Below are 70,012 nucleotides of genomic sequence, written 5' to 3'. Positions count from 1 at the left end.
TATGTATAATCATTATATAATCTACGGCAAAGGGTCAAATATACCTCTGTACTTTCGAAAATGGTTTAAGAATACTCCTCGTTATACTATTGGGTTATATATACACATGCAATCATACTTTGGTTCAAATATACCCCTCATTTAAATGGAGGGACACGTGTCATCGTCCTGTTGTTCAATTCTAAATATCTCCTAATTAATTAAAAAGACTCATTACCCCTACCCGAAATTTTTTTATAAAAAAAAAATGCTTTAAAAAAACTGAAAAATATTTTCAAAAACAATATTTTTGTAAAAACACGAAGAAGAAAAAAACCTAAAAATCAATTTTCTAAAGCAACTAAAAACTGGAAAAAACTGAAATATTTTTAACTAAATATTGAAAAAAATATATATTTATTTATTCAGTTTTTACAAAAATATTGCTTTAGAAAATTTCTTTTTAGTTTTTTTCAGTTTTTACAAAAATATTGTTGTAGAAAATATTTTTCAGTTTTTTTAAAAGCAGTTTTTTTGTAAAAACTGGAAAAAAATATTTTTTCATTTTTTTAGTTTTTAGTAAAAACAAATTCAATTTTTTCAGTTTTTACAAAACAAAATTGCTTTAGAAAATTGATTTTCAGCTTTTTCAATTTTGACAAAAATATTGTTTTAGAAAATATTTTCAGTTTTTTTAAAGTAGTTTTTTTTTGTAAAAACTGGAAAAAAAAATATGTATTTTTTTTTAGTTTTTAGTAAAAAAAAAATAGTTTTTCCAGTTTTTACAAATAAAAAAAAATTCGGGTATAGGTAATGGGTCTTTTTAATTAATTAAGGGATATTTAGAATTGACCAACAGGACGATGACACGTGTCCCTCCGTTTAAATGAGGAGTATATTTGAACCCAAAGTATGACTGCAGGGTATAGATAACCCAATAGTGTGACAAGGGGTATTCTTAGACCATTTTTGAAAGTAGAAGAGTATATTTGGCCCTTTACCGTATAATCTATGTATTCTGGCTAGAAAAAGTAAACAGTGAATTCTATCGGCTATTTGTATAAACTAATAAAAGAGCATAATGTCAAGAGCCTCTGCCCTTTCTACCCTAAGCTTTCGCGAACAACTAGCCCCAGACTTTGGGTAGAAATTCAAAAATAGCCAGATTTACAAATGGTCATTCAAAAATAGTCACAGTTTCAAAAGTCATCGAAATTTAGCCACTTTTCATGTAAAGATAAATATGAACGAAAATACTGTTCAAAATCCGAAAAGTACTCCAGTATACTTTGCTAGAACTCTAGTATAATATATTGGAGTTCATACACAGGTGCACCGAACTCTAGTATATTATGCTGGACCGGTCTTTGTTGCAGCAAAATAGTAGTTATTTTTTAATGATTTGGCAAACGCCGGCTATTTTTGAATGACCGGTCCGAAAACTGGCTAACCCATGCTATTTTAACTAGACTTTGGCAGTCTTCTCTTTATAAATTTGGCCCATTTGACAAGTGGAAATGACTTTTTTTTCTTATAAATTTTACATGCTATAGCTAAATAATGCACCTTATTTATTATAAAGGCAAAATGACCTCCGGGCCACTTAAACTTGTACCCATTTGTCATCCCGATAAATTGTAACGACCCGACTAGTCGTTCCGAGAGTTATAGCCTTGTTTCCCCATTCCTGCATCTTTATGTGTTGTTCGGTGGTGTTGAGTTGTATCGAGTTGGTAGGTTTGGGTTCGGAGTAGTTTTGGAGTGAAATGAACACTCAGTCTCTTAGTTAGAAAGTTAAGTTAGAAAAATTAACTGGAAGTTGACTTATGAGTAAACGAATTTGGATGTGGATTTTTATGATTCGATTAGTTTCGTTGGGTGATTTTAGACTTAGGAGTGTGTCCGGAATGTAATTTGAGATCATTTGGACGTGGTTTGATAGGTTTCGGCGTCGTTGGCGAATTTTGAAAGTTTAGAAGTTCTTAGACTTGAATTCGATGTTGATTTGGTGTTTTGGTGTTGTTTAGGGTGTTCCGAAGGTTCGACTAAGTTCAGGTAGTGATATATGACTTGTTGGAATTATTGGTTGAGGTCCCGAGGGCCTCGGGTGAGTTTTGGATAGGTTTGGGTTGTGTTGCACTCGTTTTTCTTATGTTTCGACGTCGTTTCTTCAAGTATAAATGATATCATATTGAACAATTGAGCTCTGATTATGGTTAGATTTGGCATATTTTATAATTTTTATTGTGGAATTCGATTCGTTAGCCTATGTTGATGGTATTAATCTGATTATGGTTAGATTTGGAGCTTTTGGAGACCGAGTCCAGAGACGAGGGCATCCCGGAGTAGGATTTTATGTTGTTAAGGTAAGTAACAGTTTTAACTTTGGCTTTGAGGGTATAAACTCGGAGAATTTGATATCGTGTGACTGTTTGGAGGTGATACCCACGCTAGGTGACGGGCGTGTGGGTGTATACCTCGAGGGATTGAGACTTGATCCGTCCCGTGAGGCCTCATGGCCATCATCTGTTTTTACGTAGTTACTTGTTGTTGAACTTGTCTGCCTTCATGTTAGAGATCATGCTTAGTCTTTATTCATGCTCACATTATTTGTACTCAGTCATATAAATTATTGTACATGTTTACCTCAGTCTCTATTATTTGCTAATATGCTGTGATACTTGATGTGAGTTGTGTTTCCTTATTTGTTGATGATGGTGAGGCTAGTGAGGTACATGATTAAGTGACGCCGAGGGCCTGGTTCGGAGAATATTAATACCATAGCGTGTGAGTTGTCCGCGTAGCACATGAGTTTACCGTGCAGGTCCAGGTATTGATACCATAGCGCGTGAGTTGTCCGCGTAGCACGTGAGTTGACCGTGCGGATCCAGGTATTGATATGATGGCACGTGAATTGTCCGTGCTTAGCGCTTGGGCTTTGGGTGCCCCTCCGGAGTCTGTACACATCCCCAGTGAGCGTAGAGTGTTGAGTGTTGAGTGCGAGTGATGAGTGATGAAGTGACACTGCTGTGAGGCTGTATTTATTTGTGTTGTTGCTGCATTTATATGTTAAACTTCTTTGTGGCATTTAATGAGTTATGGAATTTACCTGTTTATTTCTGTTTATTTTTAAATTGTGAAAATAAATAATTGGACTGTTTTACTTAACTCGTCACTACTGCTCAGTTCCTTAGTTATTTCTGTTACTTGCTGAGGTGGTTGTACTCATACTACACCCTGTACTTTATGTGTAGATCCAGGTGAGTTAGAGCGCGGCGATCGTTGAGTTCAGGCCGGCTATCTGTGGAGATTGCAAGGTAGCTGCTAGCGTCCGCAAGCCCTTGTTACTCCTTTTATCATTTCTTCTTTTGGATAGTTAGACAGTTTATATATCTTAGTTTGTAGTTTTAGACGCTCATGACTTAGTGACACCCCGATGTTTGGGGCTCATTCCCGTATTTTTCTATATTATATTTAGAGTTGATTTAGTTTATAAAAATTTTAAATGTTGAAATATTTTATTAAATTCTTATATTCGGTTTAGTAGTAATATTTTGGGAAGTAGGCTTGCTTTGTAACACGATAGGCACCATCACGCCCATAGTTAGATTTTGGGTCGTGACATAGATAAACTTAGAACTTTCCCATTTAAGCACCTCAACTTAACTAAATGACTATAAATAAACACTCACGATCATGAGTGTTGTTCAGTCGCTGCTGACATGAATAAAATTTAATATTTTCTATTGCCGTGTCTTCCACATTATATTTTCTTGACACTTGTAAATTATGGATCCCGCTTTTTTCTTTTCTTAATAATTATTTTTTGTCAGATTCTTTGTAATTGTGTGCACTCCTTCTTCTTCTTTTTAGAACTCGGTGGAAACCTTCAAATATCACTAAAAAAAATTCTGGCATATGTCATTTTTTTTTCACTCCACTACCTTACTCTTCTATATTTCGTCCCCTTCTCACTAACAAAGCAAGAACTATTAAAAAGGAAAATCTACAGATCTGACCTTCACCAAGCGTTGCTTCGAATGGGCAAATCAATAGTAGTTTGATCTTATCTACTAACGATTTGATTTATTTGAACTTTGACTTGAAGATCTGGTTGCAAGATTGATCGCCAAATAATTTTTTTCTTCATAAAAAAACTTGTCTCTGCAATTCTACATGATTTGCACAGGTAAGAGATGAGATTGGGGTAAAGAGGTGAAAAATGGCTAATATTGATCTTATTTACTTGTCCATCAACCTTCTATTTTTTTCAGTAATTTTATTATCATCTCCATCTCCATCGATGTTCCACCCATTACAGTTATTCCTTCGCCTCCCATGGTAATTTTTTTATTATGGTAAAGGAATGATCTTTGGTTTCATTGGGTACTGCATGGTTATAGGCACTTGTGGTGAAATGGAGATGACAAAAATGGTGGAGCAATGGCAAGAAGTGAAATTGGGAAAGAAAGAAAAGAAAGGAGAGAGGAGGCCGGCGGTGGGAAGCGGGAGGGAGAAAGTGGGTTGAGTTTTCTTTTCTCTTTGCTTTTTCTTTTCATTTGATTTATGATTTATTTATTTTAGTATTTTTTAATTAAAAAGTATTTCCACGCTCCTTTCTAGCGTGAGCATCACACACTACTACGACATCGGTTACCTTGTTGCCACATAAGTATGGTAACGGCCGGAGGTGTGTATTTATATGCATTTTATAGAGTTGAAGTGTTTAAATGGGAAAGTTCTAAGTTCATCTACCGGGTTGACAAACAGGTACAAGTTTAAGTAGCCCGGAAGTCTTTTTTCAGTATTATAAATTAAAACACTTTCAAAATATTATTATTTATAGCCATTTTTTATATTTTATCGCAAAATACAAATATATACAACTTTTTCCTCAAACCTCTCTCTTCTCCTTCGACTCTCTCTGTTTCTTGGTATCTCGAAGTAAGAAAGAAGATCTTGGTTGCCGAGTTTGATCTGCTGGAATGAAATAATTTTTCATTACAACCCTGGTAATAAAGCTAACTTGATAAATGTTGGTATGTCATTAAAAATCTCAATACAGCGAATACGGTGACATATATCCATGACAAATAATTATTAGCTACGGAATATAATTAGCTAAATTATAACTACGCTCAATAATAAGTCTCCAAATAATAGTTATTTATGAAAGTTCCTTTTTTTTCTTCGGTAATTGTCGCAGATATTCGGCTGATAGTGGTGATGCACTCTCTTTTTTCTTTTCTTTTTATACATTTTATTTTAATTTTAGTAGCACGTGTGGAGTAATATTAAAATAATACCTTATCCTGACCCCACGCTCAGAAGAAAAAGATTATTCTAAGTAGCCGTTTGGACATTAAAAAAAATGTGAGATTTGAAAAAGGGAAAAAAAAATTGAAGTTAAGTTGAAAAAAACATTTGAAAATCGAAATTGTGTTTGGACATGCATTTTACTTGAAAAAATATTGTAGTTTTGTGAGAGCTAAATATTGTTTACTTGAAAAAGAGGTGAAAATTACTTTTTCAAAATTGAAACTAAGTGGGCGTTTGGACATAAGAATTGTAAAATTCCAAAAAAAAGTGAAAAAAAATTTCAAGCGAAAATGATATTTGAAAATTAGAGTTGTCTTTGGACATGAATATAATTTTGGGTTGTTTTTGAAGTTTTGTGAGTAATCTGAGTAAAAATTTTGAAAAACAGTTTTTTGGAGTTTTTCAAAATTTCGAAAAAATCCAAAATGCATATTCAAGTAAAAATTGGAAATTTTATGAACAAACGCTGATTTCGAAAAAAAGTAAAAAAAAATTAAAAAAAAGAAAAAAATTCTTCTGTCCAAACGGACTAACTTTTTAAAACTCATCTTCAAAAGTTCAGTTAAATGTATAACCAAACAATGATTTGAAAATATTCTTTGGAAAAACAAATACTGTCCAAACGGCTCCTAAGTAAGTTTGGATTTATGTGAATACAATATGAGTCATAGGAGAATCCAATGTCTCAACAAAACAAAAATTGTTCATAAACCACACAATGAGACGACTATTGAGTAAAAGTTTGTTCTTTTTTTGCTGCTAATTTATTTCATATTGTTAATCTCCAGAACATCTAATATTTTATACTTGTAATTTATTAAACAAATTTTAAATTGTTTTATGGAAAAAACCTGTTGGAAGTATGCTTTCTATTTACGCTTATTTCCACCCTTTCCTTCAATTTAAGGTGGAATTCTCCAATTGCTTTGTTTTCTTATTGTTTAAAGATTCTTGGTAGCTAGTTCCTCTATAGGATCGAGGACGAACCATTGATGCAAATAATTACTAAATAATTGTGCTTATTTCAAGTAAATTGAGATTGACTATATAAATTCTCAAACTACGCTAATGTTATGCAAAATGAGAAGAAAAATAAAAAGTACTACGAGAAAATAAGAAGTAATTAATACTACTGGGATAGTGAAGAACCATTTGATGTTTTTCTAAAATATTGTCTTATCTTATAAAGTTTGGATTAATTATATCTAAGAACGCATAATGCAACTTATTTAATTACTGAGATTTTTGTGATTCTCTTTTCTTTTTTTTCGTATAGAAATCGTTTAGCCCCACTTGCATCTATTTATAAATAATTATTAGTTATTGCTGCTTGATATATTTAACTGAATTAATTAGAGTTTATGCGCTTCCATTATTATATTCAAATTCAGCTATTATACCCTTTCAAGAACATCCCTTCTACTTTTAATTAATTTATCTTTAATCCAAATTATTACATTCTACAACTGGCCATTATTAATCTAAAAGTTGCCTTCTTATTTGATTTTCTTGCAACTGATAACTCTTGGCTGGGAAATTTAATGGATAGGTCAACATTGACATTTTATCTCCTTTTTAATGCATTATATTTTTATTCGTTTTAGCAGACTAAGCAGAAGGCAGAAAAAAGGCCATTATTTAAATGTAGTTTGTCTAAGTAAAAAAAAAAATATTTTTATATTATCGGGTTACTTCAAAGCCATTTACATGTAAGTTTTACAATATTAAATTTAAAACTTAATAAAATAATTTAGTAGCCATAGAAATATTATGATTTGTTACCAAAAAATTTCAAAGATTGATTTATTTTTATATTCGTTTCCAATTAAACATCGTCACTTAAAATGAAAAAAAAATTCTTATCATATAAAAAATATTTATATAAGCTACCCTTGATCAAACCGTGAAAACAATCTCTCGCAGAAATAAAGGGTAAAACTGCATACACTAAACCCTTGTGGTCCGACTCTTTCTCAAACCCGCACATAACCAGACATTAATACACCGGAGCAACCATCAAATCAAGTCAATGCAGTGGACCTCCTTATAGGACCCTCGTTTTCAATTTGGTAAAAATTGTGACCGACACATTTATTTCCTTACATTTTTAGTACAAGCTTCTTGAATACTGTGTTAGGTGAACAATATCCTAATTAGACCCTAACATTCAAGAAATTAATGGAACTTTTTCTTTCTTAATCTCTCTATTTATTTCATTAATTGTTTAATTGTGATTATGAGGGTCAAAAGTGTCAAAGCCTACTAGACTAAACCAAAATCATTGGCAACCGTGTTTTTAGCTCTTTCACAAGTTAAAATGACCGTTTTTCTGCCATCTAACCAATAATAATAAAAGTTAAAAGAATATATTCTCTCCAGGATATTCGTTTTGCTCAAGGGACGAAGCTGCAATATTACGAATAGTTCGAATAAATTCAGTAACTTTTATTTAGATTTTGTATTTATATTAAAAAAATATTATATATATATATAAATATTTAAATATGATCAATCTATCACGTAGTTAAAACGAACCAAAATTTAATGATAAGTTCATAATTCATAAATTTTAAATTCTAACTTAACCTCTATTTTACTTAACTTGTGAAGTTGTTTCCCCCCTTTTTCTTAATACAAAAGTACAAATAAGAAAAAAGATAATGTGGATGGGGTTGAATGAATGCACCTTAGATATGAAATAATTTAATTAGTAGTAACGCAAACAATGATATATTAGTTCTTACATGGAAAGTTCCCCTTCAACTATGTTTGCAAAAGGAAAGTGTTCCTTAGCTTGAAGCTTATACTACTTAGTATGATTTTTTATTATATTTACCATAATCAAGATTCTTGTTTGACTTTGTGTTTTAAGTCGTCATTAATTAAAATAAGATCCACCATAGAATGGTTTCATTAACAAAAGCTCAATATCTAAACTTGCATTTGCTGCTTCTTGCCTCCATTATATTATATATATAGGTTAAACTAGAACCCGGTAACTTATAAGGATTAGAATTTCAAACCCATAAAATTCAAATTCTGGCTCCACCTTTGTTCGTAATTCTTCTTAAATACGTTCGATCGACAAAAGCTACATATTTAGCTAACAATGCAATCCTCATGGACCTACTTCATAAACCAATATACATTAGCTCCAAATTTGAGAAACCAGTGATAGTCGATCCACTTTCTGATGCTTGAGCGATGATCTCAAAGTAATGTAGTAGTATTTTCCATGTCTGTTAGATTACACTATGATTTGGGTAAATGAGAGGTAATTGTAGAACTAACAAAAGAATCAATACTAAAATGAATTAATGATTAAAAGTGTTTCCTTTTCTTTTTCTTGTAACTGCAAAATAGATAAAGTATAAAGTTGTTGTCTAAACAAAAAAAGCTTCCTTTTGGACGCAGTCCGCCAGAAACAGCCAAATTTCGTAGTGAAAGCAAAAGAAGAAGGCCTTTAAATGAGGCAAAAAGCTTAAACTATAACGTACAAGCTATTAAAAAGGTAGTTATCTTAATGGCTGCAATAATATTTTTGGAATACTTTGTTTATTTTAAGGAAGCTAGAAAAAGAATTAGTCAGCCTAAATTCATACGCGCAATTGCAACTCTTTCTTTTTTGTTATTAATTATTCTGATGATTCGGATCAACTTATGTGGCTTTTTGTTTTTTAAATGGATTTGCTACTTTTCATTAGTATAAGTATGAAATAATTCTGTCCAAAGCTTATAGCTTGTTTGCATGGTTATTATGCATCATATAGTATTGTACTATTATATTGTATCGTTTTGAATTATACAATTTTAAAATAGGTTATATTATTTGTAATTGTTTCATGTTCTCATGCACAAACAATATGAATAAATTTATAATATTATTAAAAAAAAGTAAGGTACGAGATAGAATTATTATATAAAAAGATAGGATAAATGATAAATTAAAAATATAATAATAAAGAAGAGCAAAATAAAAGAAAAAATAAAGTAATGATACAACCATCCCAAATTGGTCATTTCATAAAGTGACACTTTTCGTCATTACGTAACAACGAATTTAACTATACGATACAATAAAATTTAAGTAATAATTAAAATAAATATTATATTTAATATAATAATACGATATAATAACAACGTGAAATTCTCTATTACTAAGATGTTAAAGCTTATAAGAAAAATTACTTAATTTTATAATATCTATTATGATGAATTCAAAACCTCATAATTCTCTATTCACTTCATTGATTATGCGCAATTGCAACTTGAAAACAGCATTTTTAGAAAAGTCAGTTTACTTTTTTTTTCTTCTTCTTTTATTATTTAGTCCTCTCTCTCTCCCTCCTCTCTTCCACCTTCCATCCCTCCAATCTCCATCTTTCTCCTAAGAATCTAACATTTCTGTATCAGGGTCTCTTTCATATTAAACAGCCATTGCTATATTTTATTTTCTTGAGTTTTTTCATCTAAAAATCCAATCTTTGGTCCATTTCTGTATATGGGGGTATTCCCATATTTTGCCTTTGTAATATTTTCCTTTTAAATTTGATCCCTTTCATTGTATTTTCATATAAAAATCCAATCTTGGTCCTTTTCTCTTGTTTTTATTCTTCTTACTCTGGAAATTTGGAGCTTTTTTGACGAATTATAATACCATTTTGGTGTTTTTTGTAGTATAATATATATCAAAATTTATTACTTCTCAACACCCATTGACCTAGAAAAGTCAATTCTTATTAGTTTGCAGCCTTTTGCAAATGTTTTATAATAACCATTTTTTCTCTTTGGTTAATTGAACTCGTACCATTCTTGATCACACATTTGTATTCAATAAAAATTTGATCTTTCTTGTTTTTCAATCAGTTTCTTGTTAAAAATTTCAACTTTTGTTGGTGGGGTTACGTGATTTTTTTTTTTGGGGAAAAAATATGAAGCTTTTAGTAAGAGTAATTGAAGCAAAGAACATACCAGCAATGGACCCAAATGGATTTAGTGATCCATATGTGAAATTATCATTAGGAAAACAGAAGTTTAGAAGTAAAGTAGTGAAAAAATGTTTAAATCCTTCTTGGTGTGAGGAATTTGCTTTTAGAGTTGATGATTTGAAAGAGGAGCTTATTATTTCTGTTTTAGATGAAGATAAATATTTCAATGATGATTTTGTTGGACAAATTAAATTTCAAGTGTCTCAGGTTTTTGAAGCTAATGATAAATCACTTGGTACTGCTTGGTATACTTTGCAACCTAGGCATAAGAAGGCCAAAAATAGAGATTGTGGTAAGTTTTTTTACTTTTGTCTTTCTTTTTATTCTTGATGATTTTTTGAGTGTTTTTTTTTTTTGAATGTTTAAGCTGATTTTGGATAAGAAATGTTTCTTTATATGTTAGAATATATGATCTTTCTTTCCATTTTGATGATGGCTTATGTGGTTGGATACTGTGAGTTTTAGTCATGTTAGCAATTTTACTCTACATCCTATGCATTTCTAATAGTTGTTTAGCCTTTCAGAGATTTGTACATAAGTAGAAAACGATCAAAATATATAGAACTTCTAGTACGTTTTATTTATAATTTTATTATTATTTTGTATTTTGTATAATATTGGCCTCTGAGATGAGTTTAAAAGGAGTAACGTGGTCAGTGAGAATTCATATAGTCGACCTCAACTTGTTTGGGATTGATGCGTGGTTGTTGTTGTTTCAAGTATTCTTGGCCTTCTGTTGTATGATATTATCAAATGCTTTTTTCAACTAGTCCAGATATTTACAAATTACAGATATATACTCTTATGATTGGGCTGCGTCTGCCTGTACCATGACATCTTAAAGATGGAATATACCAGCTTTATTGAATGATCTTTGATCGAATTCAATGTATCAATGATAAATAGCATCTCTTTTGTGGTTTGCACAGGTCGGTTGAGGATTTAATTGTGTTCTTCCTTTCTAATAGGTCAGATTCTTCTCACAATATGTTTCTCGCAAAGCAGTACATTGGCGGACATGCAGTCCGCTGGTGATCATGGACCACCGTCGAAGAAGTTGCCTGATGTGCCAACTGAACCTCCATTTTTGTCTTCTAATGGCTCCTTGAGATCATCTTCTCCTCTGAGATCCGAAGAAGCAGCCTCTGCTAAGGAGGAAAAGCCTCAGGCGCAAACCTTTGCTGGTCGACTTGCTCAAATTTTCAACAAGAATGGGGATGCAGTATCCGCGACTAACGTGAAAGCTCCAGATATAACAGTGACACCTGAAAGTGCCAGTACAGTAGCTTCTGAGAATGCACAAGAGGAACAGTCCACATCGGGAAACTTTCAAGAACTAATTAAAAGCATGGAGGCAAGAGAACAAGGAAGCGAAATTTCAAACCTTCCTGGAGTAGTAGTCGATCAATTGTATGCTATTGCCCCGCATGAATTGAATTCATTCCTGTTTTCACCGGATTCAAACTTCTTTAAATCCTTAGCAGATATTCAGGGATCCACGGAGTTGCGTATTGGACCTTGGAAACTTGAAAATGGTGGTGAGAGTTTAAAAAGAGTGGTCACTTTTACTAAAGCTGCAAGTAGATTGGTCAAGGCTTTAAAAACTACAGAGGACCAAACGTATCTTAAAGCTGATGGGAAGTCTTTTGCTCTTTCAGCTATTGTGAGTACCCCGGATGCCCCATATGGAAGCACTTTCAGAACAGAATTGCTTTACAACATTACTCCTGGTCCTGAGTTGCCTTCGGGAGAGCAGTCTTCGAGGTTAGTAGTGTCGTGGCGTATGAATTTCTTGCAAAGCACTATGATGAAAGGCATGATAGAAAATGGTGCACGGCAAGGTATTAAGGAGAGCTTTGAGCAGTATGCAAACTTATTATCTCAGAATGTAAAGCCAGTTGACGCAAAGGACATAGGTTCAGAGAAAGAACAGGTTTTGGCATCTCTAGAAGTGGAGCACCAGTCCGATTGGAAGCTGGCTTTCCAGTATTTTGCTAATTTTACTGTAATATCAACCTTTTTCATTGGGATATATGTGTTTTTGCACATCTTGTTGGCAATGCCTAGCACAATACAGGGGCTTGAGTTTGTTGGCCTTGACTTACCAGATTCTATTGGTGAGGTAATTGTGTGTGGAGTGCTAGTACTTCAAGGAAAACGGGTACTGGAGCTGATATCACGCTTCATGCGAGCTAGGGTACAAAAAGGTATACTATTATTAGTTCCCTGTTTGGTTAAAGATGGTATGAAGAATCCATCAAAATTCAACATATATCATCCAGACATCAGAATTAGGTGTTTTCTCTCGGTTCCTCATTCTTAGCTGTCACAGCATGTTTGCTATGGATACCATGTGTGGTATACATTGTTTTTCCAAGGTTTTGATGTGTTGTATCGTTGATACTTTTACCAGGAAGCGACCATGGTGTCAAAGCACAAGGAGATGGCTGGCTGTTGACCGTTGCCTTGATTGAAGGAAACAATTTGGCAGCTGTTGACTCAAGTGGCTTCTCTGACCCATATGTGGTGTTCACATGCAATGGGAAAACTAGAACCAGCTCAATCAAGTTCCAAAAGTCTAATCCCACATGGAATGGTATATCTTTATCTTTTGGGGGTTCTGTTGTCTTTATTTGAAGTTCTATAGTTGCCGTCATTTGAGCATTTATACAAGATCTTTTCCATTGGCTTTGATTAGTGGTTTGAACCTCGTTACATGCAGAAATATTTGAATTTGATGCAATGGATGAGCCGCCATCTGTTCTGGACGTAGAAGTGTTTGATTTTGATGGACCTTTTAGTGAAGCTACATCTCTTGGGCATGCTGAAATCAATTTTGTCAAAACTAATATAACAGATTTGTCTGATGTTTGGGTTCCTCTTCAAGGAAAGTTGGCTCAAGCCTGCCAGTCTAAGCTGCATTTAAGAGTTTTCTTGAATAATACAAAGGGTACCAATGTTGTCAAAGACTATCTGTCTAAGATGGAGAAGGAAGTTGGGAAGAAGGTAGATCATCTATTTCTGCAGTTAATGTTATATGGCCAATGGATCTCGTTAAATGTGGGGATTTAATTTTCTTTATGAGTCCTGCTGAACAGTGTCTGAATTATTTTTGTAGATAAAATTACGATCTCCTCAGACCAATTCAGCATTCCAAAAGCTTTTTGCGCTTCCACCTGAAGAATTTCTCATCAATGATTTTGCATGTCACTTGAAACGCAAGATGCCTCTCCAGGTAGCTAATGTTTATTGATTCTTTGTGTTGATAAATCATTGAATTTGCTGTTGAACAGTATCTTTAGTCTTTACTGTACTCCTGCATCAGTTGGTCGGGATTATTAATATTATCTTGTCAAAGTTGTAAATGAGTCTCCGCCAACTTTGTGAGCTATGATGCTTTCTTTATTAATGCACCTATTTGTAATTTCTTTTGGTTCAGGGCCGACTATTTTTGTCTGCAAGAATAATTGGGTTCCATTCTGATCTATTTGGACATAAGACCAAATTTTTTCTTCTTTGGGAAGATATTGAAGACATTCAAGTTGAGTCTCCTACTTTGGCGTCAATGGGTAGCCCGAATGTTATCATGACTTTAAAGCCCGGTAAAGGTTTTGATGCAAGGCATGGTGCCAAGACTCAAGATGAGCAAGGCAGGCTGAAGTTTCATTTCCACTCTTTTGTCTCTTTCAATGTGGCTCACAGGTGAGTGCGTCACCTCTTTATGAGCGGTTTGTCTATTTTGAACTAGTATTTCGTGTAGGAAACTTCAAGGAGAAAAAAAACTGTTGTCAGATAAAATGCTGGGTTTCTCATATGAGCAGCTTATAGTGATTACGAGGAAATTTAATTCTTTTGATCTATGTATCTAGGACTATCATGGCATTGTGGAAGGCAAGAGCTTTGAGTCCCGAGCAGAAGGTGCAGTTAGTTGAAGAAGAGTCCGAAGCTAAAGGCCTTCAAATGGCAGAAGAGGATGCGCTAAGCAGTGACTTCCAAGCTGCAGATGATGACTCTGAAGGAAAAAGCCTTCAATCGGAAGAGAGTGGATCATTCGTGGGTGTGGAGGATATAAATATGTCTGTAGTTTATTCCTCTGTACTTTCAGTTCCAGTGAGTATCCCCCCTGCCTTTCCTTTTGTTCAAGAGATTTTGGGTTTTAAATATATTTGATGGATTTTGGTTGAGATGGGATTACAGGCCTGCATGTAGCGGTGGTTAAATTGCTCACCTCTGTCAAAACCTGCCCCAATTATAGTTAGACTATCTGTTAATTGCTCAATAGTTATAGTCCGGCATCTGAGCATGTGAAATAGGAATTCTTAATTACGTTTTACATTTCTTGCTCAATATCTTGTTTTGGTTGTTTGCAGACGGACTTTTTCATGGAGTTATTCAGTGGTAATGAACTTGATCGTAAGATCATGGAGAAAGTCGGCTGTCTTAATTATTCTTTTAGTCCCTGGGAATCTGAGAAGCCTGATGTGTATCAGAGGCAACTTTATTATAAATTTGATAAGTGTATATCCCGTTATAGAGGTGAAGTTACAAGCACGCAGCAGAAGTCTCGCCTTTCTGATAAAAATGGTTGGCTCGTAGAGGAAGTCATGACTCTTCACGGAGTTCCACTGGGTGATTTTTTCAATGTAGGGACATTTGTGATATGTCATTTTTCTTTCCATTTAACATCTGCTCACAGTAGGCTAAGAGCTTCTTGTCTGTATATTGCAGCTTCACCTGAGATACCAGGTTGAGGTTGTCCCCTCAAGATCGACGAGATGCAACGTTCAGGTACATCTGGGAATTGCTTGGTTGAAATGCTCGAGACATCAGAAAAGGATCACGAAAAACATAGTTTCCAATCTGCAAGAGCGCCTATTAGTCATGTTCAGCGGAGTTGAGAAGGAATATCTCTCAAAATCTGATCCCGTCGTGATCTAGAGGGGTCCTTTGGCTTTTGCAAACCCTCGGAAGGACTAATTATCGCCAATGTACACAATCCCGGTTGATCCTCATCCACCAAATTTTCGCTGACACTGTTGTTGTATAATAGTTCATGAGTCACTAACACTGATAGGAAGAAGCAAAATGTGTAAAAAATACACTTTGGAGCTCAGTGTATGGTTGAAACATCAGGAATACGCGGCCAAGACATCGATCTCCCAGTCGCAACGTTTGGATACATGCTTAAATTTTTAGTATGATACTGACCTCAACTGGTTTGGAATTGAGGTGTAGTTATTGTATGGCATCTTACGTTCAAGTAGATTCGTGACCATAATTTTTTTGACATTAAACAACTTTCATTACTTCAAACTCCGCGATGAGGAGAAATTTTTTGTTATGTACATAATACTACTTATTGTAGGATTTGATAGTTCTTTGGATGTCAAATGTATTCTGCCATTTTGCCAAGTGAAAAACCATTCATGCCACTTATTTTCTTATGCTGTTTTGGTCTTTGATGGATTCTTTGGCTGTCATAATTTTTTTTCTCTTTTGGTGTCTGTCTGACTCTGTGTGTAGGGGTGTTCATAACCGAAAAATCGAACCAAACCGAAAAAAAAACCCGATACTTTTTAAGTTTGCTTTGGTTTTAACTTTTAAAACCGATCAGATTTGGTTTGGTTTTGGTTTTAATAAAAAAATAACCGAAAACCCCCGAACCAAACCGACTATAGAAGTATCTATTTAAAAAAAATTAAAAAAATAAAATATATATTATGGTACATATTAGTCGTTTGTATTTTTAGTCTAGTTCTTTGCTATTTAATAATCTAATTCTTTGCCTTTACATTTTAGTTTGATTGGTAGTTTTCTTTTGCTAAATACAAGAATTTATTTCACGTTAAAAATAATCGATTTTTAATTGAGTATTTAAATTATTCATCACTATTTAATTTAATTATCATCAATATATCTTGGTAAATAATAGATTTCTCAAAGAGCAATTGGTTTGATAGCGTTACGTTGAAAATGTAGTCGACGGGATATGTGTTTGGTAGTGTATGTCTCGTGTTTAAGAAAAAAATAAAAAAAAAATGACAAAAATCGAATCGATAAAAAACCAACTTAATTGGTTTGATTTGATTTGGTTCTAATATTTGAATAACCGACAAATTTTTATTTTGGTACTATGATGTCCGGTTAAGCACACACTTCAATCAATTGAAATGTGTACTTATAATACTTCTACAGACTTATGAGTCTTTACAAATTTAATAAATCTTGTACTTATTACCAAGCTTTTTATTATATCAATAAACTTTTTGTACCAAGCATGTTTTTATTTTATTTTGACAAAAGAAAATAAAAATAAAATCATACATTTTTTGTTTTTTTTTGTTTACTCTTTTGAATAAAATCTTACTGCCTCTGGTTCATTTTAAATGTTTTAAAATATTCATTAAAAAATCATTTAATAATATTAATCAAAAGGATTCTTTAATTATATTATGCTTTTATCTTTTCTAATTTAGAAAATCCTATAAATCATTTAGTGGAGTATTTGGTAAATTTGAAGGAAAAAAGAAAGTAATGCTTTCTTGGTTTCCTAAAATAATATAATAAATTAGTACTTATATTGGACAAAATTTGTTTAACTAAAACCACATTTATAATGATCTGAATGAAGTATAGTAAACAAGTCTAAATTATTCTTATCATATCTTCATATCTGCTAGTCTGCTACTAATTAAAAAAAAGTATTTGTCAATTTGTTTTGTTTTGTTTTGTTATTACATTGTATAAGTAGTGTAATTCGTATTTTAAGCAAAAATTTAATCCTCCTCAGAAAAAGAAAAAAAAAAAAAAAGAGAAGAAAAGAGAAAGGGAAAGGTGGGTGGGTGGGTGTGGGGGGGGGGGGGTCAGAATTCTTTATCTCACGCCTCCATTGTTTTTTCTTCCAAATTCCTCAGACAGAGAAAAAAAACACAAGCATTGAACTAGTCCCTTCTCAATTCACCATATTTGCTTCGCCCATCGATCTGCAACTATAGCTTCAACTTCAACTATAATAAATTAACCCTAAATCTCATACACTTAACATTCTCTTTTTGTCAAGAGGTTAGTTAATCTTCGTTTTTCTTCTAATCTCATTTGCTAATAGTACTTATCTGCTTTTAATCTCTTGCAAATCTTACCCCCTGTTAGATTTTGTTAATTTCACGGATCCCATGCCCTAATAGTTAGCTCATATTATGATTCTGGTTTTATTAGATGCTTAAAATTGGTGTAGGACAGTAGTGTAGGAATTATTTTTTCTTTTCTGCACATAGTTTGAGCTTTAAACGATTACTGCCAGTGGTTGGTCTATAGGGTTGAGGTGCAATTTTATCTTATAACAACTAAGTTTTTAAATGTGTTTAGCAGAATTATTAGATAACAATTGCTGGAAAGTACAATTTTTTTCCTTTTTATCACACAAAGTTTTATGTTACGTTATTGCGTAGGCCGTAGTGGTCAATGAAGTGGGAGGAAAATCATGAGGTCTTAGGTTTAATTCCTAGTGGAAGCAAAAAGCACTAGGTGATATTTTTCCATTTACTTGAGCCTTAGTGCGCAAAGTTACTCGGTACATGTGCTAGTGAGAGGTAGCAAGTATCTGGTGGAATAGTTCAGGTGCGCGCAAGCTGGCCTAGACACCACCGTCAATTTTTTTTATGTTATTGTACGCAGGGTTGTGGAATAGAGGCAGATGCAGCCTTTGTATACTGGCTTCAACTTAATCCAGTATTGTCGACACATAACATAAATATGTATGTGAAAAACCGCTAAATTTCAACATATTTTAAATTTTGAATTCATAATTCAGAAGTACGTTAATTCAGTCTAGGGACGTTAAAGTTGAAGCCATAACGTTTAAATCCTGAATCCGATTCTTTTGGGGAAATCATAATAACTCCCTTTCTAGTAATATGAGAGGAAACGAATCTTGTGACATCAGTTTTAACATATAATAAACCAAGGTAGGTATAGGGAGCGTTTATCAGAAGAAAGATACAAGTGAGAGAATAAAACCATAATAGAATTTACTCCAAAAGAAAAAAGAATTAGAGGTCGTCCACTTATTGAATAAAAATTATAAGTAAAACAACTGCATTTGTCTTCTTAATTTTCTTGTATATTTTATGAACTTCTACAATGGATTGAATAGAAAAGTTCATACATATATTTGTGGATGGATTCTAAAGAGTGTCGTAGGTACTCTTCTCTTTTCTTTTTGCTTTATGTTGGTTGAACCTTTGCTTTGGATGCAGTGTTACATAATCTGAGATGAAACCGAGTTCATAGAATTCTGAGCTAATGTAGTGCTGAGAAGGGTCCATGCTTGAGATCTTATTCGACTGAGGAAGAGCTTGTAGTTTGAGCTGAAGGTAGAGACAGAATGTATGGTAGATCAGGGCTTGATCGATTTAAGAAAGCTCAGTCATTGGAGCCATTTCAGGTGTCTGCGAATTCAGCTGCTAAACCAGCATTGCAGCCTACTACAAAGGCGGTTACACATCCTTTTCCAGCATATGCACAATCCACAACATCTCATCAACAAACTCAATACGTAAATCCACAACCTGCTTTGCAGAAATCCGTGGCGGCAGATACAACCGCTTCTACAGTGCCAACTCATCATGTCACTCATGGAGGGGGACAATCAACTTGGCAGCCTCCTGATTGGGCTATTGAGCCACGTCCAGGAGTTTATTATCTTGAGGTGATCAAGGATGGTGAGGTACTCGATCGAATTAATTTGGATAAGCGAAGGCATATCTTTGGACGGCAGTTTCATACTTGTGATTTTGTCCTTGATCATCAGTCAGTCTCACGCCAGCATGCTGCTGTGATTCCTCACAAAAATGGAAGGTGTGACACATGATCCTGCTTTTTCTTATCTAGTTTTGAACATGTTCTTTTCTTGTTTTGTGGCTAGCTTGTTAAGAGAAGGAGAAAGTAATGGAGTATTAAACTAGAATACCACATAAGAAGAATATAACTCTATGATGATGTACTCGGAATATGTTGTGCAATTCATGTTTATGCATTTTTTTTTTCTTTTCTTCTCTTTTTCTTTTTGTGTGGAGAAAAGGTAAGTTCATGTTTATGCATTTCTTCCTCGAGTCAAAATGAGTAAGTAAAAGACTTAAGCAAGCTTAGGCATAAGGGCCATGGTTCCCTCACTAATAAATCTCTAATGATGTCTTTATGTTGACTTCAACATTTAAATGTTCTTGCCTAACATTCTTACTGAAGCTATTATAACTTTTTTGCCTTGTAGGCAATGGATGTTTCTTACTTTCCTACTTCTAGCTGATGTTTTACCCATTGGTACTTAAAAACTTTAAGCTCTTCTTCATATAAAGGCTATTAGTTGTATAAAGTTGCATATTTTTGAAGATTTACAAATATTACCCCATACAGACTGAAGAAAAGAGAAACTGTGGTTTTATTAGAGATTGCTCAAGATTATTTCGAAATCTATTGTAAGTTTGTATTTAAGTGTAAAATTTGGGACATCAAGAATGTCATTATCTGTAAATATCATCTATCAAGATTATCCAATTCTCATGAATTAGACCATCTGACCCCATTTAGATTTCAGTAATAAAGGTAATAGTTTGACTGCAAGTGTTTTTTAAGCAAAACTTTCTCGGTTACCAATCGAAAAAGATGATAGTTTGACCGCATACTGTTAAAGTCACTTGTCTGTGGTGAGAATTGTTATCAGTACAATGATTTGCAGTATTCAGTTCATCTCCTGCACATCTTTCGACGTAGAAAAATGCTCTTTCTTGGGCACGAGATTGCCTTCCCTTAGATGTAGAATGGGCTCTTCTTACCTCTTGCAGTTTGACCTGCTTATATACTTTATTACATTGACTGCACGTCTTTAGACATAGAATGTGCCCCTTTTTGGAAACCATACTGCATATCCTTAGATGTAAAGCTGCTCTTCTTAGCTCATGTCGGTTGAACTAGTTATATTTTTTCTCTGCAGCATTTATGTGATTGATTTAGGATCTGCACATGGAACATTTGTAGCAAATGAGAGGCTAACAAAGGATTCCCCTGTCGAACTTGAGGCCGGACAATCTTTGAAGTTTGCTGCATCAACAAGGACTTACATCTTGAGAAAGAACAATGATGCTCTCTTCCCTCCTCCACGACAACCTGCAGAAATAGATTTACCGCCACCTCCAGATCCTTCAGATGAGGAAGCTGTTTTGGCTTATAACACCTTTTTAAACCGCTATGGGCTTATGAGGCCTGATTCATTGTCAAAATCAACAGTATCAACTAGTGGGGAGGATGTCAACTATTCATCTGACAGGCGCGCGAAAAGAATTAGGAGAACAAGTGTGTCATTTAAAGATCAGGTTGGAGGAGAGCTAGTTGAAGTTGTTGGTATTTCGGATGGAGCAGATGTGGAGACAGAACCTGGTCCATTGGGTGTGAAAGAAGGAAGTCTTGTCGGAAAATATGAGTCCCTAATAGAAACTACAGTGATACCGAAAGGGAAAGAACAGTCCTCTGTAAAGGATGCCACCGTTACCCAAACAGGTGTAACGGACAAACTTAAACAGGTATTGAACAAGGTGAAAAATCCGCCAAAGGGTGGAATTTACGACGATCTTTATGGAGAATCAGCTCCTGCTAAAGTGGGATCTTGGGCATATTCTGATTCCAGTCAGACAGCTTCTACTAACGACGCTAAAGGAGACTCCCCTTGTTCTTTAGGCAGAATCTCTGGACATATCTCAAGCAATGTAGACGACGATACCGATGATTTGTTTGGATAGTAAATGCATTGCTGCATGAGGTGTCTCTAGTAGATTGAATGATGTTATAGTCTTTATGTTGTTATTCTTATTCTTCCTTTTCCTGGCATGCACCAACAAGATTCAATTTTGAACTGAGTCTTAACCTGTTAGAGCACTAAATCTGTGACTTGAGATTAATGGAAAAAAGTGTATGTTATCTTTTCCCATTTTCATTTTGTGCAAAACAAAAGGTCATAATGCTAATGTGGTGCTTTTTGTTGTATGATCAGTAAATACAAAATTTATTAGGAACTATTAAAACTTGATCTTGGGCTCTGTTGCTCTAGTGGGAGAGTGATTTGCTGAAAGCATTCTTTCAAGACACAAGCAATTCTTGCAAAATTAATAGCCTGTTTGGCCAAGCTTCTTCCAAGGCCAAATGTGCTTTTTTCTCCCAAAAATATATTTTCCCCCAACTTAAGGTGTTTGATCAAGCTTTTTAGTGGAAAAAAATGCTTTTGGGAAGAAGCAGAAGCATTTTCTGAAAAACAGAAAAAGGTAGCTTCAACATAGAAGTTTTTGAAAAGCAGAAAAAGGTAGTTTTAACGTAGAAGTAGAAGCAATTTTGACTTATCCTTTTACCAACAATATCCTTAACAAAATATAGTATATATAAAAATAACCTTACTTATTTTAGACCTAATACTTAGGATATTAATGTATAAGTGTTTCTTCTTATTTTTAGGATAACTTTCTAATATATAGTGACTTCAGGGGTGAGTGCTTTTATATTTGTTGAATGATTTTTTAATATTTAAATCATTCTAAAAGAATTAAATACTTTTTAATTTTATTTTTATATTCTACTTAAATAAAATAAAAAGATTCAATTATTATTTTTAACGACAAATTTTTGAGATTATTTATTTACTTATAACATTAACTATTAAGTAAATCTATTCATGTCCTTATTCGTAATTTGATACTTAAAAGCATTTTTTTAAAAAGTTTGGCCAAACACAAATTATTGCTCAAAAGTGTTTTTCAGATTGATTAGCCAAACACAAAGTACTTCTCTTGAAAAAACACTTTTTAAAATAAGCTGATTTTTAGGCCAAACAGGCTATAAATCCAACAACAATTTGTTTTCAAAAACCAAACCAAACCAAAAAGAAACCAAAGCTTTTCCTAGTCTGAATGCCACATAACATCAATATTAAATCAAGAAAATGGTCAATTTGTTTTGCAAGTGACTCTATTTTATACACTGAATATACAATAGAATAAGGAATAAAATAGCGAATAAGGTAGCGAACAGTATGTTGGTGATACATTATCTTCGTGTCAGAGCTCTTTTTTTTTTACAGTTTTAGTGTAATCTAACCGCTAGAATTCGTTAAATATTTGACGGAGACCAAAAGTGCTCATTTTTGTCAAACTTACAAGCTCAAAATTACTCAAGAGTATATTTAAGGGATCATTTTATATCTACCACAAAAATAAGGAACCATTTTGTCATTTTCTGGATTTTTCGTTAACTAAACCATGATATAGGGAAAATACAAAAACTTAACCATGATTAATTGATAAAAAGCTTACAAATTTGGGTACAATTATGCTCTATGAGTTTTTGACCCATATTGTCCCTTATCTTTGATGGTAGGTCTATTTTGGTCTCTCAAATATAACCCTGAGCATATTTAGTCCCTCAAGTATGCTAAAGTGGTGCACCTTTAGTCTCACTGACACAATATGTTCAAAAACTAACGGTACTACCTAACTCTGATTCATGAAGGCAATCTTCTGCTTTGAAGCAAAATGTTTCCTCTCATTTTATTAAATAACGCAAATTATCACTTTAATTCCTCATTTTTAGATAATGTCTTCTAAAATTTTGACCTTGAAAATATCCCCTTCTGTGCCAGTTTCAATGAGAAAATGACACTGTATAGCTGCTGTAAAAATAATAACCGAAAAAATATAAAAAAAATTTGCTTTATATATATATACATTTAAAATTTTCGGTTGATTTTTATAAAAAGAAATGTTAAAATTTGAAAAAAAAATAGAGCTGCCAAGATCACTTCTAGGCATATTATTGAAGCAAACGAATAACCAGGTTGTATTATCACTTTTAGCACGTGTCAGAAGCTATTTACATCTGGTAGCGAAAAAAGTATATAAAATTTATATAATTTTTGTATATTAACATACAAAATTTATATATGTATATATATATACAAAAAATATACAAATTATATATATTGTTTTGGCTATTATTTTTACAGCAGCTATATAGTGTCATTTTCTCATTGAAAACTGGCATAGAAGGGAATATTTTCATGGTCAAAATTTTAGAAGACATTATCTAATAATGAGGAATTAAAGTGATAATTTGAGTTATCCAATAAAAGAAGAGGAAATGTTTTGCTTCAGAGCAGAAGATTTGTTTCATGAATCAGAGTTGGGTAACATCGTTAGTTTTGAACACATTGTGTCATTGAGACTAAAGGTGCTCCACTTTAGCATACTTAAGGGACTAAATATGCTCAGGGCTATATTTAAGGTACCAAAATAGACTTGCCCTAAAAATTAAAAAAATAAAAAATAAAAAAATAAGTCACCATATTGGCCAAAAACTCCTCATTGTACTACACGCTGCTCCACTCTTTCGTTCCTTCACACTTTCTATTAAAAGTTTCACTTTCTCCGGCCAAATTCCACTATCTTTTGTTCTTTCCCAGGTAAATTTATTTTTAATTTTTTCCATATAATTTCGCTATAGAGCTGAATAAATTGATCTTTTATTGGGTTTTTTTACACTTTCAGTTTAACGATAAATCCACATTTTTTGTAGTATATACTTTGCATGTCATTTGATAATCAAGGTGTAATTTGTTGTTTGGTTTTAAGTGTTTATTATGGTTTTGTGACAGTGAACATTAAGAATGGCGGAAAAAGGAGGAAAAGGGTTTTCTCTACCAAAAAATGGAAAGTCTGCCCTCAAATCTCCTGGTAAAACAATTCGCATTTTTCTTCTTTCTTCTTTTTGCTGTGACTTGTTCCTGGTTCTAGTAATTATTAGGGCGGAGTTGCTCAGACAGTGTATTTGTGTTTAAAAATTCATTAAATATGTACAAATATTAAATTTAGAACCCAGTTATTAGCGCTTGAAGTTGTCGTTCTGAAATCTAGAACCTATATAGTTGAAATCTTGGCTCCGCCATGTTTAATTTATACATGCCTTCTACTAGGGGCAGATTGAGGTTGAAGAAAGTCCTTGAAAAATTACCCTGTGCAAATAGAGCAAAAAGAAAAAAAGACATTGAAACCCCTTGACATAAGGAAAAATTCTAGTAAATTGGCAAAAGGGGTTCAAAAATTGCTTTAAGTCATAGGTTATTATTATTTTTTAAATCCCTTGTATAAACGACTGTATTCGACGATTCTGGTGATTATACATGCCTTCCAATGTAACAATTACCCAGTAGCTTTTGCTTAAATCTTATTTGTATTAAGTAACTCATTAAATATGGATTGAATTATGTGAACCAATTAACAAAGATGAGCTGTGGGTTCAGCGGCAAGTTAAGAACCCACAAACTTCAAATCCTGGTTGCGCCTCTGTGTAACATAGACCCCTATCGGTGATTTTTGAGTTCTAAGTCTTGGCTTATTTGGACCGTGACTGTTAAACAGGTCTTTAAAACAGTAAAATTAATGTGACTTGTGATAGCCAATGAGATGCTTAATTCTGGAATCAAAGGAATCTCTCACATGATAATGGAGAATTAAGCTCTAGGATCCACATGATAGCAGTAGCACTGGATATATGGAAAATCAATTAGAGAATCATATGCTCTAGGACCCAACAGATAGTTCTCAAATGCTTGTGTTTCACTGGCTGATTAGTGCAATTTTTCTGTTTGATGGATCGAGAACTTAAGTAGAAAGATTTAGTACAAGATATGGATGAGAAGAGGTACTCACTAGAATTTGTTAGCAAAAGAAAGAAGAACACTAGTTACACTTATCATTCTAATTCCTTAGTGAAACAGTCTGAGTGCAGTTGAAAGATCTGTGTGTTTCGTTTATATTTAACTTGGTACATTGACTTTGAAAATCCTTGCATTTTTAATCTCTCAATGCATCTTTGACCTCTTTGGTTTTGAAGCACGCACGTCTTTGACTTCTTTTCTGTAGCTTCCAAAGGGAAGGATGATATCTCAGCGAAATCAAAAAGAGGAAGGAAAGTTCAGTTTGATTCTGAAGGTTAGTTTGGTTCCTGGTGTCTTATGGATTTCACTTCACCTGTTTAAACAGCAAAAAAGAAAAAAAAAAGATTATTGTTTTGAATATGCTTGTTATTCAATCATTTTTCTGGGAAATCTGCTACTTGAATATTACTGATGCTGCTCAATGTCTATCATTGAATAGGATCACTGGATACCAATTTCACAAAATCGAATGGAAAAGCTGATCAACCATCTTCCAAAGGTTAGACTTTCATATGCTTTCCATGGATGCATCAGTAGAAGTGTGAAATATGGTGCTCTTTTCTTGTCTATATTATACTCCTATCTTTGTGATTTTGATCATGTTCTGTTTGTGATTGGCCTTATTGATGGGAACATGCTGGAATTGTTCTCTTCCTGATATGCATATTGTCATTGCCTAGGTGTTTCCGGCAAAGGCGGTAAAGGAGAGAAAGCTGGCAGTGCTGGTAAAAGTCAAACAGCAAAAGCACCTGGTCCTTTGGAGCTTAGAGTTGAACAAGGTTTTCCTTCAGTTCTGATTCTCTTTTCCAGCTTGAACATGAAAATATAATTTTCTTGTCAGATACTTGTTAATGGAAAATTTTGGTGTCAGTTGTTATTTCATTTATGATTTTCTACCTTTTTCCAATTATAGACTTATTCTTTTTGCTCTTGCTCCTTTGCCTTCAGAATTTTTTAATACTGCTCCATCTACCCCAAATCGGACCATCTTTTGTTTGGCCTAGTCCCTTAATATCGATCTCTTTCTTAAGGAAAGTGTTACAGCATATTATGTGATGCAGGAAAGGTTATAGTAGATCTACACTTTCAATTTTATATAACCTCTCTTGGCTATCCCTATTGAATGAAAAAGTAGTGTGCCCCTGCAACATGTTCCTCCAATCAACATTAAAAGTGCATATCGAGTCTCATGTTAATAATTATACAAAATCAAAAGCAGAATTAAATTTGCAAAGGAGACCCCACTTATTTTATTAGGAAAGTATCATGTGAATGTTTGTGGATTTACCAAAGAATTGCTGCTTACTGCCCATGAGTTTCATTAGCATTTTGGATTCAGTGAAGAATGAATATCGATTTGTCATATGCATCCAGAATTTGGAAGGAAAAGAAAATACTATCTCCGTTCAAATTTATGTGAACCTATTTGACAGGGCACGGAGTTTAAGAAAGAAATGAAGAGTTTTAAAACTTGTGGTCCTGAACAAGCCATAACATTTGTGTAGCTATAATTCTTTTGAAACTTGTGTGTTAAACATGAGAGTGTTTCTGTAGCTATAAAAGCTTCTCACTGAGGGTAGAATTGCAAGTTTAAGTTACATTGTTCCAAATTTAGAGAGAGGTCATTCTTTTTGGAACAGACTAAAAAGGAAGTAGGTTCACATAAACTTGAACGGAGGGGGGTATGTACTTGTCGAAGAAAAAATAAAACAAAAAAGGATAGATGTGCTTGATGCAAGCAAGTTGAATTTGATTGCTAAATCTCTTGATTTACGTTAATTAACCAACACTTTGGGCATCTTAAGCTAGTTTTACAGGAACTTCTGCTGATTTGGCTGAATTTTCAAGGATTTAATATCGGAGAAACTTGTGTTTTAATTTTTTGGGAAATTCTGTGATGATACTGTAATGAATAGACCTTGAATCAATACTTAGAACTTGCACTAGTGGGAGGTAGCAGGTACCCGGTGGAATAGTCGACGTGCGCACAGGCTGGCCCGAACATCACTGTTATTAAAAAAATAGACCTTGAATCTACTATCTGATATCTTATCTGAAAATAATGCTCCACACAGTATGTTGAGATTCTTCTTTAGATGAAGTTGAGATTTGGACCTTAGTCTGGGACTCTGGTGTTGCTTTGCTAGTTCTGTGTCTATTGCATTTGCTGAATCAAGTGGTAAATGGCTTAAGATATGAGTGGACTACTTAAGTGTCGATTCTGTTCTAATTTTCCTTCTAAGAATCTCTTGATTTATATTCAGAACTTCCGGACAATACGGCATGCCTGATGGACTGTGAAGCTGCTGATATTTTGCAAGGAATCCAAGAGCAAATGGTGGTATTGTCTGAAGATCCAGCTATAAAACTACCTATGTAAGGGAGTGCATGTTTGTTCTGCTGCCTTTTTTTTTCTTGTCAGGAATAGATCTACTTTTCTTCTCTCTGTTGCTTCTTGTGGAAGGACAAGACGAGAATTTACCTGCCTAACAGTTTGAACTTGTTTGCTACCAGTTCATTTGACAGGGGATTGACCTATGCACAAAGGAACAGGCTTTACGATAATCCCGAGATTGTTAAACAAATACTCAAGTATCCTTGTCCTTTTATTATTAAAAAAGAAAAAAGAACCTTTGTATGGCATGTTATAATTGTCTCTTGAAAATTTTCTAGTGCTGGTTTTCATTTAACTCAGATCAGACCTCTAAAGGAGCATGGTGTTTCCGATGGGGAGGTATCAAATCTAGACCTGTTAATACTTGATTTTCTACATTTGAGGCAATGTTTTCATATTTCAATTGTTGTATGGATGCAGCTCTGCATGATTGCCAACTTTGCCGTGGAATCTGTTGATGAAGTATTTGCTCTTGTTCCCTCATTTAAGGTATGGACTGTACTGTTCTGAGTCATATTCTGGATGTTGATTTTGTTTTAAAGACATGCTACCCAAAGCTTTGTCAGTTCCAATCTGACATTTCAAGACTCGATCCTCCTCCTTTTTCGGATTTGGCTGATAATAATGAATACATATGGGTGTTGAGGTTGCTTTCAACTGCTGCTATTGATTGAATTTTAAGTTTGACTAGACAAGGACCATAATAGCTATAATTAAGATTCTTAAAGAATCTTCTATCTTGGTACTAACAATAGATGAGAATGACACTATAAATACGCACACGCAGTAATATGGTTCATGCTCATTTCTACATAGACAGCTGAGTGATATGAGTGGATAATTACTGCTGCAAGACTGTTAGTTTCACTTACACTAAAAATAAAAAAAATAAAAAAAAAGAGGAAAAGGAATTATTGCTTTTGGTCTCAATATCTGTTTCAGTGTCGAGCTTTTTGTACAATGGTTGCGTCATTGGTTGCACAGCCAATTTGTAGGTGTTCGATAGCATTGACTGCTATATCTTTCAAGGTTCTTGGCAACTATTTGCATATTGTGCTCTGTTTATATCATTTTGTTTAGTTCGTGTACTTAGCATTGCATTAAGATGGTCTTTCTAATGCTGCTGCGAAATATTCTAGACTAAAAAGAGCAAGCTGAGAATTCCCCTCAAGAATGTCTTGGGTGAACTAGCCAAACTTAGAAGGCCAGCGTAAAGGGGGCTCAAAACGAGCATTATATGGTAATGTCATCATTTTACTTCGATTTATATTGTGCAAATAAGAATTTCAACTTCCAGAAGATGATTTTTATTCCAAGGCAGTTCCCTATAGCTGTAATGTTGCTAAATGCAGGCATGTTTGTGGTCAGGTATCTGTACAGGGTTCTGCATTATCGCTAAAGGGCATGTCCGACAGTTTAGGCGACCAGCAACAGAAGTTTTCTTTCTTATTTTACCTGTCATTTGTTCTGGTTATTAGCTAGGATTTTCAGCGGCAGTGTAAATCTGTTGATCGCGTCGTTCTTCTCTTCTGATTCCCAAAAGAAAATGCCCTCTAATTGAATGACTCTTTCCTGCCAAGAAACAACAAACGGATGAAAAAAGTAAAAGTTGTGTTTCCTAGTAGCTATTGAAAACATTGCCAAAACTTGATGCAGAAACCCCCCCCAAAAAAGACTTGATTTTAGCTATATTGTTGTGCTAATGCATAAGATTTTGGTGAGATAACTGAATCTGAGGCCATGAATGATTGAAGAATGAAGAAGTTTACAAAGTCGATTTTTATTTTGTTAGTTAATAATTCTGTCCAATTTTATCGGTTTATATGAGAAATTGAAAATTGAGAATATGATCAAGTGATTATTTATTTTAAAAACATAAATTAGAACGACGAGAAGAGAATTTAAACTAAGAGATATATCACTAGAGGAAAAGTTCAAGTAGAAAGGGTTCAAACCTTCAAAATGATTCATGTTTTGGAAACTCTCATTCAACTAAATATTACTCAGCAAGAATTTAATTAAATTTAATTAATCATGGAGAATAATCTCTAAAAACATAGATTATGCATTCAATGTGACAAACGAAATTCCTTCAATAAATCATCATATAATGAAGCACGAATTTAATAACACCGAATATATGTTTAATCCCTAATATAAGTGTTATAGTATTTCCACATTTATTGTATTTGAGTAGGAAAATAATGTAGAATATTCAATTGTTAAACTTATGTAAAAAAGCTCTCTTCTTATCTAGTCTCTCAGTTTTCTCCCACCTTTTATCTTGTTTCACAATTTTCTCGTTTCTTCTCTTCGTTTCACATCAGTAATTTATCTGTAACTTCTTCAATATGTTTTTTCATGTGGAATCTTCATAATTTTTATGTAGATCGTGAACATAAATGTATTCTTAAGACCTGAATATTAGTATTTAGATCAATACATTTACATTGCAAAACTCGCATCGCTTAATTAAGCTCCTAATTAGAGCATCTAAATGAATTAGATCTAAAACATTCAAGGTGACCCAAAATCAAAATGTCATTTAGGAGATGCTACAGCTTACAAATAGGAGCGGCAAACGGGCGGCTTGGGTCGGATATGGTTCATGTCAAAACGGGTAACGAAAAAATGGATAAATTATCCATTGGTTATCCATTTTCTAAATGGATAATATGGTTTTTATCCATATTTAACCCGTTTTTAAAAAGTTCATTATCCAAAGGTTACTGTGTTCACGGGAACCGTAACTATTGAACTGAATCCGCCCCTGTTCTTAACCATTTTGCCACCACTACTTACAAACAAAAGTCTAAAGACTCCAAAATGTTTTCAAAGAGCTAGCAAATTGTTTATGAAGTCTTTGAAAAACATCCAATTCTCTGTTTTTTTTACTTTCGAGATTGAAGAATCATAGGCATCAATGCATAAGCTCAACACACTTCAGGATCCTAAATCGTGAGCCGAGGAGCCGAGCGACGTGCCAGCGATAGTAATTCATGAGTGCCAACACCTAGTTGTGCTGTCAGTAAGAAGGCAGCCGACGCCTTTCGAAATACTTTTAATTTCTAGTTAGCTATTTTTTATTGCAGCTAGAGCGCTTGACTAATAAAATATAAAGGGCCTTTCTTGCTTGTTTAGTAAAGTCAAGTTTTTGGCCTTATCTTGTAGGTTACGACAACGTCGAGTTGATGGCAGAGAAAGACTCGGCATTCAGGCGAGTTTTCATAGGCACCATTGTAAAGACGTGAAACTATAAATTGGATTCAGTTCTAAAATTGCCGCTATAACAAACAAAAAGGAAAAGAAAAAAAATAAAAAATTCAGTGAGTTGTATGAATCTTATTTTGCTAAAAAGTGTTTAATAATCTATTGTTGTGAATCAAACATCTTTTAATTTTTTTTCCAACTAAATATGAAAAAAAATTGAGAGGTATCTCAAGTGTGCATCTTTTTTTTCTTCCTTTTATGTTGAGATAGAAGGTAAGCCCTGGCGTAACTGCTGACATGTGACACGTGTCCTATTCCAACACACAATCACTTTTTGCAACTAATTAAGGAGAAGAAGAGATAAAAAATTAAAACGAATAATTTGTTTTAGAAAACATGAGGATTGATTTTAAGTGCTTCGCTTCATAATAGTAAAATAATTATTGACAAGTTTTCGATGGTGGTGTATTAACATTTGCAATCGTCTTTTATGTCATTTATTTCCGATACACCAACTACCGAACCCACTAGTAATATTATATATTTTAGGCCTGCATGATTTTAATACGCGTCATTGAAATTTAAGATTTATAACATCTCACCCGTTTTCTATTGATGTGGAATCACTAGCGATATAGTTTTGCACAGAGAAGGTAAATTCTTTTTAGGTTCCAAAGGAAACAATAATCAACAACAAATGGGACGAAATTTTATATGAATGGGCAAGTTTTTCTAAATATAAGTTACATAATTTCTACGTCTTTGTATAAATCATCAAGATTGGTACATAAATTGTACACAGAATACTCAAACTACTTTTTCTTCTGAAATAACTTTTAATACCACTATAGAACCTACCCTATGCAGTATAATTTCATTTTTAATAGCAGCTAGCTATTAGTTTCAAAAGATTGGAACTCTTAACCCCTCCACCCCGACACACACAACACAGTATAATACTACAAGTGGAGTCCGGGGAGGGTAGTGTGTACGCACACCTTAACCCCCCACCACCCAAAAAATAAAACCAAACCTCCAATCACATCAAGAATAACCAAGCATCCCAAAGAATAATCAACACTGAGATCCAATTGTTGTGCAACATAAAACCTGAGGAAGTAGTATGATCACTAACCCCAACAAGAAATCTGCACTCGCCAATCGAAGGATTCAAGAAAGTAACCATCCCGAGCCCATCAAAATCACAGCTCCGCGGATTCTGCTTTTGCAGTTGATAGTAACTGTTGAATGCATATGATATATTACCCTTTGCTCCAATTCCGTAACATGATCCTCCATAATTAAGCGTCGTGCAATCCGCATAACTACAAGCAATTTTGAAGTGGTTGGCCGCTTCAGCAAGATTTTTGTAAGGGTTTGCAACACACCACCTATATGGGAGATACTGAACATCCTTTGCGTTCTTTAATGGACCATTTCCGAGGTTCAATGGATATTTCGACTGGCCATCGAAAGAGAAAATGCCCCAGTGTCTCTCAAAGTTACCCGGAAGAACACTTTTTGCACCTTCATCGAAAAGACTGAAAAGATAAACGTCCATAGGGGGAACCCCTGGCCTAAGAGGAGTTCCTTTGTTGCTAAGAACATGTTTCGCAAGGCCTTGGTTGAAGACCCTTGCAGCTGTAAGATTAGCACTGATGGCGCCATCCGTAGGCCAACCTACCTCTCCTATAACTATAGGCATTTGACTGTATCCGATTTTTGCGAGGGCTGCTATTAACGTGTCCAAATTTCCATCAAACGCGTTAGAGTAGACATTAGGCCCGTCGGTCACAGCATGTGTTGTCCCTTCAAAAAAAGCATAATCTTGAGGGAAGTCTGAGTTTCCATATAGGCTGAGGAATGGATAAATATTTACCACAAATGGTGAACCGTTAGAGTTGAGAAATGAGACGAGCTGGGTAATGATTTGGGTCAATTCGGGTCGGAAGGTTCCTTGTGAAGGAAGGGAAGACTCGTAGGCATCGGCATTGCATGGTACTACCAGCTTTACATTCCTAGCAAGATTTGCTTTGGCCAAAGACTCTTGCAAATTCGTCATAGCAGGGACGACGTATGATTGGTATTGACCAGAATAACTTGTAAGAAAAGGCTCATTACCAACTGCAACATACCTGTGTTGATGTATAGCTGTCATTAGCCAAAGAGAGAAAGAAAATGAGAAGAAAAAATTGAATGACATGATATATGCTGAAGTCACGAGAAAAAAAAAGATGCAGTACTATTATAGCTTTGAACTTGTCTAACAAAGAATGCTGCACTGCTCAAGTGTCCTTCGCTGCATTGGCAATACACAACTTAACATAGGGTCGACTACTAAAAAAGGGCAGCCCGGTACACAAAGCATCTCGCGTTCACGCAGGGTCCGGGGAAGGGCCGCACCCCAAGAGGTGTAATATAGGCAGCCTACCCTGATGAAAGCATCAGTGGCTGATTCCGCGGCTTGAACCCATGACCTATAGGTCATACATAGACAACTTTATAGGGTCGACTATTGTTGAAGGAAATTTGTACCAAAAGTATGAGCCAAATGGAGGAGCAGCGTTTATAACCTCTAAATGCACTTTGTTGGGAAGTAGAGCTAGAATTCTTTCCAGCAAACTTTTACATTATTTCAAGAACATGGTACACACTCATGCTGGCATATACTAAGTTCGGGTAAAGGAACATATAAAACAAACGACAAGAAATAAAACAATGATGTTAAAACAGGGGTAGTTTAAGGAAAGAGTGAAAGAAAAACATAACATGTCTGTAAAGCTGATTTTTGTCCAGCAGAGACCTACCAAACCATTTTATATACTTATAGCATTAGCGCACCTTAGACTTGTAAAACCAAAAAAAAAATACAGCACACCAGAATCTTAAAATTTATCTTGAGATGCTCCGAATCGATACAGTATTTGAAATGACTAAAGATTATCAATAGGGAAACAGAAGAAAGTCCAAGTTGTCATTTACTCATTGGGTAAATCTCAAGTCACATCTAGATTCATCTGAACCTACTTATATTTATATCCAAACTTCTCTAAAATTTGCAGCAACATGAGAAGCTAAATTACATTCATTTATAGCACTATACCATAATGAAGGCTATCGAATCCTCCTATTTACTTTACTTGAGAAGAACTGCTACTATTAATTGGTATCTAGTCTGATTTCGGGTGTAAGTTCCACCACTTGCCATAAACCTAGTGGATCAATTAATGTTGAACTGCACTCAGAGGCGGATACAGAATTTAAACTCTATGGGTTCATCTTTTAAGGTTTTTAGCATTGAACCCATTATAGTTTTAAAGTTACGGGTTCATATTTACTGTTTTTGCAATCTTAATGAATTTTACATACAAATTTTTACTCCGTGGCGCAAGTTATGTGTTCAATTGAACCCGTCATTAATACACTACATACGCTGCTGACTGCACCAAGGAGGACCAAGCGACCAGAGGTTTAGACTATACCACTGTAACTCAATAGATGCATCTTACTCTAGTTAAACAATCTAAATAAGAAGTACCTTGTTGATTCTAGAAATTTTCTTCTCTTTTTGGAGAAAAAAGAAAATTAGTAACTGAAAATTTGATTTCTCAACCATCACAGATGCAAGGAAGGATTACCTACGCGATCAAATGTTAACAATACATGTAGTCAAGAAGGTGCTCAATCAATCATTCTATTGGCGCTGGAACGCAAAAGGGTGTCAGCGATTCCACAAAAGATCATTAAGGTCAATACAAGCTAACTAGCGCTCGTTTGTATTGTTTAAAGCTAAAGGCAAATGAAATACCAGCAGTGCCAAACATGCCTTGTTGTTTATTACGTAAAAAGATGTATTTCTTTCTCTCCATCCCTCCATATTGTTAGTTTAGATCATAGTATGTGAGAAACGTTATGTCTGTTAGCATAAGAAACTACATAGTGAAGGGCTAAAATTCTGATTACTCAAGTCCAAGGTGATTTTTGCTGGTGCATGTTAATACAAACAGAAATTGTGTTGAGGGAAACCGGGTTGTTGACTTAAACAACATTATAAGAGACGACACATACTGAATAAACATCTACCTGGATCTTTAACAGAACATTGCAAGAAGTAACACATAATAAACATCTTCTATAGCTTAATGTAAGAACTTCAAGACAGAATCCAAAAGACAACCAAAGTAGAGTGAACAGCAATGGTTCAAATATTTGAAGAAATCGACACCCTTCATTTTCTCTATCAGCTAACAAACAGAGGTAAAGACAAGATTCGGCATAGCATAGGCAATACACGGAAAAGATTGGCAAACACTACAACAGCAACAACAACAAGAAGGACAACTACACCACCTCCGTCCAAATAAGTTATGGTCGGCTATATGAATCCCCATTGATCATGTTTATCCAATTAAATTCATCAGGCCAACAATATGTAAAATAAAAATAGAACTAAAAAGTACAAGAAGTTCTCTATATTTTTAACTGGCATTAAACATCTATACTTGGGCTAAAAGCGTCCTACGAAGCATACTAGCATAACTAATACATAATCCCAGAAAGACAAAAACACTAGGTGATTTTTTCTCATCTGCCTAAGCCTCGATATAGTTACCAGGTACATGTGCTGGTAGGAGTTACCAGGTACCATGGAGCACGCAAGTTGGACCAATATCCGGTGCATTAAGCTCCCACTATGCGCGGGGTCCATGGAGTCTATTGAAAGTCTTAGACCTGCATTTCTGCAAGAGTCTATTTTCACAGCGCGAACCGATAGTTACCAGGTACCTGTGCTGGTAGGAGTTACCAGGTACCATGGAGCACGCAAGTTGGACCAATATCCGGTGCATTAAGATTGAAAGTATTAGACCTGCATTTCTGCAAGAGTTTGTTTTCACAGCGCGAACCGTGAAATCCTAGTCCCATTGAGGTAACTTTACCAATTGCGTAAAGGCTCGTTGGACCAATACCACAGTCATAAAAAAACATAAGCTCATATAATCCTCCTAAGATTGGCAAAAAGCATATAGCAGCTGAAAAAAAAATCTGAAGCAAGCAAGGGAAAAGGCAATTGAAAGAGCAAAAGTACAAAAGGAAAAGAACTTAGAAGTTACCTGATATTAACACCGCCTTTAACCATATATCTGGAGACATTTTGAGAGACCCACAAATCAGAAGCAGCAACAGATGAGCTAAGAAGGGCTAACATATCATTTGGTATCCCAACCATAACTTCAAGCCCACTTCCCATTAGACCTTTCATTACATCTGGGTCTGCATCAAATAATTTAACTTTCTGTATTTTGTTATCTTTGAGAAGATCTACTACAGTGGAAGGTGACATCCTGTGCAAAGATATTGTGCCCCAATTAACTCCAATATCAGATTCCACTACTTGAATTAATAACAACACTGTCACAGCTACCAAACAGACAAGGGTAGTCTGTTTTTCAGCCATTTTTTTGTGACTCAGTACCAACTTAGTTTTAGGCTACAAATTTTATTGAGCCGCACTTGTTTTTGTTGTTGTGATAGGGAAGTGGGATCTAAGGTGAAATGTTCAAGAGGAATTATTAGAAATACCTTCAAAAAATGGATGCTTACTTGTATACTTGTCAGTTAATTTGTGGGTGTATTAGTTATTGATTGTAGATGTTAACATGGTAATGTCGGTTTAGTGTAGCGTAGTGGCATTGTAGGGGCCAGATAACTTTTTGACTAATTAGAAGACAAATAGCTGATACTGTAATTCAGTAGAGAAAATGCACTACAAGATAAATATAAGTAATACTCCCTCCTATTCAATTTGTTGATACTATTTCTTTATTAGTAATTCCTTATATTAGTAATTCCTTATAAAACACAATGTCATCCTTTTATAATTTAATTTTTATCACTAAGGACATGATATGAAGTTGTAAAAGTCGAGAATTATGGTAGAATGTTAGTAGGTAGTAGAGCTTTCTTTCTGTCCTTTCCAGTAGTTTCAATATTACTCGTATTTTGTCGTATTCTTGGATGTTAATGTTGCTTCAGTAGACCCTTCGAGGTTGCCCAATTGGTTTGGAGGGTGGTCATGGGATCGAATCCTCACTCAATGGCTTCTGGGTTGAGCTTGTGCGGTTTATATCCCCTGTGTGGTTTGCAGGCTATTACACAGGGGGAGGTTTACCTAGTGCGCACAAAGTGCTCACCCGAAGGGCAGAGACTGTGACAGAGGTTGTAGCGGCTGCGAGTTTCCCCTCTTACCAAAAAGAAATGTTGCTTCGATTTTGTTACTATGTTGCTGTTGTTACTGATTTTTTATAACTCTTTTATTACTATATCTCTGTTGCTTTAATGTTGCGACCATGATGGCTTGACCCGAATGTCTACCTAACAGTCTATTTGCCTGCACAAAATAGGGTCAAGACTGCATACATATTATTCTTATATCCCATTTGTGATATTTCACTGAATTTTTTTATCGTTGTTGTAGTACTAAGAATTATGGTGAAATAAATAACATCTTTTTATTCTTAATTAGAATTCTAGAACTTTAGTTATTCTGCTAGGGTATATATTATCTTTAATAAACCTTATACCACGTGAATCTAATTATTATTATTATTGTTAACATTGTAATATCGGTTTATTTAGGCAGTGGCGAAGTGTAGTGGTGGCATTATAGGGGCCAGATATATTTTTTGATTGAAGTTCAGTTTTGCTTCCGTAATTGAGGAAATGAAATTGCCCTAAAAGACAAATGTCAGTAAATACTAAATAGTAGTAGTGTTCATAAAGAAAAAACCAGAAAAAGAAAAGAAAACAGTCCAAAATACACAATGTCAATGCACCCTTGTCATAACCTCCATCTCTACGTTTAAGTCGGTATAGTTATATTATACTTCGTTTTTTAATGTGTCTTAGGATTTGCCATAAAATTTTAAAATATAAAAAAATAAATTGTATTATCTTACGGTTATTTCGTTTGAAGACAAGTTAAGCTGAGATTAATTATGTTGAGATTAATTATGCTGAAATTAATTATACCGAAATTAATTATACTCGGACTAGTTATCCATATTATTTCTTATTGAATGTTTGGTATGTTGTATTAATCCTGGAATTGCCAATGTTACTACTTTATTATGGGATAACTTATCTTGAGATTAATATTTCACCCTCTAGCAGGTATAAATTATGTCGATACTATTTTTAATCATGAGATATAATAACCAAACAAGGGACAAGGCAATACTAAATTTTTATCCCATGATTATATTTGCTTAGCCATCATACCAAAATCCCTTAATCTTTTAGATTTTATGATTTTAAACCTACAATGTCATTCGTATAAGGAAATACAATTATCAATAAAATGTAAATACTAAAATTAATAATCTATTAAATATATCAACTAATATTATTTTTGAAACCGACTAAATAAAAAGGCATTAATTGAAATGGTAGAAGTATATAAATTGGAGCATAGTAAAAAGGGCTAAATATACCCTTCTATTTTCGAATATTGTCTACATTTAACATCCGTTATACTATCCAGCCAAATTCACCCCTACCGTTATATTATATAGCCAAATTTACCCTTATTATCGGTAAACATTTAAAAATATCACGATCCGAAATTCACACCTTCGGGATCGTGATAACGCCTAACATTCACTTGCTAGACAAGTCAACGTTAGAACAATCTTCACCATTTTTAAACAAATTAAATTAAACGGAAGTCAATTACTGAAATAAAGTGTGGAAGACCATAACTACTAAATCATCACAATACATCCCCGAATCTGGTGTCACAAGTGCACGAGCTATTAGAATAAAATTCAAGTTGTTTGAAAGATAATACACAACTAAGATAAGATAGAAGGGTATTTCAGAATTGCGGACGCTGTGTAGTTATACCTCAAGTCTCCTCTGACTAGCTGAATCTGAGCAAGTCTATGGTACGCCGTTGAAACTAACTCCAAATCTGCACAAAAAGTGCAGAGTGTAGTATGAGTATAACCGACCCCATGTACTTCGTAAGTGTCGAGCCTAACCTCGACGAAGTAGTGACGAGGCTATGACAAGACACATACGTAAATAACCTGTATAAGTATATACAAATACGAAGCAACAATAACACAATAAATAATAATTTATAAATTTGGGAGGGAACATGCGAAGGGGATGATATAATAATATCAGCAGGAGAAGTGTCATGTAGGAGCCAATTAATTCATCAACAATAAAACGAGCAATTGATAATATAAAAATGGCACGGCACCACTCTATGTGCTTTTACTCTCATTCTTCCCATAAATTGATAAATAAATAATAAGATTGGCACGATATCACCCTCCGTGCTTTAACTCTCTTTCTTACCATGAATTGATAAATAAATAATAATAATTGGCATGGCATCACCCTTCGTGCTTTTACTCTATTTGAAAATGGCACGGCATCACGATTCGTAATAATTTCACGAATAATGATCAAATAATCAATAATAAACTTAAGATGAAATATTTTAATTAAATAGGCAATTAATCAAAATGAACAAATTCCTCCCGATTACTAGTCACAAATAATTCAATATACTCAACACGATTCGTAGGAATTAATTCCACGTGAAATTGCTAATTTTCTGAATTAAATTCCGAAATTCATCTAAAAAAATTAACAGTGGGGCCCACATCTCGAATCTCGGAAAATCTCACTAAATCCGAACACCCGTTCCGAGACGAGTCCAACTATATAAAAATTATCAAATTCCGATGTCAAATGGACCTTCAAATCCTAGATTTTCATTTTTCAAAAGTTTTACAAAAATTCTAATTTATTCCATCTAAATCCGAAATAAATGATGAACATAGACATAGATTTATGAAATATCATCAATATATGATAAGGAGCACTTACCAATCCGAAATCGTGAAGAACTCCTTCAAATCGCCCAAAAACCGAGGATTTAGAACTCAAACAAATTTGCGAAATGACTGATTTTTCGATCCTTATGTTTATGTCAATTTTTTTCTTTTGCGACGAAATTACCGCATCTCCGGCATCGCTTTTGCGAAGAAGCGCTGGCCAGGTGAAGCCTCGCATTTGCGGAGGCATTTTCGCTTCTGCGATGCCAAATGCGCATCTGCGCTGCCTTCCGCTTTTGCGAAGAAATGTACGCTTCTACGGACTCGCATAAGCACCCAGTTTTTCGCTTATGCGGCTTCTTGCCCAACTCCTCTACTTCCGCTTCTGCGGAGCCGTTTCTGTGGCTAAGGCTTCGCAGAAGTGAACACAACATAAGCAGCAAATTCCAAAATTTGATCCGATTTCGATCCGAATCACACTCGGGGTACTCGGGACCCCGTCCGAATATATCAACAAGTCCCGTAACATAATACGAACTTACTCGTGGTCTCAAATCACGTCAAACAATGTCGAAATTATAATTCACAGCTCGATTTAAAAAATTTTACATAAAAAAATTATAAAAAATTATATGGACTGCACACGCAAGTCGAGAAAAGTTGAATAGTCTTCATTTGAGGTCTTAGAATACATAAATAAATATTAAATTTAAAGATAACCTTTCGGGTCATCAAAAAAAATTACCCCTCGATCTGTTAAGTAATCCAAAATCTCTCAATTATTTTTTTATTTAAATCACTTGTTATTCTTCTTACTCCACTATTTTCAAAAATTACTTTTGATGTGAATGCTATAGTCTAAAGTTACTAGACTATACAAATTATTCTTAAATATTTTTAATTACCAATGCACCCACTTCTCTTCTTTTAGTAATGGGTTTGGAATTGATTTAAAATTTTATTTATTTTTCAATCATATACACACTGTAGAATTCAATGGGTCTATTTATTGTGTATTATATGCAACTGAACATCATGTATGTACATGTATATTTAAATATATTTTGTCATTGTCTGGTTAGTATAAAGTTCGATCGACTAACTTAAGAATGCACAATGTGTAGGCCTTTGATTAAAGCAAAGTTGAATTCGACAATATAAAATCTCCGATGAATTTCAACTTCAATCACTAATACTTGCAAAGTCTCCATACATTTGGTGCAACGAATTCATTATTTGGGATATTGTAAATACTTTTAGAATTTAGACAAGCTACCTAATTTAGATTTTTCAATTTACTATACTTTATTTATTAACAGTTGTATTGTTTAATATTTTTTTCTCTTATTTTTTTTCTCCAATTCAGAAAGCAAGTAAATGCCAATTATTTTAGAAAATAGTAGACCAAGAAAAAGAATCAGTAACTTAATTAAAATGATTTAGGAGACTCTGGGTCACCTGATGGACTGAGGGGTAATTTTTTAAAGTTTGCTGATTGTAGGGATAAATTTGGTCTGATAGTATAACAGTAAGGGTAAATATGACCCGATAGTATATCGGAGGTTAAATATAAATAATATCTAAATGTAGAGGTATATATTTGGCTCTTTTCCCTCTAAGCACTTGCCAATTAATCCTAATATATATTGCCAATTAATCCTAATATATATTGTGGAACTTCATTTTTGTTCATCTTTTTTATCCTATTTAGTACGACAGGTGGAATTATCAACCGCTATTAGTTGCAGTGAATATCCTTTTTGTTTCCATTAGCAAGCTTTTAATAATAATAAAGCTAAGAGTTACTAGTAGGTATGGTGATATTGACAGTGGTTAAAGGCGAATCCAGAATTTAAAAATGACGGGATACTAACTTGGAATAAAAATTTGACAAAATGCTAGAGTTGGAATCAAATCGTCAATACAATTGTCTAAAATTTGAATCTTAGTGTGTAAATCAAATATATATCATTTAAAATACATACACGTATATAGATATATTTTTTCCGAAGTTATCGGGGACCGATGACCCTCTACCCAAGGGTTGATGTTGAGCTTTATTTTCGCTATTTATTATATTTAGAAAAAGCTTTCAGCATGTAATGAGTATAATTTTGTAAAATTTAATTACAGTATTTGGTATTTGAAAGACTAATTCGATTAATTTAAATTTATATGTTATAGAATTATTAAATTAGGATACACCGTTTATCATGAATTTCTTCATTTTCGAAACTGGAATTAATTTGAAATATTTCTGCATATTGTGTACGGAGACGCGGTTACCGACTCTCACATAGTCACATGGTGCCCATTGAAAGAAGCCTCGAGTTGTGCTTCCATTAATATAATAATTTTGTAAAAGGATGTTTGATTTGTTTTCTTATTAGATTAGGATTCCCAACCACTAATTTACTAATCTCAAATTTTCTCACTATTACCTGGGAAAATATTTCTCGTATATTCAAATAAAAGTAAAATATTGTTTATACAGTTTGAAGATAACGTAAAAATAGAGAAGCATTTAACTTTTGAACTTTTTGAAACGTAAAATGAGTCGAGAATAGTTGTACTAAGAATTGCTATAGCAAAAAAAAGTTTGCATTTTATGAAAGGGGAGCACTAAGGAAACAAAAGTGGAATTATTTGCTTTTCTCCTCTAACAAAGGTTGAGTTGAGTTGGCTATGCTAGATCTGATCTTCACCACTGTAAAATCATGAAAATTTGACGGGATATTAATCATCTTTTGTATCTCCCAAATGACTATTTAGTTCTTATTTAGGTATAGATAAAATTGACTAACTTACCCGCAAGACTGGCCGAATTTGTTGAGCAGGAGATTCCCAAATAGAAGGTCTCAAGTTCGAAACGTAAAAATAGTACGGGCTAGTCAGTTTTCGGACTTGATAATTGAAAAATAACCAGCATTTACAAAGTCATTGAAAAATAGCCACTATTTTGCTACAACACGGAAAGTTCCACCATAATATACTGAAGATTGGTGCACCTGTATATGAACTTCCAACATATTATGCTGAAACTCCAACACACGGAAAGTTTCAGCATAATATACTGGAGATTGAAGCACATGTGTATGAACTTCCAGCATATTATGCTAGACCAGTATATTATGCTGAAACTCCAGTATATTATGCTAGAAGTCCAGTATATTATGCTGGAATATTTTTCGGATTTTGAATAATGTTTTCATTCAGATTTATCGGCTAAATTTCGGTTACTTTTGAAACTGTGACCATTTTTCAATTATCACTTGTGAATCTGACCGTTTTTAAATTTCACCAGTTTGAAACCTCTATATTGTCTCGTGGGACGAGTGATTTGCCTAATGAGGTTTACCTTTTCAATGTGATTTGCAAACTATTATATTAGAACGAGATTTACCCCGACCTCATCCAAAGAGTAAGGGCGGCGGATTCCTTAGTTACGAAAAAAATTGACTTAACTATTTTATCAATGGAGGTTTTAGTCACTGATCATTTACTTAGCTCCTACTCTACTAACACAATAATTTCCAATTTTGTCAAAATCTATCCTTCAATCAAATCAGACATTGCACCTATTACAAGCTTCATTTGATATCATCAATCATCATATCAATGTATCCCACATGCCACCAACCGCAATTAAATTTCCAAAGCTTAGCAAAATAAAGAAACTCATAAAAAGGAACAAAGGAGAGGACTTGTGGTATAACTAGTAGCTTGCTTGATTACCCATCAATAGATTATTATTCTTATATTTTATACTTATGCACCTTCTTACTTTTAAATTACATAGACAAAGGAACCCAACCCAAAAAGAAAAAGAAAGAGACAAAGAACTAGGGGTTTGGAAAATAAATTATCCCGAAATTAGTTATCTCACTCTTCTATAGAGATAAAAAATAACAATTTCGAGATAACTAATCTCAAGATTAATTATTCCACGATTTTATTCCAACCAAATATGAGATAAACTCATCTTAAATTTAATCCCAAAATTAATCATTTCTTATCCTTCATGCTAGGATTCGTTTGGTATAATGACGGAATATCCCAAGATATCACATATCACATTAGATTAATCATCCCACTTCCTCTATAGGATGACTAATCATAACATTTTAGTATAAAAATTATCCTCAGAATAGCTAAAATAAACTTAATTCCAAACAATATTCCAAAATTATTATTCTTATTTCATGTACCAAACAACTCCTAAGTGCATTATTCCTATGACGAAACAAAATTATCCATACTTATGCCGGTGGAAAATAACACGCATCCCATAGAATAATCAGGTGTGTGCAAGTATACTCGGACACTACCGTTATAAAAAGAAAAAGAACAAGAAAGCAGCGGACAAAGAGTGTGTCCAAATAGATCATTGAAGTATAAAAATTGTCCCAAGTATTAGATGCTACAGCAGAAGCCTTCCAAAGGCTTCAACTTCTGATAAAATCAGGCTGATTACTAACCGATCTGAACCATGACCATTTATGATCTTTGGTGTCAACTTTGTTCTTTGCCTTTGCAACCTCATCTACTGGAATATATGCATAGTTTCCATTTATAGGTCCACAAACAAATCCAGTATACCCTGCCATAACTCCATGAATCGTCGAGTGCGCGAGCAGAGTGCAGTACGAATTATCCGTTGCATTTGCAGGAACCGCTCGTATCATATACGTAGGATCAATGTATTTTATAGTGAACAACTCGTTCGGATGATCCCCGTTCCACCAGTTCTTGAGTTCTGACTTCAACCACCCTCCTACATCCAAGAAAACCGGGTTGCCCGACTCATCCTTCTCTGATTTCTGGGATTCTGTCCTCGGAATTATATCTTGTCCTGCACCCTCTGCAACCACTAACACTGCGTGCCCCGTCTCCTTTAGTCGAGCCTCAAGAAATTTCAGCAACCCTCCTATACCTGTTGAAACAATATAATTAACTAAGTAATAAAAAATATGCTCTCTCTAACGGCTTAACCTTTTAGATAAGATTGGTCACACAATTCAACATGATCAGAGCGCGCAAGCCACAGATTCTAGGTACCAAAAAAGTAAAATAAATATATGAGATGTCAGCACAAGTCAACATTACTTGAATGTAATGAGATGATTACACAATTCAACATTACCTTCCAAGTAGAAGTCGATCTCGGGAATCAAACAACAATCTACGTCACGACTACTTAACGTTGCATGTAATGCAATATGACCAGTACTGCGACCCATAAGTTTAACCAGCCCTATACCATTTACTGCACTCTCAGCTTCTACATGAGCTGCATTAATCGCTTGTTGCGCCATCTCCACTGCGGTTTGAAACCCGAATGATCTGTCTATAATGCCAACATCATTGTCAACTGTTTTGGGAATCCCGACCACTGAGATATATAATTTTCGTCGTTTTACTTCCTCGAATATCTTCACTGCTCCGCGCATCGTACCGTCTCCTCCTATGATGTAAACCTGCTCAATCATATATTCACAAAGACAAATAATTCAATGAGCACCATATGCAGTTAGTATCTTAATTAAGAGTTGCAACATTAATCTGAAAGCTAAGCTATGTTGGGCGGGCTCTCCAAAATACTTTCACACCCGTGCCGGATGCTCCAAAAAAGACTCTCCAAAAGGAGGATCCCACACACACCCATCTACATTCTCGGAAAGTCTGAGCAACATAGTTTGCAAGTGAAAAATACGCCCGCGCTTGATCAGCATTTTCTATATATATACTCCCCTCTACCATATGCATCATCACTAGCAGTTAGCCAATCTAGCAATAAATAGAGAGTAAACGTCCCAATAAAAATTCAGATGTATATACATCAAACTTGTAGGAGGTAGCTCAAATATATAATTGCACCAATCCTGAAGAATAACCAACCATACCACATACACCAACTTATTTACATATTGCCTCGTTTTAGCTATCTAAATCCATATCAGATATCATATTGTCCAGGATTACTTTATGAGAAGCTCATACATATATTTGTTTGGGAAATTTGTTCGTTGATATTACTTTAGAACAGGGGTACCCAACTGCAAATAGTTCTTGTTTAGTTTTGTACAACTTTTGAACAACTTTAAGATAACAGCACAAATGGTGTAGTTTTCTACAACCTTTGAGCAATTTGGTGATAACAGCACCAGTGGTCTAGTGGTAGAATAGTACCCTGCCACGGTACAGACCCGGGTTCGATTCCCGGCTGGTGCAAAACATTTTTACCCAAATTCATTGGGATTTTGTCTAGATTCTTTTGAAATGTACCTTTAGAAAGTTCAAAACCATTTTTTCCTCTGATAATAAAATTAAGCTTTAATATGCTCACAAATTTAATTCGTCTTAATACTTCGTACAAATAATTCATATGACACCATCTTTTTCTCGATGATATGCAATTGACTATTGATGTTGTTAAAGCAAAAAGAGAATCAATTTGACGAAAATTAATGCCGCTTAAATAGGATAAAAACATTTTTTTATGTGTATATGAAATTTTGAACCCTTTTGACTTTTTTGGATTGTTTTGAAACCACTTATCAGAATTCTTGGCTCCGCCGCAGATAACAAATTATGAGCAAATTATATATAGCAAGAATAAAAATTAAACCTGATTAAAGCCATGATCTTGAATAGCATTGACAATCTTATTCAAATCAAAACCACCCCTAGATGTCTCAAGCACAGTACCACCTCTCTTATGCCAATCATCAACCATTTTAGGATTCAGTAAAACCGGATCATAAGTATAAAATCCGCGATAACCCGCTTTGATACCAAAAATCTCTCTAACTCCATACATTTCCCATAACTCAACCACTAATTCCCTAATAACAGTATTCAAACCAGGACACAAACCACCACACGTTACAATTGCGGCTTTTACAGTGCTTGGGTTGAACAAGATTTGCTTGCGCGGGCCAGCTCTGTGGTAAGCTAAAGAAGGTGTAGGAGATGGGAAATTTCCAGAAAGATCAATGATGATGTTGCGTAGGACGATATCAGCTGGGGTTAGGTAAAAACCAGGAACTGTACGGTAAAATGGGTTTTTGTCAAGTGGATTAGTGTATTTTTGGATAGTATTCAAGTAATCTGTGATGTGAGTTAAGTGCTGGAGTTGAATATTTGAGATGGAAATTGAAGATGAATTAGCCATAATCAGAGAGCAAAAATTAGCAAGATAATGGGCAGTAGAACAAAGAAGAAAGTTAAGAGGAGAGGGATATGAACGTGGCGGGATATATAGGGAAAGAGAGAGTAGTAGAGTTACGTACGTGGTGGTTTTGGAAGCTCTTTGCATGACACGTCTCAATGGTTGAATATTGACGTTCAAGGAAGAACATATAGAATGGGTTTTTTCACTTTGGTACCCTTACTTTAGGGAAATGTTCTTAATGGTCCATATCTGTAATCAGGGGCTGGTTGTATAGTAATGGCTGGGTGTGGAAATAGTTATTGGTGGTGTTCGAAGGTGAAGGGGGATGCTATTGTAAGGTGGCTAGTAATGATGTAACGGTTGTATAGTAGGCGGTTTAAGGAAAACCGCCGCAATAACTTTCTGGCGAACGTAATTACAATATTTTTGGAAACCGTCACTATTGTATGTAGCGGCGGTTTTAAACCGCCGTAATAACACAGTTTTTTGTACTAGGCTTGCAATGGAGGTAGTTGGTGATAAACATGATTAATGATGGTGATAGTTGATAGTAATAACTGATAATATAGGTGGTTAGTGATGGTAACAATGGTGGCTAGTGATAGATGTGATTGGTGCTAGTAATGTACTACAAGAAGAAGCGGTGAATTTAAAATTTTAAGTTTGCACTTCTTTTAGCATAAAATTGCTACCAACCACCTAATATAAATGCAAGACTTGTTTGAACACAGTAGTTAAAAAAGCTAATGAGAAAATCACTATTAATATTCTCAAGAAAAACAAGTAATTACCTTGACTGGACGGCGGATAGGGACAAAGAGAATACGTTTGTCGGTTGCTGCTTTTGGTTGGATAAAGAGAAGGGCTGGACGCTGATTTTTTTCCTCTTTCTTTTTCACAAAAAATTAAATATAATTGATCTTTCTTTGTCACACAAAATTAGATAAATGTAAAAGACTAAAAGGAAATTTAAAAACTAAATGGGAAAATAAAAAAAATAAAAAGAGAAAAAGAAGAAGAAGAAGGAAGAATCTATATTGGAAAATAAAAAGGGAAAATTTAGAACAATAGAAATCTCTAAATTGAAACTAAGGATCGAGTTCTCAATTTGGGTAATATATAAAAGGCAAATTTTTTGCAAGTTATCCCTTTTTGTATCAATTATTTAGTAAATTACATTATCTTTTTTTTTGGACCTTTTAGATCAAAGTTTAGAAATTCTTTTTGACCAAACTGATAAAAAATCTAATGAGAAAACAGTAGACTACGGTTTAAAATTATGTAAGTTATCGCAAACGTTATAGTAAACTGAAATACATGAGAAACATTAGACTCAAGTCTAACGTTGTTTAGAGAGGACAATTTTCCAATTGCTATCTTTACACAACTTTTTAAAATAGGGACAAAATCTTAACCGTAGAATGAAAATTGAACATTTGCGTAAATCCGCTAACATTAGGATAGGGGAGGGTTTTATAGCAGAATCTGAAATAATATGGTGTGTTATCATAAAATGTTAAACTAAACTGGAACGATAGAAGCTATATTAAGGTTGAAGGGATTTACAGACCACAAAAGAGAGGTTTGTTCCTCTACTTTCTGGAAATTCTAAAGGCAAAAAAAAAGAAGAAAAATTGAGAAAATGGAGGTTCCAGATCTATAATTCTATGAAGCAAAAAGATAAGCAACTTTAACCTTGCTCTTTTTGAGTTGATTCCTCTCCTACTTATATCATTCAGTGCGGGGTTGTCCCTTGTCATCTTCTCTAACGATTTGGCGGAGATTGATTCTCTTGGGATCTGGGACCACATAGTGGTTGAGGTATTTAGGTGGGCCTTTCTCTCTGTTGCTGCGCCTAGGACCTTGTGGTGTGTGCTGAGTTGTTACACTGCCACCCCCTTGGAGACGAACCTTGTCCTCAAGGTTCTGATTGGGAAACTTGTGAAGGAGATTGGCAGTGTCTTCCCATGTAGCATCTGAAACTGGAAGACCCGACCATTTAATAAGACATTGATGAATTTGTTGGCGACTACGAGAAATGGTTCTGCAGCGTAACACATCTTATGGTAGAAGAATCAGGGAAGAGGATTGGTCCAAAAGATCAATTGGGGTGATCTGGTTAGAGGGATTGCCTAAGCACTTGCCCAGGACTGAAACGTGAAACACAGTGTGAATTTTGGATGAAGGAGGCAATGCTAATTTATAGGCTACAAGACCTATCTTCTGCACAACTTGGAAGGGTCCAAAGAAGCGTCTGCTGAGTTTAGTATAGCGTTGGAGGCGAACTGAAAGTTGACGGTATGGACGAAGACAGACGTACACCCAATCCCCTATATCAAAAACCACTTCCCGACGACCCTTATCTGCGTTGTGTTTCATACGTTCTTGGGCCCGAAGTAAATTAGCCTTCGAGGTAGCCAATACTTTATCTCGTTGTAGCAGAGAGGCATCCACAACAGGATTGGTCGAACTATCTCGGACATACCTCGAAACAGTTGGTGGAGGTCGACCATACACTACCTCAAATGGAGTAAGTTTAGAACTATGCTGGTATGAAGTGTTATACCAAAATTCAGCCCATGGTAACAACGAAAACCAAGTAGATGGAGTGTCTGAGGCAAAGCAACGAAGATACATTTCGAGGCACTTATTGAGAGCCTCCGTTTGATCATCCGACTGAGGATGGTATGCTGAACTCATAGCTAATTGAGTCCCTTTCAGCCTGTGAAGCTCATTCCAAATGTCACGACCCAAAAATCTCACCACATGCGTCATGATGGCACCTAGTCTCTAAGACTAGGTAAGCCGATTTCAATTATTTTTTTTTTGGAGCCATTTTTTTTATTAAATAAGTAACCAAAACTAACAACGGAACAAATATGAATGTACAACCTCCCAAGACTGGTAGTACTAAGTCACGAACTCTAACTGAATACATGAAGTGATCACGAGGACCGAATATACAATACTGTTTTAACAGTACAATGGAATGAAAAGACTCCAAGGGACTGCGACGACCAAGCAGCTCTACCTTGAATCCTTACGATCCCGCTTTAACTCTTCTCAAGCCCAATAACTCCAATACCCGGCTCTGCACAAAAATGTGCAGAAGTGTAGTATGAGTACACCACGATCGGTACCCAGTAAGTATCAAGACTAACTTCAGTGGAGTAGAGATGAGGTACAGTCAAGACACTCCCTAGTCTAATAGCTTGTGCAATATAATATATAAAATAATAGGAAACAGATAACAATAAGGGCAACATAAAACAACCAGTAATATGTACAGTAGATAACAAGAATACCATTAATATCGCTTAACAATTAATAAATACAATTACACACAATAAATAAAATTCTTCAAATAAATGTCTTTCACATATAATTCTTTCAAATAACTCTCTTTCAAATATAATTTTCTCAAATAATTACCTTTCAAATATAATTCTTTCATATAATACCTTTTACATAAAAATCCTTTCAAATAAATATTTTGAATATAATCCTTTCAATTAAAAAGTCACCATGTGACACCTCGTTTCATAATCATAAAAATACAGGTCTCATCCCATTTCCATATTTTTCGTAAATACGGGTCTCAACCCATTTTTCATATTTCCACGACACCTCGTGCCCATAATTAAATCATTATATTTTCTCCGGCACCTCGTGCCCTCATTTCATATCACAATTGCACGGACAATTCACGTGCCAAATATCATTATCATTTAATCACAACACCCCCTTGCCCACAATTCATATCACAACTGCACGGACAATTCACGTGCCAATATCCTCATTATTTACTCACGGCACTTTGTGCCCATATTTTATTTTATAATCCGCCTGGCAATAGCCACATGCTCTCAATTTCAACATAAATCAGATTGTCATCAATTTACCAACAACAAGAAAAATTGCACAAGGTATAATAATAAACACAAGAATATCACAACATCACATGAAAATCATCAACCCCACAACCCCACATCATCACATATCGTCCCTGACAATAGCCACCCTTATCGCTCCGCCCAGACAATATCAATAGCCACCATTAGCGCTCTTATTGCCACCTTTATCGCTCCTATTGCCACCCTTATCGCTCCGCCCAAAAAATATTCCAACAAACACAACCACAATAAAATGCCACCCTTATACCCACATAATATCAATGGTGAAATGGTACCCTTATATCTTCAAAATAATAATTAATACAACACAACAATTTACACGAAAAATTATCACGGCAACATAACAAAATCAATTCATATCACAATTTGCCCAATGGCTACAACCCAAATTTCAAAGATACAACCAAGTCAATTAATTTCACAACAAATAGTCGAAGGCTCCACACAATGTGTACAACACCCAAAAATAATCAACAGAGATAGAAATTACTCAACATAAAGTAAAGTCTTTATTAACTCTAAATTTTTGATAATTATATAAACACCTCTTCTTAAGCTCATTTAATTAATTATTTGCAGAGGAAAAAATCTAAAATGAAATTAAATTCCAATAATTATTAAACCAGCAAATTCACGGAGTTTCATAAATAATCAAATAACAATCACATCAACTTGTCATATAACAACAGAGTCAACAACAAGGATTTAGGCACGATAAATAGATGATTAAATATATGCCAACAATTATCCAATTTACTACACAATATGCTCAAGACTTAAACTCGATAAAATTTGCACATATAAACCAAGTACGTACTCGTCACCTCGCGTACATGGTTTTCAATTACACAAATTGCACATAAGACTCAATGCCTAAGGAAAAATTCCCCCACTCGAGGTTAAGCACGACACTTACCTTTTTTAAGTTAGGTCGATATTCCAAAATAGCTTTCTCACGTGAATTGACCTCCGGACGGATCCAATCTTTCTTGAGCCTTCCTTACATTACTACGAGGTTCCGAAAATCCTAGCAACTTCAATCTATTTATAAACATAACAAAAGTGAACCATAATTAGGAAGATTTTCATGGTTTCAGCTCATTTGAACATTTTATCAAACACTAGGTGTGCAAATTTGGTTACAAGGTTCTTTTACAAAGTTTCCTTCATTCCACAACCCAATCTTTACATATTTGATCTCAACAATCTTCCCACAAACCTTATTGGTACAAGCATATATACATAATACTATTACACCCAAGAATCATACTCCCAATCACCAATCTTTTACCCCAAACTCGAAATTGAAGACTAGGGGTTGAATCTTACCTCTTTGATGAAAATCTTGTGATTAGCTTTCTTGATTCATGAAGATTGGATGATTAGAATGTTAGGTTCCCTCCTTATCTCTCTAAAATGCTCTTACCTCTCTCTAAAACCCTCAAAAAAATACCCCAAAATAAGCCCCAAAGCCTATTTATCAAAATGAGGTCGGGTTATGAAAATAGAAAAATTAATCCTCCGAAAAGCAGGTCTGCGATCGCATAATGGACCGCAAAATAGGTATACGGGCCGCAAAATTGATTGCAAAATCGGTACCCAGAACTGGGCTCTTCTGGTCCATTTTGCGACCAGTTTGCAGTTGCAGAAGCAATTATGCGATCGCATAATTGGTCGCTGAATTGCATTTTTCCAGCCTTTGGTAATGTGGTCATAACTTCTTGTAGGAATGTCCAAATGAGGAATGGTTTGAAGCGTTGAAAACTAGACACATAGACCTTTCTTTTGAAATATAACACACCATATAAATCTTCATATCAAGAGAGGTATGCTCATTTGAAGTTAAGTCTTGTGTGAACTCACTTGAAACTTTAGTCTATTGTGAAATTACCAACTTCAACATTCGATGCCGAAACCTACCGAATCAAGTCTGATTGACCTCAAATTTTGCACACAAGTCATAAGTGACATATCGGACCTATTCAAATTTCCAGAATCATATTCCGATCTCGTTATCAAAAATTCAACCTTCGATCGAACTTTTCGAAAATCGTCTATTTTCCAACTTTCGCCAAAATGCGTCGAATTGTCCTACGAACTTCCAAATCAAAATCCGAACACGCGCCTAAGTCCGAAATTATCATACAAAGCTATTGACATCATCAAAATTCTATTCCAAGGTCGTTTGCTCAAAAGTCAACTCTTTGGTCAACTCTTTCCATTTAAGCTTCAAAATGAGAATTTTTCTTTCAATTAAATTCTAAATATTTCTAAAATCAAACTCGACCACACCCGCGGGTCATAATACATATTATGAAGTTGCTCGGGACCTTAAGTCGTTGAACGGGGTATTAATTCTTAAAACGACAAGTCGGGTCGTTACACCAAAATTCAGAGAGGAAGAGAGGGTCTCGATCCGACACAATTGTGAGTGGAAAGATATGTAAACGAATGAGTTCATGGACAAACACTTCGGCAACCTTTTGATTGGTGAAATGGGAAGGCAGGCCTACAAAATGGCCATATTTGGAGAGACGATCCACGATAACCAAAATAACAGTGCGCCCTTGAGTGGATGGAAGACCAGTTATAAAATCCATCGAAATGTCCTAAAAAATGATATCTGGTATTGGTAAGGGAGACAATAACCCAGCAGGCTTTAAAGTCAAGTCTTTCATTTGTTGACAAATTTGACATTCACTGACAAATTTTGGACATTAGCCCGCATGTTATCCCAGAAAAAATTAGAGGAAAGACGATGAAATGTGCGGGAAATTCCAGCGTGACCACCCATTTTTGAAGAATAGAACTCCTTCAATAACAAAGAACGCAAGTGTTCATTTTTTGGAACCACCAGTCGATTGTGAAACAATAGAAGGCCCTCTTGAAAAGTGAAATAAGGTAGTGAGGCCGGGTCTTCTGCCAATTGCTGCTGCAAGGACAACATGCCAGCATCAGTTTTGTTGAAGGATCGTAGCTGATCGATCAGAGCCAATTCAGAAACGGCTAAGGATAAGGAAAGAACGGCAGGCATGCGAGACAAAGCATCTACATCAAAATTCAGTTTTCCCGGATGGTAGTGGATGTCAAAATCATACCCAATGAGTTTACTTAACCAACGTTGCTGCTTTGGAGTTTGAATCACTTGACTAGTCAATGATTTCAGAGGTTGCTGATCAGTGATAATGATAAATCGACGTCCCAGCAAATACTGCTGCCATTTTTGCACAACCTGTGTTATGGCGAACATTTCCTTATTGTAAGTAGAAGCAGCTTGCATCCTTGAAGAGAGCCTTTGACTGAAGAAAGCAATAGGATGCCCCTCATGTGAGAGCATTGTACCAATACTTGTCCCCGAGGCATCTGTTTCAACTGTGAATATCTTGGAGAAATTAGGAAGAGAGAGGACGGGAACTGAACTCAAAGCCTGCTTGAGCTTGTTGAAGGCATCAAGGCAACATCGAACCATAAAAAAGAATCCTTCTTCAAAAGGTCAGTAAGAGGGGAGGCTAATTGGGCATACCCTTTGACAAAACGGCGGTAGTAGCCAATCAATCCCAAAGATCCACGTACATCCTTAACTGAAGAAGGTATCGTCGAGGAAAGAATTGAAGCTATTTTTTCGGGATCAATCTGAAGACCCCCCGAAAACAAAATATGTCCCAAGTAAGCAATTGAAGATTGTCCAGATTAACACTTCGAACGCTTGACAACTAGTGCATTTCTAAGCAGGGTATCAAAAACATAGTGAAGGTGAGATAAATGAGCATCCCATGACTGACTATATACTAAAATGTCGTAAAAAAAACTAGTACAAACTGCCGAAGGAACAGCTTGAAAATGAAGTTCATGGTTGCATGAAAGGTAGAAGGGGCATTTGAAAGCCCGAACGGCATGGCAGTAAACTCATAATGGCCCTCATGAATTCGAAATGCCGTTTTCTCAATATCTGGAAGGTGAAGCCGAATGTGATGATATCCAGCCAAAAGATCTAACTTGGAAAAGATGTGGGCATTATGAAGCTTATCAAACAGTTCATCCACAATTTGGATAGGAAATTTATCTTTCGCGGTGATCGAATTTAAAGCCCGATAGTCTACACAAAAATGCCATGTCCTGTCTTTCTTTCGAACCAAGAGAACATGGGATGAATACAGACTCGAGCTAGGGAGAATGACACCGCTTTGCAGCATTTCGGAGACTTGGCGCTCAATTTTGGCTTTTTGAAAGTGGGGGTACCGATATGGGCGTACATTGATGGGACTAGCTCCGGGTAATAATGGGATGTGATGGTCTTGACCTCGAGATGGGGGAAGTAAAGTTGGAGGTTGAAAAATATCAGTGTATGACTCAAGGAGGGAAGATAAATCAGGGGGTAATCCCATTGGTTGGTGGGATTGGGGGAGTGAAGGTCGAAACTCAAAATGTATGAAATTGAATTAGGTTGCAAAAAATGACGAAGGGTGGAAACATTGATTTAAGTAGGAGAAGTAATAGGGTCACCCGTCCAATGAATGTGTCTACCAGAAATTGTGAATTCAAAAATACAGTTGATATAGTCTATAAGACTATGACCCAAGGTGGCCAACCAGTACACTCCCAAGACCAAATCTGAGCCATATAAATCAACGATGAAAAAAGTGGTAGAAAATGAATACCCCTGAATGGTAATTGGAACCTCATGAATCACACCTAGGCAACTTAAGGTATGTCTATTTCCTACTAGAACATAAAATGTTGAAGCTGGCTCCACTGGTAGTTTGAGATTTTTAGCGGTTCGGGGATGCATAAAATTGTGAGTGTTTCCTCCATCAATGAGAACTTGAACATGATTTCCTTGACAACAGCAGTAAAACGGAGAGTAGATGGGCTCAAGCCACCGGCAAAAACATGAAGACTGATTGTTAATAAGGATGGGTTCTCAGGAGGAGTATCTGGTCGAGGTGAATCCGGAGGTAAAGAAGAGTTGTCTAAAATGACATCATCAGTGGGATCGTCCTCAGGCAAGAGGAGAAAAAGTTGTGGCTGAGAAGAACAACGGTGACCTTTCTGATATTTTTCATCACAATTAAAACAACGAAAAGGGCTCAAAAATGCCCTTAATCTATCATAAATGGCTCAAAATTGCCCCTCATCCACCTTTTAGTCCAAAAATGCCACTAACGTTTTCTTTAAGGCTAAAAAATGCCCTTAACCTATCAGAATGACTCAAAATTTCCCCTCATCCACCTTTTGATCCAAAAATGCCACTAACATTTTCTTTAGTATCAAAATTGCCCCTTGAACTAACGTTCGACTTATCAGATGTATTTTTTTAATTCACGTGGCAATGTCCAATTGGTTAACATTGAGGAATAAAATTAATAGATAACACATAAAACCGACACACATATTCTGATACCCATATTTTTCCTCTTTGTGGTTCTTGAGAAGTGCCAGTAAGAGTTCTTCCAACAACTGCTATTAGGTAATTAGCTTGAAATTCGAGGAGTAGAAGTAAAGGACAACAACTTAAGGTGATATTTGCTTTCTGATTGCTATTTTGAGTTCACATGAGATACGTTATGGATCATCCTATTGTTGGTGTTGGAGCAGCTCAATTTATTGCATAGATCAAGCAACGCCTTCTACTTCGCTGACATTGACTGTACAAGTAAAGCATCTCAAATTATCATACTAGCTAATTAATTAAAGAAGCATAAAAAAAGAAGAAACAAACAATGCACTTGTTTTACAGAGCTTATGCTTCCAATTCTATTATGGATAATAGACTTTCTTTTCTAAGAGATGATAAATTACGAGGCCGATCTATTTTTTTCGCTTTTTGAGAAAGGTCACTTACTGATTTTTTCATTATCATGTAAGATTCGCTTGGATATGATTATTTCTCATTTGGGTTTAATTCATATCACCCATAGTAATGTCTTTCTGATGGAGAAGAAAGGATATTGGGTTTAATAAAAATATGGGTATTAGAATATGTGGGTCGGGTTTATGTGTTGTCTATTAATTTTATTCTTCAATGTTAACCAATTGGACATTGCCACGTGAATTAAAAAAAAAAACACATCTGATAAGTCGAACGTTAGTTCAAGGGACAATTTTGATACTAAAGAAAACGTTAGTGGCATTTTTGGACCAAAAGGTGGATAAGGGGCAATTTTGAGCCATTTTGATAGGTTAAGGGCATTTTTCAGCCTTAAAGAAAACATTAGTGGCATTTTTGGACCAAAAGGTGGATGAGGGGCAATTTTGAGCCATTTATGATAGGTTAAGGGCATTTTTTAGCCTTTTCCGTTAAAACAAAGGTTAAGTTCCCGTTTGCGTTAAATTTTTGCCTGTGTAAGTTTTTTGAAAGGAACGCGGCCCACACCCGGTAAAGAAGAAGACGGAGAGTGAGAAGAAGGAGAAAATGGCCGGCTCAATTTAGGATATGGTGTATTTTGGTGGGTTGGTGAGAAAACTAGTGGTTTGCTAAACGAAGTGGGCCGGGGCGAAGACTTGGGTTGGGCCATATGCTTCTGCTCCTGTAAAAAAGCCAACCCAATGGCCTCGTTCAAATCTACTGGGCGAAAAGACAAACACATTCGCTTTAATATATGGGTTAAGCCCAGAGGTGAAACAATGTTTCAGCATCGGCAGGGACATCTCCGTCGTCCGATTGACCAGTTTTTCGAATTGCGATAGATATTCACGGACATAGGTTGTCATTTGCAATTTGGCGAGTAAACTCTCGGGTGCCTCCAGTGATTTCGTTCCAAAGCGATGCACCACAACTTTGAGGAAGTGAGACCACCTACATAACTGGCGATTTCGGTACATCCACTGGTACCATTCCCTGACCTCTCCCTCCAGAAAGAAGGAACAGAGTTCCAAGCGATCCTCATCGGCAACATGATACCTGTCAAAATATTGATTAGCCTGGAGGGTCCAACTCTCCGCGTTGATTCCGTCAAATTAGGTAAATCGATTGGAGCTGGTTTGTCGCGTTTGAATGGCAAAAATGGTTGGTGGACAAGTGGGAAGTTTTGGTGTTGTGGTTGTTGGGGAAGAGTGGAGGTCGGAAAAGATGCAGAATATGGTTGTTGGGAAAAGGTTGGAACAGGGGATAGCGAAGAGTATTGAGGTTGGTAAGAAGCGTGGGGTGGAGGCGTAGAGGAAGAACATGGGTTTGATACGGTAGGGTTGATGGTGGTCGGCGGTGGTGTCGGAGGTGGTGGTCAGAGAGATGCTAGTTGAGAAACAATGTCGTGAAGGACAGTCTGCATCGAGTCCATAGTCTTAGTGTGTGAGGCAGAATCAGCTTGGAGCTGCTTGACAGCTTTATCAAGGGATTTCAACCTGGTATTGTGAGCACCGTCACCCATTTGGAGAGGAAGGGTCAATGAAAGCACCAAAGGTAACGATAGAAGCTATATTAAGGTTAAAAGGATTTACAGACCACAAAAGAGGGGTCTGCTCCTCTACTTTCTAGAAATTCTAAAGGCAAAAAGAAAGAAAAAATTGAGAAAAGGGAGGTTCCGGATCTATAATTCTATGAAGCAAAAAAGATAAGCAACTTTAACCGTGCTCTTTTTGAGCTGATTCCTCTCCTACTTATATCATTCATAGCAGGGTTTTCCCTTATCATCTTCTCTAACGGTTTGGCAGAGATTGATTCTCTGGGGATCTGGGACCACATAGTGGTCGAGGTATTTAGGTGAGCCTTTCTCTCTGTTGGTGCGCCTAGGACCTTGTGGTGTGTCCTGCTGAGTTGTTATATAAACAAAAGTTATTGTAGACTTCATCATAGCAATAATAAAACGTTGGCATTATTACTAATTGTATAAAATGATATAATATAGTAGTAATTATTATCCGTTAAGTACCTAGCTATTACATAGGATAGGACTCTTGATTTGAATTGGTTTCACTTTACCGTTAACCGTCTCCTAATAACATAAAAATTCTTAATCTTTTTAGACTCCTTATAGATGTAAGCCACTATTAAGTACAGTATATTTATATATATTCTCGTTAGAAGTTGCAATAATGTTTCTTCTTCCTTTTTATCATTATTTTGCCATGATTACCAACGAAGGTTTAATTTTGCATCAAGGAAGCGGAATGTTATCATCCAAATTGTCAACTTATCTATCATTGCTCTTAATTCTTTTTTGTGTGCCACTAACACCAGCTCTTGCAGTCAAAAAGGTAAATATTTCGCCGGAAATTTTTACCGTATATAAGTCAAATTTTACTTTTGTTATTAAATTCATATTAATTCTTGAACAGTACTCTAAACGGAATTCCTGACTTCCCAATTGGCGGTTGGTGAAAAAGCTCAAAAAAACTTGTAGCTTGTTGACTGTTGAGCAAAAAAACTAAAAAAAACTTGTACCATGCAGTGCGGACCACTAGGGGTGTACAAAGAAAACCGATAAACCAAACCAACCCGATAATCCGAGTCAAACCGAGAAAAAAAAATCGATTGTGGTTTGGTGTTGGAAAAAACCCCGATCATAATTAGTTTGATTTGGTTTTAACTAAAAAAAGTTAAACCGAAACTAAACCAACCCGACATTACGTTTATATAAATTTTTTTTAAAAAAAATTATGCATATAAATATTTATTGTAATATAATTTATAAATATTTCTTAAACGCGTTCGCACTTTTATCTTTAAAAGTAATTATTTAAAATTTGGACTTAACATTCTTGAATGATCCAATAAATTTTATAGCCCATAAAGGTAGTAAGTCAAATAAAGTTCAAATCAATACTAATTCTAATAAAGGAAATTCAATTCAACACTAGGAATGACAATAGTGTTGGATATCTATTTTTTAGTTTTGCATTAATTTATAATGAAAATATATAACCTAGTTTTTTTTTTTTAATGCTTAGTTGTGTAATTAACAGTACTTATTAGTTGTACTTATTTTAGCACGACCTATATAGTATTTTTAGATTATGCTAATTTTTATTATGGTGTATTAATTAGTAATATTTTCTTGGTGCGATTTTATTATCTATGTTATTGAATATTTTAGTACAATGTTATGACTCATCTCTTATTATTATTTTATTTTTCTGGAAAATACATTATATACTTGTATCCTACTAGGACTAAAATAAATATTTGGTGTTCAAGTTACATATTTTGTGCTATGAAGACTTTAATTGGGGAAAATCCGAAAAGCCGAAAAAAACAAGAATGAAAACCCGACTTTATTGGTTTAGTTTGGTTTATAAATTAAAAAACCGACATCATTGGCTTGATTTGGTAATTGAAAAATTCGAATCAACCCGACCTATGTACACCTCTACGCACCACTAGCCGACGTTTTGTATATATTTAGTGTTAGAACCTATAATTTCAAACGTGTGACATGTTATAAATAACAAGTATCTAAAGATCGAACCCATTATTATATTTTGGATTCGCCTATGTATATAACCATTAGCTTTAATTCTTTCCAATTAATATTATCCCATTTATTTTTCTTATTTTGTGGGGTTGTTTTTGGATTATTAAAACAGTCGTACATAGTGTACTTGGGGGCGCACTCTCATGGTCCAGGAGTAACATCTGCTGATCTTCATAGTGTGGTAGATTCTCATCACGAGTTTCTTGGTTCGTTTTTGGGAAGGTATTTATGGTGCTACATATTGTCAATTAATCATATATCATCGTTGTTATTCTAATTCTATTCTTTTTTTAGTTTAAGTTCTATGCACTGACAGTATAAAAAATATTGCACTAATCGAACTAAATTCGTGCAGTAAAGAGAAGGCTAAGGATGCCATCTTCTACTCATATAAAAGACACATAAATGGTTTTGCTGCTGTCCTTGAAGATGACCAAGTGGAGGAGATTCAACGTATTTATACTATATTATGAACTCTGAAACATTAATCTAATCTAGTAATATTAATATATGATTAATGTCTTAGGCATACTAAGTTTGTGGAAAAAATAATGCAGGGCATCCAAGTGTGATCTCTATTTTCTTGAATAAAGCTAGAAAACTACACACAACTCATTCATGGGAATTCATGATGCTGGAAAAGAATGGCGTCGTTCATCCAAGTTCCCTGTGGAAGAAAGCTCGATTTGGCCAAGACATTATTATCGCGAATCTTGATACAGGTAATTACGCCCACCAAGGCTTATTTTGATCGATCATGATTCTTAGTTTGAAGGGGAGCCTTGGCGTAACTGATAAAGTTGATAAAACTGTTGCCATGTGACCAGGAGGTCACGAGTTCGAGTAGTGAAAACAGTCTCTTGTAGAAATGTAGGGTAACGCTGCATACAATAGACCTTTGTGGTCCAGCCCTTTCCCGGGCCCCGCGCATAGCTAGAAGCTTAGTGCACCGGGCTGCCCTGATTCCTAGTCTATTTGTTGTGCTGCACCATTGTTAGTTGGATTTAAATTGTATACAACGTCAGTTTATTAACCTGTCTTATTTTTCGCGTTACTAGTACCACTTTTTATGGACGGTTAATTAATCTTTTAGGTGCCTGACAGTGTTGCTATCCTGTATTGAAGTTAAACTTGTTAATTTGTCTCAGTAAACAAGATCATCATTTTACTGAAGTACATTATTTTAAATGATTGTGCTCTTTCAACAGGTGTTTGGCCTGAATCAGAGAGCTTTAGTGATGAAGGATTCGGACCAATTCCTTCAAAATGGAAAGGGATTTGTCAGAATGACAACACCACTGCTGGTTTTTCTTGCAATAAGTATGCTTTATTTTGTAATCCCTCTTTCACCACTAGTATGATTTCAAGAAAAATACTAACAAGAATTTTACTATTATAATATATTTATAGAAAGCTTATTGGAGCAAGGTACTTCAATAAAGGCTACATCGCGAGCGGAGGAAATGTAAGCGCTTCAATGAGCACAGTACGCGACAATGATGGTCATGGCTCTCACACTTTATCAACTGCTGCTGGAAACATAGTCCACGGAGCAAGTGTACTTGGCGTGGCGAATGGGACAGCAAAGGGAGGTTCTCCTCATGCCCGAGTGGCTGCATACAAAGTCTGTTGGCCTCCTGTGGATGGTGCAGGATGTATGGATGCTGACATTCTCAAAGCCTTCGATACAGCCATACACGACGGGGTTGATGTGATATCTGTGTCGCTTGGTGGATCGCCTTCTGACTACTTAGAGGACGGGCTCGCCATTGGTTCGTTCCACGCTGTCAAGAATGGTATAGTTGTAGTTGCCTCAGCTGGTAATGATGGACCTGATTCTGGAACTGTCACAAATGTTGCTCCCTGGATTATAACAGTAGCAGCAAGCACCCTGGATCGCAATATACAAAACAGTGTTCAACTGCAGAATGGATTGCTCTTAAAGGGAACAAGCCTTTCGAAACCAACCACGCCCCAAGAAAATTTCTATCCACTAATCAGTGCTGCACAAGCTAAAGCTGCCAATGCATCGACAGATGATGCGTAAGAATGAAACTAATTACTACTCCCTCTATTTCAGTTTATGTGACATTATTTCCTTATTAGTCTATCCCGAGAAAATGACAGCTTTCTAAATTTGGAAACAATTTAAATTTATACTTCCTATTTTACCCCTGGTGAGAATTTTTTATAGTCACACAATGTCATGACATGTTTAATATCACAATGCAAGTTTCATAAATAACTCCGTGTCCAGTCAGATATGTTCACATAAACTGAAATGGAGGGAGTACTACTGTAATATGCTATGCATTATTAGCTTGTTCTTGTTATACTAGTTTTTCGTTGTGATCATCACATGTATTATAATTTGCTGATGCAGGATAAGGTGTAAGAAAGGAACATTGGATCCTAAGAAGGTGAAAGGCAAGATATTAGCCTGCCTCAGAGGAGAGACCGCGTTAATTGATAAAGGACATCAGGCAGCTCTAGCTGGTGCTGTTGGAATGATCCTTTGTAACAATAAGACTACTGGCAGCGAAATTTTCGCCATCCCTCACGTCCTTCCAGCGATACATGTCAATTATACAGATGGCGTTCAAGTCTTTGACTACATCGCTTCTTCTAAGTATGTCTAAATTTCCTTCTTTTCAGTGATATATATATATATATATATATATATATATCCTCAAGTACTTGTAATTCTAATTGCGACGTTATTGTTACAGAGATCCTCGTGCGTATATCACAACTCCTGAGACAGTGTTGCACAAAAAGCCAGCTCCATTCATGGCTTCATTCTCTTCTACTGGTCCTAATTCTGTAACTCCTCAGATTCTCAAGGTTAGAAGCTTCATTCTCAATGTCCTAATCAATCCTGTAAACAAATATCCCTTTTGATCCGAAGGCCGATGCAGCCTTAACTGCATCATGGAACATACATATACGTGTTGACTTGGTATAATTTCAACGAATATTAAATTCTGAACTCATAATTTCAAAAGTATTAGCCATCAAATCTAAAAATCTGGATCCGTCTCTGTCTATTCGTGCAGCCTGATGTTACTGCACCAGGAGTGGATATCATAGCTGCATACAGTGAAGCAGCAAATCCTACAGAGGAAGACTATGATAAGCGCAAGACTAGCTTCAACATGATTTCTGGAACCTCAATGTCTTGCCCCCATGTTGCTGGTGTAGTTGGCCTTCTCAAGAGCCTCCATCCTGATTGGAGTCCCGCCGCCATTAGATCCGCTATTATGACTACAGGTATGTATATGCCTCCTCTAATGAATATACATGTCCAGCTCAACTTAGTCCAAACTTGGGCGAGTTATATTTTCATGAGCTAAATCTAACACCTGATCAGTAGCGAAGCCAGGATTTCATTAAGGGGTGTCAAAATTTAAAGAAATAAATACACGAATAAGTCAAAAGGGGATTCAATAACATAGTACATATACATTCAAAATTAGTTTTTACCTATCTAAGTAGTGTAATTTTACGGCTATGTGTTGTGTTTATTAAATACTCCATTAGTTAGCAATTGTCCAATTTTCTTACACTAACTTAAGATATACCTTTTTACAGCCAGAACAAGAGACAACACTGGTAATCCGATGCGTGATGAAACGGAGAAAGACAAAGCAACACAATTCAATTATGGTGCTGGACACATGCGCCCGAACCGCGCCATGAATCCTGGCTTAGTCTATGACTTGACTGTGAATGACTATTTGGACTTTCTTTGTTCACTTGGTTACAACCAAAAGAACATTACAAAATTTTCAGGAACAGGATCAACTTATCAGTGTCACAAGAAGCATGGTCTTAATATCTTGGATTTCAACAATCCTGCAATAACAATTCCTAATATCTCTCCCTCAGTTCCTGTCACCATTACTCGCACACTCAAAAACGTCGGTAGCCCTGGCGTATACGCTGCACACGTTCGTCTGCCACGACGAATGTTTTCAGTTTCTGTAGAGCCGAGCGTCTTAATGTTCGATCACATTGGACAAGAGAAGAGCTTCAAGTTGACAATTGAAGTTAAGAATGCTAAGGCAGTAAAAGATGGGTATGTGCCCGGGGAGTTGCTATGGACTGATCGCCTTCATTACGTTAGAAGTCCGATCGCAGTGGCTTCACTGAGTGACATTAAGAAGCCTTAGAAATTTGCTAAGATGTGAATAATTTTTTCTACTTTTCCTACTATCCTTTCTAGTGGATTATTGCTCTCTATTTAATTGTCTGTTGGTTTTAAAGTTCACATAAATACGAGTATTATATTTCAGTATCCTGATTCCTGAGTGATATTTCACTCTTCTAATATATTCTTGAGAAGAATGAATATATACAAGATATGAGAAAAGGGGGAAAAAAAGAAAGAAAAACCACAATATATTATAGATCAGAAGTTTGAATTTCATCAAGGGAAAAATATTTTCTTGTGTTTAGGGATTCAAAAATTTGTATGTATACATAGTAACATGATTTTTCACCTATATACACAGTACAAATTTTTGGCAAAAAGGATACATTTGAATCCTTATAATAAACATGACTCTGCCACTGTATTAGATGAGGAAAATGAAAGAGAAGAAGAAGAGTAAAGTGGAATAATCCAACAAGATTTCAAGGAAAAGGGAGAATGCAAAAGAAATTTCGCATGCATAAATAGCCTTTGCAAATGTAGCATATGTTTGATAAGTTGAGACGGGCGGATATGTTATTGAGCTGTATTTCTAAAATAATTATAGAGAAGATAAAATAGCATAAATGTAAAAGAAACAGAATTTAATCCGAGCCCACTGAATTCACAGTGTTTCCTTAAGGAATTTAATCCCCTCCTAGTACCCAAGGTTGTGGATTATTTCCTCCCAGGATAGAACGAATTACACAGTGGTGTAGCGATACTTCAAACACCAATGTTTCAGCGAACACAAAGATCGGTAGCAAATCACACTTACTGATGCTTTGTTTGTAGTTAAAACAATGCCGAAGAAAGGAGGAGAAGTCAGAAATTCGTATTGAAAATCTGAGAGAATGGACTGGTATTTATAGCCAATGTTGAGCTCAAACTGAAGAGGTGCAACTCTTCAAATCCGAAGAGGTGCCAACTGTTTCTTCAAATCTGAAGAGGTGCAAACTGTTCTTCAACTCTTCAGATTTGAAGAGGTGCAAACTGTTCTTCTGAAGAGGTGTTGAAGAGGTGCAAACTGTTTTGTAAATGTCTTTTACAAAAAGCCAAGGGCATATACTATTACGTTTGGATTTAATATTAATATTCCGTTTACAAAAAACCGAATATTTAATAACAATTCTGTTAATATTTACTATTAACAAATAAATTTGGTCCAAAAAATTAATCAATCAATTGACCAAATCCGAAGCCGAAGCCGAGGACGACGGCGCGAGGCTTGCCTTCTTCTTAACTCTTTAAGAGCTAGAAGAAGTGCAATTGTATATATACCCATCAAAATCTTTTCCTCTTCCAATATGAGATAATATCCCTTTGTCAAGGAGGGAAACTCAAATATTTTTCAATTTCCCTCCATTTCCCATTCACCCTCTTTTAAGCTACATTTAAGCTTAAAAAATCCAATAGGATACACCTTGCCCCAAGCCGTGTCACGTGACACGTTTTCATCAAACTTTTTTACTACTGGATATAAATATAAAAAAGACACGGCTTGTTATTCTAACTATTTAGTCATTTAATTTCTTCAGATATTGACACGGCTTACGAAAAATCAGGTGTACGCGCTCAAAGTTGGAGTAGTGAAGAAGCGTGAAATTCGGTTTCAACTGTCCTCCTTTAATTAATTCATTTTTTTTAAAAAAAATGAGGGGAGGATAAAAGTATGTAGTGAACAAGAGTTCCTCTCTCAAATATGTATGGAGTGAGGGAAAAGAGCAATTTAAGGAGGGAAAAAAGAAAGAAATTTTGGATAGTCACGGGAATGTGTCATGTCAGGTTACAACAAATTAAACTTTTTGCAATGCGTATTTTAGGGAGCTGCCGTTCCATATGTAGGAACTAGGAACCAGTTGCTGACACTGCCCTTTTGATTATCGCCTTAGCGTATTCTGAAGAAAGATCTCAAAGTCCCCCAAAATATTACTATTATTATTAATTCATTCTTCTTTCATTAATACTATATTGATCTGAATAATTTGTCTGCATTTTGTAGAAGGGGTGCAATAGGAGAAATGGAGAGGGCGGAGAAGAGAAAGAGAGGAAAAGAAACATGGGATCACGAGAAGAAAGAGATGAAGAAGAGGCAAGTGATGACGACGACGACGACAGATAACGACGATAATGATGTTGGAATTAGCTACAAATTGGAGAACATGACGAATAGTAACGACCCTGGAGGCCAGGAGAATATTATGAAAATAACATATGATGATAATGAAAAAGGAAAAATTGGAGTTTTCGACTTTCCATGGCTTAAAAAAGGCGAAGATGTTAATTTCAGAGCAGAAATTGATGAATTATGCTTGGATAGTACATTTGCATGCACTGGAGTATGCTCTACCTCGTACGATTTTGATGATCAGGACACTCTTTTAATTCCCACAAACAGCTACAGAGACATCGCCACTACTATTACATCCAATTCATCTTGTCTTTTTTATGATAATAATGCACTCCTCGACCTCGACCTCGACCTCGATCTCGATCTCGACGAATTTTACGTGGAGAATCTATCGACTATGGGTGCTGCAGATCAGTCGTCTGATGTTCATCAGCTGAAAGTGATTAATAAAATTGAAGATGAGCAATTGAAATTCCAAGTGGATGACCAACAACTTGTTGACCCCAAAGATGGAACTTAATTGGAGTACTTCGGGCAACACTGTTAATATTATTGGCAAGACTTGAAGCCATTTAAATTTCTCGATTTCATCAGACAGATTGTGCATTTTCTTTCGCCATTGTCATAGGCGAGCAATTGGTAGGGGTAGCATCTTTTCAAAGCGGTTAGCGGTGACCATTGAATAAGTTTCTTCGCCTTAAGTTGGGTTAAAAATACACCTTCTTTCATAAAAAATTTCTACGGTAACATAGCACCATGAATGACGCATAGCAAAGCAACACCAAAGAACTAATCCCATTATGTTAAAGGAGTTAAAATTTCAATTATGAAACCCTTGAAAAAAAGGAAGTGTGTAGAGGCTGATTGATGATTCGAAGTTTAAGGATTTTTACAACTACCTCGAGTTATATGTACAATAATATAATTGGGTTCACAGTCAAATATTTATGGATATTTAGTAAATTTCTTAATACAAATACAGAGTTTGGGTAAAAATTACTGGGTTGACGAAAACCATAAGCTTATGCTAGATCCGCCCCTGGAAGTGTGATGGTTATGATACTTTCATCCTTTACTGAAATTTCAAATTCAAGTCCTGAAACTGAATTTTTTTTGGGTATGAAATGATTTATTCATAAATAAATTATCTAGTATAAATTTGAATTAGTCAGGTCAAGGGTATTGGATAACTCATTCAAAACAAAGAGTAAGAAGAAAGGGATAGCATCTCTTTTTTGTTCTTTTATATTCGTTTCTCATTAGGCAGATTGGTCAGTGACTCGTTCTTCTTTTGTTCTTCTATAAGTGTACGTAAATTTGTTTAAGAGAATTCCAAGTTAATAATTGTACTTGGGGTTTAAAGAGCTGTAAGTACTTGAGGTTTGTTTTGGTTAATGTTACTATTACTATACTACAATAGCAACAATATTAATAAAACACTAACAATTCACTGCGATTACCAAGTGTCATTTTTTGACTTATTTCGAGGGAAATTGGAAAATGATCCATTTTATTTGACATTTTTTACGAGGATCGACTAGATTTCTTGAATATCTCTTATCCTTGATCTACAAACTTTCACATTTCTTCGACTCAAATCAGCCAAAAAAATAAAAATATATTGGGGATTTGTCTTCTTCATTAAGCAATTTTTGCCCCCCTTTAATTTGTAATATATGATTGCGGCAATTAGTGGAGGAATATCCTTAGTCTCTATCTCGAAAATCAGGCTAGATCTCTATTTTTGAACGTATGTAACACTCTTTCCTCCACAAAATACTACCCCTCCGTTCACTTTTAATTGTCCAATATTTTAAAAATAAATATTCACTTTTACTTGTTACTTTTAATATATCAAATAGACAGAAGAAAAGAGAAAACGAGTGAAACGAAGTGGAGCGAAGAAAGGGAGGATCTACTTGGAATTGGCTGTTAGTGAATCCCAAGTATGACATAGATAGAGGAAAGAAAATCTCTTACATGCCCAAGGTACATCTAAGACCTTCCTTCCAAGCAACTATGACATAGATAGACATATGCGAGAGTACTCCGGGAAACAAGCAAGCCTTGCCATTCCTGTTATACTCACAACATTAGTTACTCATTTTAAATTATTTTCTCAAAACCATTAAAAATATATATCAATTAATGTGGGTATCATGATAAATTATACACTTCATTTATTATTTCTTAAGGAGCGTGAAAAATCAAAATGTGACAAGTAAAAGTGAACGGATGGGTATATGAGCACTCAATGATGCATACATAATTCGTATCTAAGTTTTGGTTGTTTAAATGAGGAGAATTAACATTAATATAATTCTGAGATTAATTTATACCATAGTATGATATTAATTATTCTATCTCACATAAGGGTGAGATAATAAGCCCGAGATTATTTAATCCAAGAATAAAATACTACGATAACGAAGATGCTATTTTTCAAGGCTCTTCCCGCAAAATTCTTTACAAAAGTCAAGGTTAAAATTAAAAATAAAAATTTATCCCAATCTATCTTGTACACACCAAGCATATTTTTATATTACACCCCATATATTTTATTTTTAGTCCAATGCACCAAATATCTCTCAATAAAAATATATCTACTAAATAATCCCATCACTAGTTAATCCCCGTATTATAATTCCGTCACTATAATCTCGGAATAACTTGTTCTCCTACCAAATGATCGTAAGAGGTCGTTTGACTGGGAAACAAGTTATCCCAAAATTGATTATCCCATCCTCCCATAGGAATAAAAATAACATTACAATCCTGGAATAACTAATTTTGGGATTAATTAGACCGCAATTTTATCCTAACCAAATAGAGGATAAACTTATTTCAAATTTGATCTCGAAATTAATTATACCTTATTTCTGGTACCAAACAAGCCCTAAGTGTACATAAGAGGCTTCTTGGGTTTTTCCCTCGACTATAGGGGTAATTGAAAAAGTTCGTATAACATGGGGGGTTGGAAAGAAATTCTTCCTACTTATTTTTTACTACTATAATAAATCATGAAATAACCAATGCGTCAACAAAGACAAGGGTATAATGTTGTGTGGACGGTGACAGCTTGTTCAAAATCATATCCATCACAGAAACCACTCCACTATTTAGCAATATACTCCATCCGTGGAGCAAGTATCTTGACTTCACAACAATTTAAAATATTTGTCCTGAAAATTTAAATTGAAAAATTAAAATTTAATATACACTAACTAATTTCTAAATAACAATCCTTTAAAATGATTACTTGGTGTCATTTCTATTCCATCTGTCTCAAATTATCTATCGTAGTTTCTAAAAATAGTTATTTTAAATTATTTATTATTTTAGAAGTTTAAAACAAAATTAATTATTTTTTTCTCGTTTTACCCTTATTAGTAATTATTTTTGAAAATATAGATGACACATAAATAGAATAAATATTTAATAAAAATAAATTATATTTTAAGACATAAATAAGAGTAAAATAGTCAAAAGTGATTTTTAATTAATGTTTCTTGAGAACTGTATAAAAGAAAAATGACAGATAATTTAGGACGGATGTAATAATTCAATATTAAATTAAATTTAATTAAATTGTGTAGAATAAAGTGAGGTAAATTTAATTATTTATCTACTCGAGTATTTAATTCTCATTTATCATTTTTTACGAGTACCACTATCATTGCTCTTCGGATCACATCATTGTGC

General features: G+C 35.0%; 8 protein-coding genes and 1 non-coding gene across 13 annotated transcripts in view; 7 read left to right on the top strand and 2 right to left on the bottom strand.

Moving 5' to 3' along the window:
- The first annotated feature begins 9,602 nt into the window (after window positions 1-9,602).
- LOC104110057 (C2 and GRAM domain-containing protein At1g03370) lies at window positions 9,603-15,718 on the top strand. Its single transcript, XM_009619478.4, has 9 exons — window positions 9,603-10,578; window positions 11,255-12,493; window positions 12,700-12,882; window positions 13,009-13,292; window positions 13,405-13,521; window positions 13,726-13,988; window positions 14,156-14,396; window positions 14,657-14,929; window positions 15,015-15,718. The coding sequence occupies exons 1-9, from the start codon at window positions 10,230-10,232 to the stop codon at window positions 15,222-15,224; spliced, it is 3,159 nt and encodes a 1,052-aa protein (XP_009617773.1). The 5' UTR covers window positions 9,603-10,229; the 3' UTR covers window positions 15,225-15,718.
- A 1,458-nt stretch (window positions 15,719-17,176) lies between these two features.
- LOC104110056 (protein phosphatase 1 regulatory inhibitor subunit PPP1R8 homolog) lies at window positions 17,177-21,264 on the top strand. The gene is made up of 3 exons (XM_009619477.4): window positions 17,177-17,348; window positions 18,542-19,142; window positions 20,275-21,264. The coding sequence occupies exons 2-3, from the start codon at window positions 18,670-18,672 to the stop codon at window positions 21,074-21,076; spliced, it is 1,275 nt and encodes a 424-aa protein (XP_009617772.1). The 5' UTR covers window positions 17,177-17,348; window positions 18,542-18,669; the 3' UTR covers window positions 21,077-21,264.
- Window positions 21,265-23,660: 2,396 nt separating this feature from the next.
- Window positions 23,661-29,076, top strand: LOC104110055 (DNA-directed RNA polymerases IV and V subunit 4). 2 transcript variants are annotated; one of them, XM_009619475.4, is made up of 11 exons: window positions 23,661-23,781; window positions 23,974-24,052; window positions 25,241-25,309; window positions 25,475-25,534; window positions 25,716-25,814; window positions 27,300-27,411; window positions 27,550-27,627; window positions 27,736-27,769; window positions 27,851-27,919; window positions 28,570-28,670; window positions 28,799-29,076. In XM_009619475.4, the coding sequence occupies exons 2-10, from the start codon at window positions 23,986-23,988 to the stop codon at window positions 28,642-28,644; spliced, it is 663 nt and encodes a 220-aa protein (XP_009617770.1). In that variant the 5' UTR covers window positions 23,661-23,781; window positions 23,974-23,985; the 3' UTR covers window positions 28,645-28,670; window positions 28,799-29,076. The 2 variants fall into 2 exon arrangements, with proteins under 2 accessions (XP_009617770.1, XP_009617771.1); XM_009619476.4 differs by having other exon boundaries at window positions 28,783-29,076.
- A 2,253-nt stretch (window positions 29,077-31,329) lies between these two features.
- LOC104110054 (glucan endo-1,3-beta-glucosidase 5) lies at window positions 31,330-36,269 on the bottom strand. Its single transcript, XM_009619474.3, has 2 exons — window positions 35,752-36,269; window positions 31,330-32,775 (listed from the first exon to the last, which is right to left on the bottom strand). Exons 1-2 carry the CDS (start codon window positions 36,093-36,095, stop codon window positions 31,680-31,682), a joined length of 1,440 nt encoding a protein of 479 aa, XP_009617769.1. The 5' UTR covers window positions 36,096-36,269; the 3' UTR covers window positions 31,330-31,679.
- Window positions 36,270-43,625: 7,356 nt separating this feature from the next.
- Window positions 43,626-46,732, bottom strand: LOC104110053 (ATP-dependent 6-phosphofructokinase 2). The gene is made up of 3 exons (XM_009619473.4): window positions 46,118-46,732; window positions 44,633-44,966; window positions 43,626-44,422 (listed from the first exon to the last, which is right to left on the bottom strand). The coding sequence occupies exons 1-3, from the start codon at window positions 46,661-46,663 to the stop codon at window positions 43,935-43,937; spliced, it is 1,368 nt and encodes a 455-aa protein (XP_009617768.2). The 5' UTR covers window positions 46,664-46,732; the 3' UTR covers window positions 43,626-43,934.
- On the top strand, window positions 45,650-45,720 carry TRNAG-GCC (transfer RNA glycine (anticodon GCC)). Its single transcript has one exon. It is a non-coding gene; the product is annotated as a tRNA-Gly (tRNA).
- Window positions 46,733-58,616: 11,884 nt separating the features above from the next.
- On the top strand, window positions 58,617-64,268 carry LOC104104328 (subtilisin-like protease SBT5.4). The gene is made up of 10 exons (XM_009612382.4): window positions 58,617-58,770; window positions 60,100-60,209; window positions 60,343-60,440; window positions 60,545-60,709; window positions 61,196-61,307; window positions 61,398-62,030; window positions 62,371-62,616; window positions 62,717-62,831; window positions 63,044-63,257; window positions 63,579-64,268. The coding sequence occupies exons 1-10, from the start codon at window positions 58,642-58,644 to the stop codon at window positions 64,157-64,159; spliced, it is 2,403 nt and encodes an 800-aa protein (XP_009610677.4). The 5' UTR covers window positions 58,617-58,641; the 3' UTR covers window positions 64,160-64,268.
- A 1,572-nt stretch (window positions 64,269-65,840) lies between these two features.
- On the top strand, window positions 65,841-67,306 carry LOC104104329 (uncharacterized). 2 transcript variants are annotated; one of them, XM_009612383.4, is made up of 2 exons: window positions 65,841-65,964; window positions 66,182-67,306. In XM_009612383.4, the coding sequence occupies exons 1-2, from the start codon at window positions 65,882-65,884 to the stop codon at window positions 66,828-66,830; spliced, it is 732 nt and encodes a 243-aa protein (XP_009610678.1). In that variant the 5' UTR covers window positions 65,841-65,881; the 3' UTR covers window positions 66,831-67,306. The 2 variants fall into 2 exon arrangements, with proteins under 2 accessions (XP_009610678.1, XP_009610679.1); XM_009612384.4 differs by having other exon boundaries at window positions 65,841-66,095.
- Window positions 67,307-69,963: 2,657 nt separating this feature from the next.
- Window positions 69,964-70,012, top strand: part of LOC104104331 (probable galacturonosyltransferase 4) — a 6,708-nt gene continuing 6,659 nt past the window's right edge. For 2 of the 3 annotated variants that reach the window (XM_070199508.1, XM_009612389.4), the window contains exon 1: window positions 69,964-70,012. This exon is cut by the window's right edge and continues 103 nt beyond it. The gene's annotated coding sequence lies outside the window, so the exon portion shown is untranslated. The other variant, XM_018773496.3, reaches the window with a different exon arrangement.

The sequence above is a fragment of the Nicotiana tomentosiformis genome, chromosome 4 (genome assembly GCF_000390325.3).
Source record: "Nicotiana tomentosiformis chromosome 4, ASM39032v3, whole genome shotgun sequence".
In the NCBI taxonomy this organism is placed as follows: Eukaryota; Viridiplantae; Streptophyta; class Magnoliopsida; order Solanales; family Solanaceae; genus Nicotiana; species Nicotiana tomentosiformis.
Note: the sequence above shows the minus strand (reverse complement) of the source record. Positions and strands in the feature narration are given on the sequence as shown.

Excerpts from the sequence above, each read along its gene's own strand:
- LOC104110053 (XM_009619473.4), bottom strand. The coding sequence starts at position 46,663 with ATGGCTAATTCATCTTCAATTTCCATCTCAAATATTCAACTCCAGCAC. Across the intron at positions 44,967-46,117 it reads AAGATCATGGCTTTAATCAG|GTTTACATCATAGGAGGAGA; the intron begins GTTTAATTTTTA and ends ATGATTGAGCAG. Across the intron at positions 44,423-44,632 it reads GATCGACTTCTACTTGGAAG|GTATAGGAGGGTTGCTGAAA; the intron begins GTAATGTTGAAT and ends TTGTTTCAACAG.
- LOC104110057 (XM_009619478.4), top strand. The coding sequence starts at position 10,230 with ATGAAGCTTTTAGTAAGAGTAATTGAAGCAAAGAACATACCAGCAATG. Across the intron at positions 12,883-13,008 it reads GTCTAATCCCACATGGAATG|AAATATTTGAATTTGATGCA; the intron begins GTATATCTTTAT and ends CGTTACATGCAG. Across the intron at positions 14,397-14,656 it reads CCTCTGTACTTTCAGTTCCA|ACGGACTTTTTCATGGAGTT; the intron begins GTGAGTATCCCC and ends GGTTGTTTGCAG.
- LOC104110054 (XM_009619474.3), bottom strand. The coding sequence starts at position 36,095 with ATGGCTGAAAAACAGACTACCCTTGTCTGTTTGGTAGCTGTGACAGTG. Across the intron at positions 32,776-35,751 it reads AAAGGCGGTGTTAATATCAG|GTATGTTGCAGTTGGTAATG; the intron begins GTAACTTCTAAG and ends ACATCAACACAG.
- LOC104104329 (XM_009612383.4), top strand. The coding sequence starts at position 65,882 with ATGTATGGAGTGAGGGAAAAGAGCAATTTAAGGAGGGAAAAAAGAAAG. Across the intron at positions 65,965-66,181 it reads ACGGGAATGTGTCATGTCAG|AAGGGGTGCAATAGGAGAAA; the intron begins GTTACAACAAAT and ends TGCATTTTGTAG.
- LOC104104328 (XM_009612382.4), top strand. The coding sequence starts at position 58,642 with ATGATTACCAACGAAGGTTTAATTTTGCATCAAGGAAGCGGAATGTTA. Across the intron at positions 60,441-60,544 it reads CCAAGTGGAGGAGATTCAAC|GGCATCCAAGTGTGATCTCT; the intron begins GTATTTATACTA and ends AAAATAATGCAG. Across the intron at positions 61,308-61,397 it reads GCTGGTTTTTCTTGCAATAA|AAAGCTTATTGGAGCAAGGT; the intron begins GTATGCTTTATT and ends ATATATTTATAG.
- LOC104110055 (XM_009619475.4), top strand. The coding sequence starts at position 23,986 with ATGGCGGAAAAAGGAGGAAAAGGGTTTTCTCTACCAAAAAATGGAAAG. Across the intron at positions 25,310-25,474 it reads AGTTCAGTTTGATTCTGAAG|GATCACTGGATACCAATTTC; the intron begins GTTAGTTTGGTT and ends ATCATTGAATAG. Across the intron at positions 27,628-27,735 it reads ATTGTTAAACAAATACTCAA|ACCTCTAAAGGAGCATGGTG; the intron begins GTATCCTTGTCC and ends AACTCAGATCAG.
- LOC104110056 (XM_009619477.4), top strand. The coding sequence starts at position 18,670 with ATGTATGGTAGATCAGGGCTTGATCGATTTAAGAAAGCTCAGTCATTG. Across the intron at positions 19,143-20,274 it reads ATTCCTCACAAAAATGGAAG|CATTTATGTGATTGATTTAG; the intron begins GTGTGACACATG and ends TTTTCTCTGCAG.